We start from the raw sequence: 72089 nt of genomic DNA, 5'->3' as shown, positions 1-72089 counted from the left end.
ACATATAGCCAATTTTTTTTTCATTGAAGAACTTAATTTAATTCATTTCATTCCTGATCATCACATTCCACAGTATTAAATTTAAAAGTATGATAGATATTTGAAGAAGAGAGGGAAAGGGGACAGTGAGAATTAAAAAAGAGAAATTCTCTGGGGATCTAACTTCAGTTGGAAGGATAAATAAAGAGCTCTGGGGAGGCTGCAACTTGACTTGGTAGGGGAGATGAGGCAGGGAAACAGGTGGAGCTGGTATCTGGGAGAAGGGGGATGAGGGCCATGTTGTGTATCTCTAGTCCTAAAATGTCACTGGAATTCAGTTTTGGGGCCTCCATCCTTATGAATTTATCTGTTAATCGTCTCCTAAAGGATTTGCCTCTGAACAGCATTGCCAGATTTAATTTCCAGCCTCCCCTCACAATGGGGATTAAATTTAAGCATGAGAGGAAAAGCCATCTTCAAACCACTCCATATCCAGAAAAACCCTGAAGGAGTATGAAGCAGAAAATCACCACTGATTCAGCAGCAATTTACACCAATCCCTTTAATGGGTCTTGTTCAAACAACCTTGTAACGCTGAAGAATATAGCTTCTCCTCTCTTTTATACTAGAAGTGTCAGAAGCCTCTCTGGCCATTTATTTGATAAAGAGGTTGCTAACTGTTATGGCCAATGGCCCCATCCGTCTAGATAATAGCTGACCATCGGTGTCTTGCAGAAGTCCTGAGACCTCATCAACAGGACAGAGGAAGTTTCTCTGCCCGTTGGACTATGCTCTGCATGGATATCAAATGCCAAAAGGTCATGGGTTGCAGCTGACTCTGTCCCTAGAGGTAAGAGTGTTCTGTCTCAGTTGTGACACTGCTAACTTGTGTGGCATTTGAACATCCCCTTTGTGTCTCTGGGGATGCTCTGACAGGAAGGAAAAGACTCTTGTAAAGTAACATAGGAATGCTGCCCACCTTCTCTGAGACAGGTTCTCTCATTGGCCTAGAGCTCACCAACCAGGTAGGCCTGGTCATCAGGAACCTTCCTGCCCCCGTCTCTGTGTCTCCACGATTTTATATTTGTCCGGAGCACACAGACATTAGGCACAAGACTATCCTTTCTTAATTTGGTGAGCCAAGCAAGTTTCTTCTCTCACCTCTCAGCTCATTGGCTGCTTAGTGCTGTGCTGGGGACACAGGTACTTGCTCTTCATAGTGATGCCAGAGATCCAAGACAACAGACGGAAGCAACATGGGCAAACTGATAAAACTCAAACTCAGAACTTGAGCTGTCTTTATGTCTGTCATCCCATCTGACTGACCAAATCAGTCCACATAGTCAAACAACAGTCAAGAGAAAAAAAACTATGTGTGTGCATCATGTGTGCATGCGTGATTCACTGCAGTGAGAATCCAGGGCTTAACATGTGCTAAGCCTCTATACTGAGCCCTGAGGCTATATCACCTGCCTTATTTAATAGGAAATTTGAGAACTTGGGATAGTTTACTTGAGAAAGTGCATACTTTGCAGATATAAACATCTGAGTGGGGTCCCCAGAACCTATATGAAAATGCCTGGAATGATGGTATTTGGCTGTATTCCCAATGATGGAGAGGCAGAGACAGGAGGATCCCTGGGGTTCACTGGCCAGCCAGTCTAGCCAAATTAGTGAACTCCAGGTCTCAAAGGAGGTGGACAGCATTCCTAAGGGTGACACTCAAGTTTGTCCTCTGGTCTTCACATGCACATGTGCATACATATGTGTGCACACATATAAAATGGAAAACTTAGATATAGACTGAGTCACTTTTCCGACCATTCTCATTTCATGCTTTAGTCAATGCACTACCCCTTACCTCCCCAAGTGGAATACACACACATATGCATGCACACACACACACACACACACACACACACTTCATATGCACACACATTTATACATGCACACACGTGCAGCTGGAGCTCAGTCAACAGAGGCAGGGGTAGAAAAGGCTTTCTGTGCAGGGCTTGGATGCTGGTGCTTGGTGTCTTAAGAAGAAAAGCAGCTAACAGCATATCTTGTATGATGGCTACACTAAGCAAAATCCTTGGGGAGCTGATTGGTGTGAGTCCCATCTTTACCACTCCCCTTGGTTGAGGAGATGCTGGCTGGGCTTGGTCATGGCAACTCACAGCAGGCCCAACTATGCTTCCAAGCCTCACATACCTACTTGATCTTATATAAAGAGCATTTCATCCTCTGAGCCCACACCATCCTAGTGGAGCTGAAGACATCACAGGCTCCTTCCAGAGATCCTGCATCTCTTCAATCAGCCACAGTGCCCACCCAGCACTTCTTTGAAGAACTTCTTTCCTTGACAAAAATCCAGTCAGGCGCAAGACAACTATCACTATAGCATTACACATCCAGACCTCAACTGGGATTTTTCCAAAGGACCACCAACTACAATATAATTTTTTGAAGTGAAAAAGTTGATAGAATACAAATAAGAAAAGTCATAAATTGAAGACCATAAATAATGTAATTACATGGTTAATATTTTATAGTAAACACTAATGTGATGGTCAATTGTTTTTAAATATATAGAGCCAATAGGAGGGGTGGATGACACGTAGGTAGATAGATACATACATAGATGATGATAGATAGATAGATAGATAGATAGATAGATAGATCAGTAGGTAGATAAGTGGGTAGATAAAGAGACAGAGTCAAGAACAAAATATGAATGAGCCTGATTTCAGCCTAAACTCCCAGTGGATAAGCTTGCTTTCTTCCCTTACCTGAGTATTCTTTATCCTCCTAGGTTTTAATTCCTCATTCTCCTCCCTTTCAGATAATTCCAGGTGGATCTCAAGATAAACAGAGACCCAACTCCTGTACAGGCTCCTTCCCACCCTGTCCTACCATTTTCTTCATCATTAGAGCAGGACCAGGCCCTTGCACTCCAAGGAATGAATGCTCTCCTCCCGGTCCTTCTAAGTGCCTGGGGACCACTGTGCACACACTTCTCAGCAGCAGCTTAAGCAGACACCACAAACCTGTGAGAAGGATTCATTAGCTCTGCAACAGGTCCTGACAGTTACTCTCCTCACCACTCCTGTATCCAAGAGGCATCCACAGGCTCAGGCAGACAAAAGACAGAGAGCCAGCATCCTCCCCTGCTGCCCTGTGAGGCTGCAGTAGTCACACAGAATACATCAAAGTGGACTCCTGTCCTTGCAAGCACGAACTAGAGCCTGAAGGACGCACTTCGAGCCTGGCCGTGCTGCCTCTTCTCGCCATATAGTTTAGCAAATGTTTTCCGTAGTGTTCTGGGAAGTGAGGACATACAGAGATCTGGTAATTGGCTTCCAAACCACACCCTGTTGCCCTAATTGCTAAAAGATTCATTTCTTATCCAAAGACTAAGAGCTGAGGAATCTAATAAATGGAAGGCCACAAACAGATCTAAAACTTTCTCATGACCTCTGCTAGGAGATTATTGCTGGAGAAATGGGGCAGGTGACAAGACATGAGGACCCATTTCAAGGCTGTCACAGCCTATATTAGCCTATGAGGAAGAATAGTTAATTCTAGAAATTCCCTAGTCACAATGAGAATGAGACCCCTCCAACTCTGATAAAAAAAAAGCAGAAAGCAGTGATTTCAGCATGATCCTCACATACTCAAACCTTCCTCTCTGCTTGCCATGCTAAATATATATTTCGGGGGATGCCCCAGGGATTAAAAGCACTGTGTGCTCCCCTTACAGAGGATCCAAATTAGATTCCCAGCACCCACATAGTAGTTCACTCCCACCTGTAACTCCATTTCCCACAAGACTCATCAGCATGCCACACACATGGTACATTTCCATACATGTGAGCAAAAATATTCATACACATAAAATAAAACAATTTTTATTTTTGTTGATTCAGTAAAAGATATTTGGCTACTTCCAGTAGGAAATTAAGCTTTTTATATTTGATAAAGTTTAAAAGTGTGTGGGGGGGGGTGAGTGTGGGGTTGTGTGTATGTGTATCTACATATACATGATGCGGTGTGGGTGGGTGTGATCTCAGGAGGGGTATAATGTCTCTGGGGAATTCTTGTGTTTTGAGAGTGGACTGTAGGCTGTGTGTTCAAGACTGGATTTCTGAGGGAAGAACCTGGTTTATGTGTTGTGAGCTGTATAGGAACATGTGGGTAATACATAATATAGGTTGTACATACTGGAGAACTGTGTGCATGTGAGACTTGGATGCTTTTCTCAGGTTTTATAGGTTATGGGACATCGTATGTGGATTATGGGTTGTGTATGGTATTATGGGTTGTTTGTATGTTGCAAATTGTGGTAAGTGTTGCATATGTGCAGATATGTTTTCAGTTACATGGGATGGGTTGTGGGTGGGGAGAGCTATATGATGTAAATGTGTGTTTTAATTTTCTGTCATAGATTATGCAAATGTGTCTCTGATGGTTGTATGTGCTGTGAACAGCAAGTAATAACTAAAGAATCATTGAATGGCCAGAGAGATGACTCTGTAGCTAGATGCACTTGCCAAGCAAGACTGACAACCTGAGTTTCATCCCCTGATTATGCAAAAAGATGGATGTGGTAGACTACAGGCTGGCAATTACAGTGCTTCTACACTGGTGTGGGGGGGTGGATACAGGAGAACCATCTAGAAGTTTAGGGGAGAGCAAGCCTGGATTATGAGGCAAAGCAGCAGAAATAACAAGAAAGCTCTATCTCAAAAGGGTGGAAGACAAAAGCTTACTACTGAACATTTACCTCTGGCAACCACAGGAGTGCTATGACACTTGTGTGCCTGCATTCTCTCTCTCTCTCTCTCTCTCTCTCTCTCTCTCTCTCTCTCTCTCTCTCTCTCTCTCTCTCTCTCTCTCACACACACACACACACACACACACACACACACATGCACCTCCAATGTTTCTGCCATGCCTCAACAGCCCATCACATTATAAATCGACAAATGGACTCATCTGTCAGGGATGAGGTCAGAGTCTTTGAATTCCAACCATTTCCCAGAAGCCCTACATCTAAAACCTGCTGCACTGGGGACTAAGCCTTCAATAAAGGGACCTTTGGAGGACACTAAGGATGCAAACCGTAATAGTTACCTGTATGAAAAAGTCCCCTTTCAAGGAAGAGCCTGTGCATACCTGCCCAGCACAGGGATTTCCTCCCATTGGGAAATCCTTAGGGTTCTAGAGCTTTGGGGTGGCTTAAGACAGGGTTTCTCTGTGCAGCCCCAGCTATCTTGGAACTCACTGTAGACCAGGCTGGACTTAAACCCAGAGATCCACCTACTCTGTATCCCAGTTGCTGGGATTGAAAGCTGCACACTCGCTGCCAGCAGTTCTAGAGCTTTTATCACCAGAGGCCACACAGGTAGAGTCCAGGCAACCTGCTCCACAACCCTCCTCTGAGTGTTTCTGAGTTAACCTCACAGAAGTGAATTTGTCCAAATCATCCATGATCAGAACCTGCAGCTGACAGGAACATTTTGGTTAAAACTGCCATTTTGTGGAAGAGAGACATGCACTTGATGGGGGGCATACTGTGAAGACCAGAAGTCGACAACTGGAATCTTCCTCTGTCACTCTCCACCATATTATTGGAAGTAGGTTTTCTCACTGAACCGAAAACAACCAGTTCAGCTAGTCTGACCAGCCAGCAAGTCCAAAGGGTCTTCTTGCCCTCATATCCTCAGTGCTGGGGTTTTATTACTGGGATTGAGCATGAGTTCTTTCTCGTGCCCTGCAGCTAGCATTTTATAGACTGAGTTATTTCCCCAACCTAGAACTGCCATTTATGGATGGACATATTTACTTCTGCTCAGTCCCCTGTCTCAGAAAAAAAGACCAGACCCACATCCTACTGTGATATAGGAGCAATAGCCCTGTCTCATCTTCTGAGGAGAGCCAGCTTGCAAAAACATGTGTCTAGGCAATTAGATGTTTCTGGTCCCGCTGTAGCCTGACTCTCCTGGGAGGTGTTGTTGCTGTCAAGTGATTGAGGCCACTACATCTATCAGTCTCTAAGTGTGATAGACAGCATGGCCTGCCTCACTGAGGGGACTTTGAAATTTATCTGTCAGTCCTGCCCATCAGTGAGACAGAAAGGACAGCAGGGCAGTGAGGATGAGGGAGTAAAGTTTGTACATCTTGGAAGAAAAAGAAACTGAGCATATGAGAAGCTTGTAGATGAACAGGATGGAAAGGGTCCTACTCTGTGCTGCAGCCAGGGTGTTGGCCTCATTTCAACATGCCTGCTTAATGCCAAGAAATCCTGCATGGCCAAAATACAAAGTAAAGTGCCAGCCACCCAAGGGTGCTCCTGTATGCATGCATTCTCATGAAAATGCCTTAGTCAATCTGTCTCAGCTTCCTCCCTTATATATTAAGGCTAATGATGTCCACTTATAGCATTGCTGGGAGACACAGATAAGACTGTATCATGGTTTGGATCTGCAATGTCCTCCTAAAACTCATGTTGTGAAAAGAGATTGGATTATGACTGTTCTGATGGATCAATCCATTGATGAGTTATTAGGGAATAAGAAAATCTTAGGAGGAGGAACCTGGGGGTTCTTAAGATAATTAGCCCCTGGGGATTTATCTTGTCCCCAGCTTCTTCCTTGCCCCTTACTTGGCTCCCTAGCCACAACAAAGCAAGCAGCACTGCTCCACCACACACCACCCTCCTGCAATGCTCCCCTTCACCACAGTCCCAGAAACAGCAGTCAAACACCATGGACTGAAATCTCTGAAACGCTGAGCTGAAACAGACCTTTTCCAGTTTTCCTCTAATGTTTTGTCATGGCAATTGAAAGCTATCAGACAAAGAAAACGTGCAAAATCCCACTAATGGTGTTAAAATCACCTAACACTCTTGCTATAACAATAACACAACTTTTTTACTAGGGTACCACAAATGCTATCTTCTTTATTCCCCAGTAACCTAGTTTGCAGACCATAAATTCATCCCATTTACAGATTAGGAAACTGAGTCAGAGAAGTTATATGGCATTCGTGAGTTTTAGTACTTGCATGGGTGGTGCTGAGGATGGACCCTGAGCAGAACTGACTCCAGAGCCCAAGCGCTGAACCCTCCTGCCATCTTTTCTAAGTATAAGAAAAAGGGACTGTGTACCATGTTTACAAAGACGACTTACACACCATCATTCCAATCATTCATTTATGCCTTTTTTTCTCTCCCTTTGGGTTGTTTGAAACATTGTCTCTCTGGCTGACCTGGAATTCACTATATAGTTCACAGTGGCCTTAGGTTCCTGGCAATCCTCCTGCACCAGCCTTCCAAGAGCTGAGATTGTAGACAGGAGCCAGTTGTGCTGTCAATGAGGTTTTTACAGATCTTCCTTTAAAACCTAATACATGAGGATAATGATGCTATGTGGCCTTGGTTCTCCAAATGTAGGTCCCAGCCCAGAAGCAGCAGCAGCAGCAGCAGCAGCAGCAGCAGCAGATGCCCTGTCAGGTCTCTGTTACTGACACTAAAATACCTGAGGCAAGCTACCTGTGAATAAAATAATTCGGAGGCTGAAAGGCCAAAGGAGACCCAGGCCGAGAGAGACCACCTCTCAGCTGTATGCCCTCCCAAAAGACAGAAATAGTGGGTACATGCACAGGTACAACTGATATACCTCCCAAGGGAGGGAGAATGGGAGGGGCCCAGCTTGCTCCTCTTACAGGAGCTGTCTCACACGGGAACTCAAGGGGTCTCCCAAGAACTGCCTCACTCTCCAATAGCCTAATTATGTCCACCGGGCACAATTTAAGACTCCAACCACTTCTCAATGGAGCCCCCTGGGGCCTAGATCTTAAACATAAACCATTAGTTCATAGCCAAAATATACCCCATAGCCAAAATATACCTCATAGCCAAAATATGGCCCATGTGTTGTAATACACTTTGTGGGGTGCAAGTCCAGACCTAACAATGAATAGAAACTTGAGTAAAATCAAGTAATTTATGTTTTCAAATCTTCCAGATATTGTTGACAGATGCTACAGCTTGAGCACCATTGCTTCGGTGGAGTGTGCACTTCACTCTGTGTTAATCACAAAACATGGAGGAAACATTAATAAATATGCTGGCTAAGTTGGGAGGTAGCATCCCTCCCACCCTGAGATACAAACAGTAACAGGACCTCTCAGGTGAAAAGTCAGTCAGTTTTGGACAGTACATTCATGCCCTGGGGCTGCTCTCTGGAACACAAAAAGAGGGCCCATCAGGGACCAGTCTATCAACCAGGAAAATCATAGGGAGGGAGACTCTCCATGACTCTCAATCAATCTTGGCTGTGTGAGACATTTGGGAATAGGGAACCTTAGCAGATCTGGGGGTGTCACCTCCCCTCCTCCTCACAAACACTGAGCTGTGGAGTGTGTGCCATGATGTCAACTCTGGTTAAAAGCATAGTAAAGGCTGTGCACCATGTAAAGACAGAGGTCCCATGAGAAGGACTCCAAGAAGCCCTCACACCCATTTCTGCACAGCCCTGACTTTCATTAGTGAAGCTACTACTTATAAATAAAACAAAATCCATTTTCAAGACATGTAATGGTGTTCACCAAGTGCTTGTTATATGGCTATTTCATTCTATTTTACATAATTTGGGAAAGTGCATGTGATTAGACTCTTTTTATAGGCAAGGACATCAGGCTCTGACAGACTGAGCCGATATGCTAAGCTGTAGCCCATAAGTTCAAAGCCAAGGTTTAAAAATAATTCCTGACCTACTCCAAAGTAATACTTTCCAACCTCAGTCACAAGTGAGAGTCAGACAGGAAGCTGCAAGAAAATGCTGCTGTCTGGGCAATCCTGCCCAAGTCAATCCACTTGTTAAATGTGGGGGCTATGTATCAATGCCTCTAAAATGTTCCCAATGATACAGCAAACAGCAAAGGCTAGAAGTCATGCTTTCTCTCATATGTAGACTATATATCTGACATGTAATCAGCAGGTGAAATATTCTGGAAGGAGGAAGAGGTTGAAGAGGGGGATGAGGGAGGGGGATGGAGGTAAATTTGAGCAAAGTTTAATAATACACATGCATGAAACTGTCAAAAAGAATTCCATTATTTTGTGCTCTAAACATTAACAAAAAGGAAGTGTTTTATAAAAAGAAAAATCTCAGTACTAACAATCATTTAGAGTGACCACCAATTGCCTCATCTTTCCCCCAACTCCTCCCCCTCCCCTCCCTCGTCTCTCTATCTCCCTTCTCTATGTATGCGTCTCTTTCTCCCTTCCTCTTCTTTTCCTCTCTCTCATCTGCCCTTCTCTTTCCCATCCCTATTCCTTCTCTTCTGTCCTCCCTCATCTCTGTCCTCCCTCTTCTCTTTCTCTCCACTTCTGTTCTTTCCTCTCTTCTCTCTCCCTCTACTCCCCTCCACCCTCCCCTCCATGCCCCCTCTCTCTCCCTTCTCTCTCCTCTCACTCTCTTCCTCTCTTTCTCTTTCATCATCTCCTCCTCCTTCCCTGCCAACATTAAGAGTTGATCTGCCAACATGTACTCTTAATGTGACTTTCTGCCTCACCGTGGCCCAGAGACAACAGAACCCAAGTACCCTGCAGGCTGACACTTCTGAACCCTCCCTCATTGCACTCCTCCCTCATTGCACTTATCTTGAACATTTGCCATTAAAAAAAAGCAAGGCTGAGTGACCCAAGTAGCCATGCTATTCTGCCCACATCCCCTTTGCCCTGGCTGAACTTGCCTAGAATGAATGACTTTCCTCTTTACCTCCCATCTATCCAAATCTTCCAAAGCCTAGCTTATCTCCTTCCTTCAGGGAAGTGTGCTGCCATTTCCTTCCCCTGATCCTGGGAAGCACTCGGTGATCTCAGCTGCTAGGTTAGTCCCTACTTTTACCTATAGGCTATCTCTGAATTTCATAGAGTACCTACACCAATGGCCTCCACCACCAGACTGCAGACTCTTTGAGGCCAGATCCCTTCACTTATATGCATAGTACCCGACACAGTCTTGGAACTTGGGACACAAAATAAAAACATGTCTTTTTTTTTTTTTTAACAAATGCCAAATAAATGTTTGGGGGAGGGGATCTGCCTGGCAGCCAGCAGAGGGTCTCCCCTGGGCTCTGGGTTCTACACATCTACTCAGAAACGACAATGTGGTTCTTCGGGTGATCTGCATACAGATGACTATAGAGCACAATGCAGGTGCTGTCTTTTCACCAGTGAGACCAATTAAGACTTCCACATTCTCAAAGCAGACTGTTTAAGAAATGCCTGTGAGGACAATTAAAGGCACAAAACACTGGTCGATGGAACTGAAAGCTATCAAAGGTTTCTGAAGGAAGCTGAGTGGCCACATGAGAGGTAACAGAGCTCAGGGATCAGAGGCCAAGAGCCACCAGCCTATTTGTTCCCTGAAGAGGCTATGGCAGCCAGAACACCTCAGGCGTGAGGGCGGGGGATAGGAATTTTCTCCACAAAAGCTTCTTAGATTGTAAAATAGAAATAGTAATAGCACATGCTTTCATGGGGTAGTTGTTAAGATTGAACGTATTAATATACGTAAAGTAATTAAAACACTGCCTTGTGCTTAAGCACTTGATGGCTGTTGTTGTTATGATTGTAACGATTATTAATATAGTGTTGTGTGTACTCGGAAATAGCAGGAGAATTTTCTATCTTTTTTCCCCCTGCAGCATCCTGGTAACCCCAGCAGTGCACAGGAACTTCATGAGGCCTGTTGAATGATTGAATCTGGCAACAAATTTTGACCTGTATTAGCCTGCTGACCTGCTGACCTGCTGACCTGCTGCCCGAGTGCCCTGTACTGCACCTGCACCCCTTAAGCAAAGTCTCAGGAGCCCTTGTATTCCCAGCAAGACTGAACAAGATCTGGGTCCTCCTCCTGGCCCATCACTCGGTCTCTCCTGGCCACATGTACATTCTCCATATTGGATGCTCCTCTGCATCTTGCCCAGCACCTTTGAATGCAAAGCTTTAGGCCAGTGCCTCTATCCTGCTCTTGCCTTCCTGCTCTGTTTCTTTCTTCTGCACTTGGCATGTGATGGCTACTAGTCACCCTACACTCCTGATTTACCCTTCTTGGCTCCTAGAACATGGTGCCCTCTAATGCTCTCCAGTCTCCCAGAGCACAGGAGGACCCAAATTCCCCATTGCAAGCTATCCCAGGCTAAGCTAGGACTCTATAGTCTTGCAGAGCTGACTTTAAATCCTGACATTTAGCATCTTATTAATTGTGACTCTGGATTATTTTCTAGTCTTTGTTTCCTGCCCTGAAAAGTAGGTTCACTCTATCTACTCATTGATATAAAATGCAAATGCCTGGAACATGATTGGCAGGAGAAAAAACTGGCTTAATGTGACTTCCTGCTTGGCTTCCTATTTTACAGTATAGTGGAATCGCTAGAGTCCCATAAAAACACTAGATGAGCCATTTGGCCAAGCAGGACCCAGTGATTAAAAACCCTGGCATCGAATCTATTTCTCCAAAAGAGAGCAGAATTATGTAATAAAGCTGAGTTGTGGGGATGCTCAAGAAAGCTGTTTGCAGGAGCCTTAGTGAACAAGATAAAGGGCACAGCCTTAGAGACTGGGCACAGGATTATCAAGAGGCTTGAAGCAGGGTTGGCAGCCAGAGAGCGGTGGGGGGGGGGGGGGCTCATCAGTGTGAAATAGCACGTACTCACTGAGCAGCCAGCAATGAAAATAGGAAATGGAATTCTGGGAGAGGATGGGAAATCTAGTGGTCCCCAAGTACTGAGCCACGATGGTCTGAAAAGATGGTTACACCAGATGTTTGGGGTCTTTGACACACAGAGGGAACATTCCCTGAAGCTTCTAGTCTAGTAATGTAGGGATCTGATCTGTTACCAGTCATGTGCACGCATACATATGTGCTCCTGTATACATGCATGGACATGAGTACATGTGTGAGGATATGTGTACATGCATGTGGAAAGTAGAGGTAACCTCAAGCATCATTTCTCAGGAGGCCATCCATATTGTTTTTGGAGACAGCATCTCTCACTTGCCAGGAGTTTATCAGTTAGGCTAGGCTGGCTGATCAGTAACCCCTGTGGCCTTATGTTTCTGTCTTCCCACCACATCAGGCTTCTATTTTTCACATGGGTTCTTGGGATCAAACAAAGGTTCTCATGTTTTCACAGCAAGCATTTTACTGACTGAGTCATCTCCCCAGCCCCCATTACCATTTTGTTTTAAACAATCTCAGACTGTGATGCTGAAGACAACAAATTTCAAAGAAACTGAGCTACAACGAAAGGATGATTTTATAACAGGTTAGAAACAAACCAGATCTGGCCATGCACCACACAATGTCTCAGCAACAGGTTGCATATGTGTTGATGGACCTGTCAGATCATACTGGGCTGAGACACTCCTGTCTCTGGTGACACGGTAGCTACCATAATGTCATTGTATAAATTCCATGCCCATGTTTGTGGTGGTGCCATGTAAACAAATCCACTGCACTCCCAGTCACAGAAATGAGGAGCACAGGGGCTACGAAAATGGCTCAGTCAGTAAAGTGATTTCCTTGCAAGCAGGAAAACCCGAATTTGGTCCCCAGAATCCATGTAAAAACCTAGGTATGGTGGCATGCAATGCAATTGCAATTGCAGTGATGGGATGGGAGAGACAGGTGGGTCTCTGAGGCTTGCTGGCCAACCAACCTAACTTAATTACAAACTCCATGTTACAATGGAAAATTCTGTCTGAAAACGTAAAATAGACAGTTTCTAAAGAATGACACTTAAGGATGACCTCTGGCCTCTGCAAACAAAGACACACACACACACACACACACACACACACACACACACACACCCCACCACCACCACCACCACTTCCACACCACACCACACACATTTACAAGGAGGTAATGGGTCTGGAGAGATAGCTCAATAGTTAAAAGCACTGACTGCTCTTGCAGAGGAACCAAGTTAAAGCCTCAGCATCCACATGACAGTTCACAACCATCTGTAACTCCAGTCCCAGGGTATGTGACGCCCTCTTCTGGCCTCTAAGGACATTGTACACGCATAGTGCACAAACATATATACAGACAAACTACCCGTACACATAAAAAGTTTTAAATGAACAAAGTGGGCACACATAACTACATTTAATGTTCCATACCTGATAATGATAAAACAGCCTTTGCTATCTAGGTGGCTACTGTGTTTCATTTTTATCATTCACTGAAAAAGCTTACAAAAGCTCTCAGAAAAAAAAGTTCTGAATAAACCAACAGCTACCTGTATGTGTCTCAAGTTCACTGAATCTCTCAATATACATTTTATCTGGTGCTTTGTTTGAATTCATACTGTGTCCTGCTTCTTGGTACCAGGAGGATGATGCTGAACACATCATTTAAGTGTACAGTGGACTATCCCATCTAGGATTACAGAAGTATGTGTACATGGTGGCAGAATTTATGTAGTACATTTCTCAGAATATAACTCCATCATTAAGGGACACATGACAACATCTGAACAAGTCCATATAACAGAGTAGTAGTTGTTCACATACCCACTGTGTTGCTAGTAAGCAAGAAGTAAGTCTCATACTTTCTCAAGCTTATGGTTAACAATCAGAGATCCCAGCATTCAATCATTAATCCATTCCTTCAAAAGCTAGGTGTGATGGCACACACCTGTGATTCCAGTACTTGGGAAGCAGAGACAGGAGGACATCTTCAGCTATGTAGTGAGTTCAAGGCCAGTCTCAGAAAACAACAAAGCACCAATCCCAACTCTGTGACATATTCTGTCCTAAAAAAAATTAAATTCCCATAGGCTTTAAGTAATAGAAAGCATGGGCTGAGGGGATGGCTCTGTGGGAAAGTACTTGCTATGAAAGCATGAAAACTTGAACTCAATTCCCAGCATATATGTAAAAAAAGCCTGACATGGTGAGGTATACTGTAAACCTCAGCACTGAGAAGCAGAGATGAGCAGGTCCTGGAAGCTGGATATCTAGCCAGCCTACCCCAAATAGTGAACTTCCTAGATCCAGTGTGAGAAGCTGTATAAAAAAATAAAATAGTAATAGCAACAGAGGAAGATATCTCTGGCCTCCACATGTGTATGATGGTGTGTTCACAAACATACACATACAGAGGGAGGAGCATGCAACAGCACCCACATGAGAGAGACACAGAGAGAGAGAGAGAGAGAGAGAGAGAGAGAGAGAGAGAGAGAGAGACAGAACTAAGTCACAGAATCATCAAGGTGTGCTGTTGTGTGTCTGCAATCTCAGCATCAGAAGACAGGGCTGGAGTTTGGAAAGTTTGAGACCTGGGCTGTATATCAGGGTCCTGTCTCAAACACACACACACACACACACACACACACACACACACACACACACACACAAAGAAAGAAAGCATGGGAAACCATAAACCATAAGAAGCCAAGGAGATGAGGAGACAGCCACAGTTTTGTTTCAACCCATTCAAAGAAAGCCTTCCTTCTTTGCTTAGCTCTGTTTGGAATCACGCCTTTGAAGTGTTCTCTGGGAGGTGAGAATTATTTGCTAAAGTTCAGAGGTAAGGTAGCATCTCCTGGGTCACAGTCCACAGCTGGGAAGAGATATTTCCAGGATGCTGATGCTGACTATTGTCCTCTCTTTAATGCCAATGAGGTAGAAACAGCAGGGGAGTCCAAAACAGAAGTCATCATTAGAGTATAAGCAGTGATGTCTACATTATTTAGCATTTACTGTAAGTGAACAGTGATCTTAGTGCAGAATATATTTAAACCAATAGACCCTTTCATTTGCAGCAAATAGAACTGTGCCATGGAGAGATAACATCATGGCAATACTGCCATGGCAGTGTTATTTATGAGTCTGTTCTGTGGGACAATCACAAAGGATTTTTTGCAGGGACATGGAGCAGTGGTTATAACATCACAAGACACAGAAATAAACCAAGTGCCTGATAGTAGGAATTCCTTAAATTATCTCTGACCTTTCTGTATAATGGGAAAATGAGATATCTTTACTGACTCAGGGACAATTCCAAACTTCACCATTCAGAAATGCAAGGTGGCCTTAAATTCTCCATCACAGACAAGTATAAACTTTATAAAAAGAACTGAATATATATCACATGAACCAGAGCATGGTGGTACAGGACTTCAACCCTACAACTTTAGAAGTAGAGGCAGAAGAATAGCATACTTCAGGCTTGTTTCTGTAAAGTGTAAGACCATGTGGCAGGGCTCTGGGTAAGAGAAAGAAGAGGAGGGAAATAGGGGAACTGGAAAGAACGGGAAAAGCAAAAGGAGGAGGAACAGAAGAGGATAGGGGCTGGAAAAGGAGGGGAATGGAGGGAATACGAAAGGTGAGAAGAGAGGTTGGAGAGGAGTGGGGAAGGGAAGGAACGAGGAATGGGGAGGTCAAGCAAGCATGGGTACGGGCAAAAAGATTGCTTAGAACTTTTCAGCACATCTGAGAAGGGATACATGATTAAGAATTAGCAAAGAAGGTCAGAAAATGTCAAGAAAATGTGGTCAGTAAGGCATACATCCTAGAGCAGTTTGCCAGAATTTAGAAGGCCGTGGCTCTGTATTAGACGCGCCATGCTGTTGTAATAAAAGGACTTTTGTCTTAGTTACTCATCTGTAAGTGCAATAAAACCCCTGACATAAGCAACTTAAGGAAGGAATGGTTTCTTCTGCATCACAGTCTACAGTCTGTCATGGTGAGAAAGTCATGGCAACTGGAGCAGGAAGCAGCTGGTCACAAGGAAGCAGAAACAGATGGGTGCTGCTATGGTGGAAAAATAGGCACTTCGGATGGATGGATGGATGGATGGATGGATGGATAGGAGGATGGATAGATGGGAGGATGGATGGATGGATGGATATATGGATGGATGAGATATAAATAAAAAGAGATAGATAGATAGATAGATAGATAGATAGATAGATAGATAGATAGATAGATGATAGATTGAAAAATACCTAGCCTCAAAGATGAATAATAAGCAGTAAAAAAAGACAGTATTGTAAATGAATTTAAATATCCAAACCAAATAAATGAAATCTCAGAGTTCAAGTTAATATCCAAGGAGATGACCAATACTCTGACACTTGAGACAAAAACAAAAACTTAGTGAGAGGTCACCAAACTCAGGGGAAGCAACACATTGATATTTGAGAGTCATAGTTAGGCATTGATTTGTGAGGGAGTTTTTAGCTGATACTTCTAAATTGTATAATGAAAAAGGACATATACCCACCATGAGAAAAGTAATGTAAAATGGCCAGACCATGCCAACATGCCTGCAGAGAGACCGTGTAAAACCTTCTCTCAGAAATAGTGATGTGGCTCAGTAGGAGGCAGTGGCTTAGCATGTGTAAGTCTCTGAGTCCCATGTTAACACTATAAGGGAGAAGAATCTATTATCTTAGCAATCTTCAAGAGCACAATATGTCTTTGCTTACCATAGTCACCACACTCATCTCTTGAACTTGTCATCTGAGGAAATTATGGAACAAATTATAATTGATGCATAAAGTCAAAGATGATCAACCAATAGAATTACCAGAAACTCACCAAAAGTAGACACAATGCACTAGGTAAAGTGAGGAGACTGGGATCTCAAAGAAGAGATTGTTTCAAAGCAGAGCATCTGGAAATTTATAAGTCTTGTTTCCCAAGTGGGAAACATGGGCATGAAATAGCAGTCAATCCATTACCAACATCAAATAAATGGTATATGGCAGTCATTATGAGAAGTGTCTGTGGATCTGCACCCTGTGTCGGAAGCCAGGCTGACTAGCAACACGACTGAGTGTTTATTAGCCCCCTTTGGAGGCATTATACTTGTTTTAGTGACCAGATGCCTGACTTTAAGGAGGAAGTTTATTTTGGCTCATGGTTCAGAGCAATGCTGTTCACCATAGGGGTGGTGTAGTAACAGGCATAATCTGTGAGGTCAGCCAGAAAGCAGATAAAGGGGAATGTCAATGTTTAGCCTTTGTCCCTTTTTATTCAGTCTGGGACTCTCACCCATGAGAAGGTCCACTGACATTTCCTCATCAATTAAACCTCCTTGGAAATTCCTTTGTAGATACACCCAGAGGTGTGTGTCCTAGGCGACTGTAAATGCTGTCGTGTTAACAATGAAGGTTAACCATCATAAACATCCCATCTCAATTTGATAACACAGTACTTTAAATCACAAACTCCCATCTCTAGTCTCAAAAGCTCATGGTCATCCTGTTGGGGGGAAATGCATTTAGTTCATCTGTACGATTCTCTAAAATCCTAACAAGTATTAATGTTTTTCAGAAACAAAGTACTGTGAAAGTCTGTAAGATCAAAAAGAATTTACATATTTCCAATATACAATGGCACAGAAGAAACATTCCTAATCTAAGATGGAGTAATACCAGCACAGTAAGCAAATATCATACCAAAATAAGACAGAAACCCAACAGGGAACACCGAATTCTGCATCTCCACTTCTAACATTTGGGGCTGTGATGGGATCATCTGGGCTTCAACAGGCTTTCATAGCCCCACTCCCAACTCAGCTGCATATAGCACTTATCATCCCTCTCTTGGGCTGGTTCCACTCAGCACCTAAAGCTTTCTTTGACAAATGCCCTTCCATCCTAGCATCTCCAACATCCCAGGGCCCCTGCTACAACTTAGGCTCCACCTTCACAGCTTCACGCAATTTGCATCCTTGTGAAACTCAGACACAGGTGCACATTGCCCAGCTCAGTGGATTTATGAACTTCAGTGCAAGCCTCCACTCCCCATAACTCTTGCAGGTAGCATGCCTGAAAAGTCAGAACCAGAAGGATGATGTTATTATATTCTGATACCAATTCCAGATGTTGCCTGGTCTCTGCGTGTCTTTGAGGCAGAACCTGGGGAGATACTTTCCTTAATGGCCATTTTAAGGGAGGAACCACCTGAGGTGGCATTCACATTTAAGGGTCTTCCTTTCAGTGACTTTGCATTAAAAACTGGATCCTGTGGGTTTATAGTAAAAAAATATAAAGTCAATGTGAAGGGACTTGGTAGATAAGCATGAATTAAAAAGTGGGAACTATAGCCTCAAATAAATTATTAGTGACTATTTAGAGCTTATTGAGAACATATAAGAAAATCATTTCATGTATATACAATATCCATAGGAAAATAGTGAAATATACACCTGTGCCCAGAAGGCTTGCTTCATCTCTTGGCATGTGTGGTATAACTGTAGGTACCTCAGAAACCTTGCTAATCATTCACTGTTTTAGTCTCTTTTACATTGGTTACAAGAGAACACATGAGCCTGAGTAATTTATAAAGAACAGGGATGTATCCCCTATACTTCTTAAGTGTGGAAACTCCAAAGTGAAGGGGTCAACATCTGTCAATGACATTGCTACATCATCTCATAATAGAAGGCAGGAGGGAAAAAGAACACATGAAAGAGAAGGAAAGAAGACCAAACTCACTTCCTTACTCCTGTGACAATTCTATAGGAGGGGAGAGGCATGCTTATAATAACATGCTCCCATGGTGGAAACACAAATCCCTCATCATGATGCTGAAAACTGAGTTTCAATATGTGAACTTTGGGGGACATATTCAAGTCATCCAGCACTAACAAATGTTTAACCATCCACCATGTGCTGGGTGCTCAGAATCCAGCTGCGGGCTGCTGTGCCAATTCTAGGGATAAAACCTGGGTTACAAGGATGGTGTCTCTACCTCCACTCAATAAATAGACTCACTGAACACCTCCCTGTGCCAGCCCACCTAGGGGGGCAGGAAAAGGCACAGATGAGTGGGATCCATCCCTGATCTGAGGTGCTCACAGGAAAGTAAAAGACTAATGGGATAGGGGTGAGAGGAGAAAGACTAAACTGGGCTAAGCAGGAAAAGTAACTTCTTCACCTAACACATGAGAGATCTAATAATATTCCTGCCCCTCGATTAAATGTTTTCTGTTACAAGCTGCCAAACTACATAAAATTGAACCCCATCACTTCATTATTCCCAACATGCCTTGGGACCTGAACCTCTGTTGTTTCTCTTCTTAGCACCTAGCATCTAACCTACCACAGTCTGCCCTGAATTGACTTTCCCTCTCTCTGAAGTCAAGAGCTGCTGTCTTCTTTGTCCCTTGCTTTGTCCCCAGTATCCAGGAAATGACAGCTGCTTAATGACTAGATGGATAAACTTAGAAGTACCTATTGCTAACTTACCACCACTTTCTTTTAATTTTTTAAGAAAAAAAGAAAACAATAGCAGCTTCTGTCCAGAACTCTGGGCTCACATTTTATGCCACTATCCCTGTAACATTTTTGCTAGAGGCTTTATGTTCTTATTCTCTTTCTGAATCTGTGGTGCATATTTGAAGGGAGAAGGCTAGTCCAAGAACAGTCAAGGCCAGCCTAAGCCAATTTAATCAACCTTCTTTGGACCTTCCACACAGATACAAAAGTCACTGGAGTGAAGCAGAGTCTGTCCTCTACAAATAGAGTTTGCCTTTTAGAGCTCATAGAAAGATCAAAAGGAACCCCTCAACCAGAAGGTCAATTTATAGATTCAACTGTTAAATCAAGACATATCCTCAAGCACATGGGACATGAACCTGATATTAAATCAAAGACTTAATCTAAGTTAAACCACCTTGGCTAAGAAGCTAGAGCTAGAGACTTATAATTAACAGTCACCCCAGCCCCTGCTGAGCCAGGTGCCATGCCTGGGCAACCTTGTTACTGCCATGGGGGCTTTGGGGAGGCTCACCTTCAGTTATGGAGGTTGTAGTTAGCCTTTCTACCTCCCTCTCCCCGCCCCCTCTCTCTCCCCTCTCTCTCTGTGATCTCATATCCTATGACTCATCCTGGGCTCCATGCACTTTAATATCTTGGGCCTCTTGGCTTCTTCTCAAACAAGTCAAGGTCACTTCTTCCTCTGTCTTTCTTTTTCTATGATAAAATACCTAACAAGAGAGACTTAAGACAGAAAAAGTTTATTGTGGCTCAAAGTTCGAGGTGGAAGTGCAGTCCATCATAGTAGGGAAGTAAATGTGGCTAGACCCTGAATCAACTTATCACATAACACCCAAAATCAGGAACAGAGAGATGTTTCCAATGGCTCAGCATGTCAACCCAACACAAGCTAGAGTCATTGGAGAGGAGGGAGACTCAAATGAGAAAATGCCTCCACATAGTTGTGCATAAGGCTGTCGGGCATTTTTTAAACTAATGATTGATGTGGGAGATCCCAGACCATTGTGGGTGGGGCTACCCCTGGCTTGGTGGTCTTGAGTTCTATAAGAAAGTTGGCTGAACAAGCCATGTAAAGCAAGCCAGTAAACATCTCTCCCTGCATGGTCTCTGCACTCAAATTTCTGCCCTGTTACAATTTCTGCCCTGACATCCTTTGATGATGAACAGTGATGTGGAAGTGTAAGTTAACTAAACCCTTTCCTCTCCAAGTTGCTTTTGATTTTGGTGTTTCATCACAGTAATAGTAACTAACCCTAACTAGGACAGCTCCCTTTTTCCATTTTCTATAGTCCTGGATCCCTGTCTCAGGCATCAATCCCACCCACAATTAAGATGGGTTTATAAAATTAATTGAAGTAATCAAGATAATCTCTCCCAGGAATGTCGAGGGGCCCATCTCTAAAATTATTCTAGATTATTTTATGATGATAGCACCAACCTCACCTATATACACATGCATGTGTGTGCATATCTACACACACACACACTCACACACACACACACACACACACACACAAAACTTGCCTTTCAGATTGTCTCAAATGTTAACTCTTTCACACTCTATTTAATTCTGTGAGTTCCTTCAACAGTCCTAATGTGTTCCCCAGATTTCATGTATTAGAAACCTGATCCTCATCACAGTGGTGTTGAAAGGTAGGGCTTTAGAGAGGTAACCAAGTCAAGAAAATGCTCTCAATGGGTCTTTCAGCTCATGGATTAATGATCAATGAGCTAGGCTGGGACAGCTAACCCCTACAGCAGGCTTGCTTGGTACTGCCTTTAGTACCCTCTGCCATGGTGTGATACAGTAAGAAGACCATCAGCAGCGAAATAGCCACACTCTTGAACTCTAAGCCTCCAGAACCATAACATAAATATATCTATTCTCTGTAAGTTACTCATGGCATGGAGTGACAACAGGAAAAGGGAATATGACAACCCCTCTCATTGTTGCGACTTACACCATTTCTGCTCATCCTACTCACTGTACCTCTGCTGCCTGTTTCTTTTATTCACTCACTCTCTTTGTCTCATCACTATGTGTGCCTTATGGGGACAGTAATTTCACCTCTTCATTCGGTGCCCTGCTCCAGTTACCTAGAAATGTGTGGCATATACTAGCCATTAGATGCCTAAATCACTTAACTAATTAATCAGTTAGCCATATTCAATGCTCAACTAAGTGGCTAGCTAACTAATTCAGCACCTGTCAGTGGCCCTGTATGCCCATCTGGCTAATAATCCCCATCAAAACTAAGGCTGAAAGACTTGAGCCATAGCTCAGTGGTAAAATACGTGTCTAGCATAGGCAAGGCCCTAGGTTGATTACTTAGGCTACCAAGACCAATAATGTCCTCCTAGACCCCTAGCTATGACCCCTGATACCTTGTGAATATAGCCAAAGTACATGATATTCTTGAATGAAGTAGTCATTATAAAACCCAGCATTACAAACATTGATTTTATACCAATAAATTTAAAACCCCCACCAGAATCTCAAATGGCAGGCTGGTACCCTTGGGATAGAGTTAAAATACTTTGCTCCTCCCAATCTTATCTTAGGAATATCCCTACATATTACTGTTTCTCTTTTGCCCTCCAGTGGACTAAATTTGCTCTCAGCCCCTCAAGGTCACCTCAAGTTCTTGTAATGTATAGTTGCTAGGTCCTAATGTCTCCCTTGGGGGAGGAAATGAGAAGGTATAAAGTCAATGAAAAAGACCACAGGAGTCAGATGAAAGGAAAAACTGCAGACTCTTTTATTTAGCAATGGGTAGAAGCTTACAAACACTCCCAACACCCAAGCATTATGATCCATTGACTTTGAGTAGTCACCCCTCTTTGGCTAGGCAAGATCAAGACCTCTGACAGTACCTGTTGTTAGAAGAAGCATGTGTGCATTTGGCATTCTCAAAAGCAGGGCTCATACTCTGGAGACACTCAGGGTCACCCTTTTTACTCTGATTCTGGCTTCTTACCCAGTTTTCTACTAGCATAATCAGCTCTTTGATCTAGCTTCCATCTCTAGCTGACAGGAGCCCCCATTCTCAGTATGACTTTCTTCTCAATTCATCCATACCTAACAGCACCCTTCACTTGGCCCCCAAGATGGACCCTACCTGCCTGATCTCAATGCCCTACTTTGCTACTCTACAATCTCAGATGGCACCAATAATTAGATTTCCTTGGGCTCTCAAGCTGAAAATATTTAAGATAGACCTCACTACTGTAGTAGGGAGACAAAAAAGGCCAAGGCTCAGCTTTCAAGTTCTGATATCACTGATAAATAGCTCGGTGATGGTAGATATCAACCCCACATCCCAGTGGCCCACAGTCCCAGCTCTGCTGGCTCCATTCTCTCCAAATACTCGCCTCCACAGCCTGTATTAACAGATATTTTGTTCTTTGTGTCTGCTTCATCCAGCCCCTTCCAACAAAGATCCTCAAGCAGGGATCATGTCACCTACTACATATAATTTGACAGTATCTGGAGACCTTTTAGATTGTCACAGTAGAGTCTGGATGCTTCTGGACTCTAGTGAGGTAGATGCCAGGGATGCTCTTGACCCTCCTATAATGAGTAGCATACACACTGAAATGACAGGTTATCTTATCTCAGTGTCAACAGTGCCATGGTGGGAAAACACTACTGTTAACCCTTAAACTCTGAATACATAGAAAAGAGATTCTATGGGTTGGGAATATGGCTCATTTGCTTAAGTGCTTGCTGTGCAAGCATGGTGACCTGAGTTCAAATCCACAGAACCCATGTAAAAAGCCAGCCATGGAGGTACACACCTGTAATTCTAGCTGAGGAGAATGAAGTACAATTCATTGGGCTTATTGGCCAGCTATCCTGGATAAATTGCTCCCACAAAATAGTAAAGTGGCATCTCCTAGGGAAAAGCCAATGTTGACCTCTGCCTTTCATATGCATGCATGTGCACAGAGAGAGAAAGAGAGAGAGAGAGAGAGAGAGAGAGAGAGAGAGTTACACACAAAAGTAATGTCAAAGCATACCTAGCATGTAGATTAGTTTCACAAAAGACAAGGAATGTGTGGATGCAGGAGCTTCCTGCACAGCTGCTGCTGTTTCCATGCAAGAATCATAGCCCTGGTGACTAGCAGACATAAGAAATTCTTACACATCTCCTTAAAGTACATGTACATGAATAATCACTGCATATTTCCTCATCACTGTGCTGAAAATAATGAACAGGAACAACCCAGAGAAGGAAAGATCTACTTTAGCTTGTGGTTTCATAGGTGCTAGCCCAGCCTGGTAGAGATGCCATGATGAGTAGACCAGTTCACAGCATGGAGAACAGAGGAGGGCCTGGGTATGGCATATGCCTCAGTGGTAGAAGCCCAACCCTTAAAGACCTACTTCTCTCTGAGGGCACTTCAAGTTTCAGTCATCACATTAGATGAGCTCCATCACTGCTTCCACCATGTGGGAGAATGTGGGACCACCTGCCCACTGCAGGTCAGTGCTCTGCTCTCACCTGCTGTGAGATATACTTTATTAGAAGACTGAGGTCATGAGGTGTTTATTTGGTGGTTTAAAAACTTGCCTAACATCGGGTTTCCTGGAACTGGAGCTGTGGATAATTGTGAACTACCATATGGGCACTTGGAATTAAACCTGGATCCTCTGCAAGAGGAACAAATGCTCTTAACCACTGAGCAATCTCTACTGCCTGACCTTGAACTTGGAGACAATTTAAACTATTAAAGTTGAAATATATTTACATTATGAGGCAAACATGAAATTTTGTGGACAGGGATGGAAGGTTATGCTTATGTGTCAAGTTGAGAAGGGAAGGAATGTGATGGTTATGTTTGTCAACTTGACACAACCTAGAGACACCTGAAAAATGAGTCACAATGAGAAATTGTCTACATTGATTTGGCTTGTAGGCATGTCTATGAAGAAATTATCTTAGTTAATATAATTTATGTGGGAAGCCTACTGTGGATGGTGCCATTCCCTAGGCCAGGGAGTCCTGAACTATATAAAAATAGAGAAATCAAGATGAGCACAAATGAGCAAGCAAGTGAACATGTAAGTATTTATTGTCCCTCTGTTCCTCCATATGATGTGAACTACCTGTCTGGAGTTTCTGTGTCGACTTCCTAGCAATAATAGACTGTAGCCTGTAATTATAAGCCAAAAGAACTTTCTCCCCTAAGTTGAGTTATTTGATACATTTGTTTGTTTTAAAAAGAAGTTTAAAAACTGTTCACTCCAAAAACAACAAACAAATAAATAAATGCTTTAACTTAAAGCTTGATGGAGTGCTTTCTGCAGATACGGATTCTAGTGGCAACTGTGGATACTTGAAATACAACACACAGGGCAATTAAAACAGTCATATGTTGTTGATGAGGGGAAAATGACATAGATGCTTTGGGAAACAGTCTAGCAAGTCCTTGCAAAGTTAAACTCACATTTACAATATGAGTGGTAACCCATCCCCTGGGCACCTTCAATAAATTAAAAACTGTTCACAAACCGACACAGATACACGAATGTCCAGTGACTATACTCACCATCACCCAAAACCAGAGGAAATGGGTTGACTCAGAGCTAGCTACCTGCCAGAGAGTTACTAAGTAACAAGAGCCAGCTGCTACACATGGAACAACCTTTGCAAACCTCAGAAGAATCATGGGGGTAAACATTGTCTTAAGAAATACTATCAGGTACAAGTGGACTACTGTTAGAAAATACTGTACCTCAGATGCTTTCCATCTGCAGAAATGCATAACTAACAGTTTGGGGGAAGTCAGAGCACAAAATCAAGGTGCAGCATGGCTGAATCTGAAGACCCTTCTTCCAGGTGTCATGCTGTCAATTACTGTTTTCTAATATGAGAGGGGACAGGAGAGCTCTCTAGGGTTCCTCTCATAAAAAACATTAAGTCAGATGTCCACCTAAAATCTCAACTTAAATACTACCACATTAGAGATGACATTGCAACATATGGATTTGATGGGAGAAGGGACCATCAGTGTTCAGTCTTCATTGGGAAGACAAAATTACTTTCATTTTTATTAAATTTATTTATTATTTGTTAGCGATAACATGCCATGCATATAGAGATCATAGGACAACTTGCACAGGTTGGGTCTCTTTTCTACCATGTGAGACCTACAGATCAAACCCAAGTTTGCAGGGCTGACAGCAACCTCCCAGAAGGGGAGCAGACAGTGTCCCATGTGGACCAAATAGGCTTGCACAATACAGAGCCAAGTTTCCAGTTAAGGTCAAGTCCAAAGCAGGCCTTCTCAAGATGTCAACTTCATGTCTGCTTTGGTCACTATTACTTGTACTAGGCCTTTGTATAGACTGATACTAATGCACTCTGAGTCTGCAATCCAAACAAAAAAAAAGTAAATTAGTGAAAAGATAGCCCAGTAGGTAAGGTCACTTACTGCACAAGCAGAAGGATCTGAGTTCAAATCCTCAGGTTGTGTGAGCACCTATAACCTTGGTGCTATGGAAGCTGGAGACCAGAGGACTGTGGAGCTTGGTGGCTGCCAGCTAGCTCCAGATTCAGTGAGATATTTAGCTCAAAAAATATGATAGAAAATTATAGGGCTGGACACTCAGCACCCTCTTCTGGTCTCCTTGCAATCACATAGCCCATGCACCTGCACATGCCTGTGCAGTATGAACACATATACCACACTACCTATACATATGTTCACATAATAAATAAATAAATAAATAATACTATAATAAGAAAAGGTAAAATAAAATCACTTCAGTATAAATCAAATTAAATGATGCCTGGCCAGATGGACAGGGAAAGTCTACTTCTTCCCCTGCCCCACCAGATAGATTCTGGTCACTGGTGACAAGGGCTCAGAGCAGATGGACCTCCTTTTATCATATTAAGGCAAAACCATGCTAGCAAACTGACCTGAATGTACTTTTCCCTCACCTTTGGTCTGATTGTGTGACAAGCAGAAGTCACCAAAATCCCTCAAAATACACTTAAAAATATAGAAGTACCCAATGCACAGGGAAAAAATGAACTCACTGCTTCCTTAAGGATAAAAGGAAACAGAGAGCAAGACCCTCTCCATCCTGCAGTGACCTCCCACTCCACCAGGTACACCAAACACACACACACACACACACACACACACACACACACACACCTACAATGGCCTCCCACTCCTCCAGGTACACACACACACCCTCCTGCAGTTGCCTCTCACTACACCAGGACAAAGCATCTCAGACTAAAAGAAGAAACTTTCCTAATACATGCAGCTTCCCTCTTTTAAAGTTTCAGGCATGAACACCCTGTCATGATAAAAGTCCTGGATATCTTAGAGATACAAGGGACATACCTAAACATAATGAAGGCAGTTTACAGAAAGCCCACAACCAATATCAACTTAAATAGAGAGAAACTCAAAACAATCCCACTAAATTCAGGAACAAGGCAAGGTGGCCCACTCTCTCCATACCTATTCAATATAGCACTTGAAGTCTTAGCTATATCAATAAGACAACTGAAGGAGATTAGGGGGACACAAATTAGAAAGGAAGAAGTTAAAGTGTCTTTATTTGCAGGAGATATGATAGTATATATAAATGGAGCCTAAAAATTCCACTGAGAAACTCCTACAGCTAGCTGATAAATACTTTCATCAAAGTAGCAGGATACAAAATTAACTCACAAAAATAGGTAGCCTTACTATATACAAATGACAAACAGACTGAAAGAGAAATCAGGAAAACAACACCTTTTACAATAGCCTCAAAAAATAAAAAATATCTTAGAGTATCTCTAACCAAGCAAGCAAAAGACTTGCATAATAAAACTCTAATATACTTAAGAAAGAAACTGAAGAAAATATCAAATGATGGAAAGATCTCAGTGCTCATGGATCAGTAGAATTAACTTAGTAAAAATGTATGTCCTACCAAAAGCAATCTACAGATTCAACACAATGCCCATCAAAATTCCAACACAATATTTCACAGACCTTGAATGGATTATTTTCAGCCTCATGTAGCAACACAAAAAACCCAGGACAGCTAAAACAATCCTTAATACTAAAAGAACTGCAGGAGGTACCACCATTCCAGATTTTAAGTTGTACTACAGAGCTATGGTAATTTTTAAAAACACCCTGGAAAAAAGACAGAATCTTTAACAAATGGTGCTGGTCAAACTAGACAGCTGCATGTAGAAGAATCCAAGTAGAACCATACTTATAGTCCTACACAAAACTCAACTCCAAATGGGTCAAAGACCTCAACTTAAAACCAGCTTCACTGTACCTGACAGAAGAGAACTCAGGGGATACCCTTGAATTCATTGGCACAGGAAAAGACTTTTTGAACAGAATACCATTAGTCCAGACACTAAATCAACAATTTAAAAGCAGGGCTCATGAAACTGAAAAGTTTCTATAAGGCTAAGGACACTGTCCTTCAGACAAAGTGGCAGTCTACAGAATGGGAAAAGAATTTTACCAATTGCACATCTGATAGAGGTCTGATATCCAAAATATATAAATAACTAAAAAAAAAGCTAGATGTCAAGGAAACAAATAACCCAATTAAAAATTGGGCACAGATCTAAATAGAGAATTCTCAAAAGAGGAAAGTCAAGTGGTTGAGAAGCACTTTAAAGAAATGTTCAACATCCTTAGTCATCAGGAAAATTCAAATCAAAACTACTTTGAGATTTCATCTTACACTAAGTCAGAATAGCTAAGATCAATAAAACAAGTGACAGATCATGCTGGCAATGACATGAAATAAGAATAGTCATCCATTGCTTTGGGGAGTGCAAACTTGTACAGCCACTATGAAAATCAGTGTGACAGATCCTCAGGAAGATAGGAATCAGTCTACCTCAAGATCCAGATATGCCACTCTTGGGCACATACCCAAAGGATGCTTCATCCCTCCACAGAGACACTTGCTCTACCATATTCATTGCTGCTCTATTCATAATAGTCAGAAATTGGAAATAACCTTGATGTCATTCAACAAATGAATGGATAAAGAAACTGTGGTATGTTTACACAATGGAGCAATACTCAATCATCTAAAAAGTGAAATCTGTGGGTAAATGATGGTACTAGAAAAATTATCCTGAGTGAGATAACCCAGACACAAAAAGGCAAATATGATATGTATTAGTTTGTATGTGGATATTAGCTGTTAAATATGTGATAACCAAGCTACAGTCTGTAGAACTACAGAGGCTAGGTATAGGACTAAGGAGGACAGATCTCTCTAAGAAATGAAAATGTTCATGTACACGTACATATGCTTATATATATGAAGCTTCTACTATAGTAGGTTTCCATACTTTCATACTACCCCTCAAATGGCCCTTAAATTTAACTCTCTCCTTGTTTGTGTGTGTGTGTGTGTGTGTGTGTGTGTGTGTGTGTGTGTGTGTGTGTTCAGGATTGTGAAGATGTGTAGTAAGTAATCTAAATGAAATTAAAAGCAAACAAACCAGGCTATTGCTCTTATATTTTGGTTGTGAACCTAGCCTTTAATGGCTGAGCCATCTCTCCAGCGCCTCCCTGTATTTTTAAAACCATTTTATTTCTTTTCTCTCCCAAGCCTACGTATATTTTAAAAGATACTGTCTTCTTATATTGGCAGTTTGTCAGTCACTTTTCTCTGTGTCTTGCAGACTGTCTGGCAGACTCTTCCATGAAGCAGGAACTCTGTGTATCAATGTCCCACTTCTGACACGAGATATTGCGGTTTAATAAGGATCAGGATAAACAATTAGGCCGAACAGATGTTTATTCAGGGAGAAATAACTCACAACACAGACAGGTGAATACCAACAGGTTCCTGCTTCCAAGAATTCCTCTTGATTTCCTCTTGTCCCCGTGCAGCTGGCAAGAGAGCCCTCTCCCATGCCTCCTCCGACCTAGTTCCCCAGGTGACTTCCGCCCCTGGCTTCACCCCCCAATGGGTGTGGTCAGTGCCACAGAAGGAGACAAAGTGAATATCCCACTACACCAACCAATATCTGATTTGGCTTACCCGACACAATTTGGGTGACCAAGAACCTGAGACTAGATAGCCCAGGAACCTAAGGTAAAACCAAATACTACTACTCTACTAAGAGAGCATATCAATGAACTGACTCTTACAATTTGCTATACTCACAAATCAGTGCCTTCAGCCATCATCAGAGAAACTTCCTCTTGCAGCAGATAGATGCAAATACAGAGAACCATAGCCAGACAATATGCAGATAGCAAGACCTTGGAACACTCAGCCCTAAAAGGGAGATCTTCCCTCAGGGCTGGGGAAACTCCATGGAAGAGGAGGCAGGAAGAGTGTAAGAGCCAGGGGGAATGGAGAACACCAAGGAAACAAGGTCGTTTAAACCAACAGGATTGATACACAAATGAACTTAAAGAGACTGAGGAGGCATGCACAGGACCTGCACAGATCTGCACCAGATGGGACCCTAGAGCTGAGAGTGGGCACATGCCCCATCCCTGACCCAGAAACTATCTCCAATTGATAGCCACTTGCAAAAGAAAACTTAGTTTTCTTCAAGGGAGTCTTACTAGGGGGAAAAAACTACTCTTAAGGATAGACTGAATGCCCAGAAGTAAATGGCCAACAGAAAACAAATTCAACGACATCTTTGGAGATTTCTTGTCTTATGTCATGTCAAAGCAATTTTTTCATTTTATTCACATTTTTTTTTTCTTTTCACCCTACATGTGCTTTATTTTATAGCTTCCAGTTTAGTGTTTTCATGGGATTCCTGGGTGTGGGAACAAGTGGGTCTCTGTGTATCTGTTTCTTGTACCTTTTCTTAGGTTCCTTTCCTTCTGTTTGTTTGGTTTTTTGTTTCTTTGTTTGTTTTGTTTTGTTTTGTTTGTCCTATTCTGATGTGTTAGTTTTGTTTTATCTTATTTTATTTTATTATTATCCCTTCAAACCCTGTTTCTTTTCTAATGATAGACAAAAAAGAGACAGATGTGGATGGAAAGGAAGGTGGGGGAGGGGGTATAGGGAGAGGAAACCATAATCACAGGATATATTTAGGTGAGGGAAAGTTCTGTTTTTAATAAAAGGGGGAAAGTTACAATGAGACATGCTGAATCAAATAACAAAGTTGAGCAGAGCCTGAAGAGCACCTGTGATTGTCTCATGGCCTTCATCTGCAGGCACATACATGTATATTCACACACATACATGTGCATGCACCTGTGTATATACACTCACAAGGAAAGAACGAATGAAAGGAAGAACAGTAGATGATGGTCCCCCAAGTCACTCCAGCCTGGAGCATTACAGAATGAGCTGTTCTATTACACAGTACCTGAACCTGCTGCCTGGATGTCCCCAAATTTCCTTTGGTTACTCTTTTCCTTAAAAGCCAAATGAAATACCTCAAGACTTCATCCCTCCCTGGACAGGAAGTGTTTATCTTGATCTGGTTGCCAAGGGTTTCTTACTCAAATGTCTCACTCAAGCCATGTCTCATTTGGAATTTCCACTCCTGAGGAATCCTTCATCTCCCTAAAATGAATTCTGGTTTACGGCCTCTGTCCATCTTGTTGCAACACAAATGTTGCAGACCCCACTTCTTTCTTCACTTCTCCAGAGCATCAAGTTAAGACTGCTTCAGACCCCTAGCTTCACTGAAGCTCTGGGAAAGTGGAGGGGATCACATGGCACAGCAGGCAGTGACTGCCACATTGCTCAACCATTCTTTTTAAAAGTACCCACCCACCCTACAAAATTTCCTGTTCTGTTTTTCCCAAAACCCAACTGTTCTCAGTCCTGACCATTACCACTTGCGATGCCCAAGGACCTCAAGACTCCATCCTTCTTGAAAGTCAGAACTCAAATATCTGTCCTTGATCATGCATAGCAACACAACTCCTCCACTGTACTCAAAGTAAGCCTTGTAGCAAATAAGCTAACCTAACCAATTAATCTATCTTTTTCTCGGGAAAATAAGCAAAGGACTTCTTCCTAAACCTGCCATGTGGATTAACTCAAACAGTGGCCAGTTTTCTGAATAAAAGTTCCCTGGTAGCTAACAGTGACATCACGCAGTGCACCTGCACACTGGCATGAAGCAGTGTGCTTTCTGCCATGAGCCACACAGCTTTGGGGGTTGGCCTGATTAGGACTATTAGATAATGAAATAAAGACAGACTCACAGACATATCTACAGAAAAGCTGGTATCTGCAACTTGGTGGATACACAGCAACAGCCAGAAACTCATGACTTTCATTTTATACGTCTGGATTAAGGAGGTAGGTTTGTTATATAGCCAGACAGGGAAGCATGTATAGCTAATCCAGGAAGGAGGTCCCTATAGGGGATCAGATTCAGGCTACAGACATCAGAAGGAGAAAGCTGTGGTTGATAGCTTCTACACACACTAGCCAATTGTTCCAAACAGGGGGTGGGGGTAGCTTGCCATTTCTATGGGTCTGAGGCATTGGGTCCTTGACATGGACATATTCATATCAACAATATACACTAATCCAAGACTGCATCTGCTCCCCCACAGCTTTCCATTCAACCCCCCCATCTTAGCTTCTATTGCTATGAAAAGACAACTCTTACAAAGAAAATATTTAATTGAAGGGGTTCACTTACAGACTCCGAAAATCAGTCGATTACCATCACTACAAGAAGCATGGCAGCATGCAGGCAGACATGGTGCTGAAGTAGCTGAGAGTCTTACATCTTGCAGGCAACAGGAAGTCAACTGACACTGGGAGGTATCAAATCCCACCCCCCACAGTGACACACTTCTTCCAACAAAGCCACACCTCCTAATACTGTCACTCCCTATGAGATTATGGAGGCTAATTACATTCAAACTACCACACCCCCTAAAGAAACTGAAGGCCAAATAGAAAACTGGTTCTTGAATCAAGTCACTGAGCTAGAAAGCAGAATCAAGTGCACAACTCTGAACATGTGGAACACAGAAAATTGATACCACTATAAAATGGGGAAACTACAGGACACTTGGTCATGCATACATCAGGTGAGACCTTATTTCGCATCCTGAATGCCGGTATGCCTCACAGCAGTCTTGAAATGGTGTGTAGTGACAAACCCAAGGGGATACTGGGCTTGTGTACTGGGCCTGAAAGGGAATGCTGGCTCTTTCTTGGTGCAGGTGGGCTGATTAATAACTCTCTTCAGAAAAGACCCAGCTGCTGTTTTCCTGCAGCGCCTTAATCACTGGGCTTCACCTGTGGAGTTGCTCTAAATGACTTGCATGTGTGTTTTTCTGTGGGGAAACAACTCCTCATGTTGTGAAAACATTCCAGAGGTAGCAGAGCCCCTAGCTAATTTCAAACCATGCAACTTCAGCCAGGTTGGAGAGCAGGCCAAGGAAACACCGCTTCTACCTGAACAGCATAAACCAGAGGCCCACCTTCAGCACAGGTTGGGGAAACACAGCTGGGCCTATTTCTCAGGCTGTAAGATCAAAACTCTCCATTATTAGCTGATCCGTCCTTTAGCAAGTGACCCTCTCCTCCCCTAGGTCTGTTCAACTAATTGGGAGTAGCAGATCCTACAAGACACAGGTTGGCCCCACTTCCTCATGGTCATGGTTGCTTTGCACTGTGTGTGTGTGTGTGTGTGTGTGTGTGTGTGTGTGTGTGTGTGTGTGTTGACTAGAATCCAAGATTTCATGCATGGAGACAAGTGCTTTACAATTGAGCACCCCAGTTTTGTATTTCATTAAGTAAATGTAATATTCACAAAAGCCTAACCTAGTTTTCAAATACAGACTCTGTTCAAAGACAAAATATTTATGATGTTATAACTGGAGTTCTAAACTAATGGTTTGAGCAGTTTGAGCCCATACATTTGAAAAGGTTTGAAAATGACTGTGATGTATGAAGCCTCTGGTTTCTGCTTTAACTGGTTCAGCATGGAGCCCTAAGGTATCAGGATTTTTTTAAAGAAATTATTTTTTTTATTTAAAAGTTCTTTATAATTAAGTTTTAAAAATAATAACCTGAATGGGGGTTTCTACTAAAACACTGAAATTTTTTTTTTTTACCTAATTGGGTGTATTTTGAACTCTAGACTCTTTTTAGCAAATAGTCAGCTTTGAAAACATACATATAATGCCATTAATTGGACTCAATAGGTTATATTTAGGAATATGTATGTATACATGTGGTGGTTTGACAGGAATGGCCCCCAATGTCCCCTGTTTTTGAACACTTAGCCATAGGTAGTGACACTATTAGAAGGTATGGCCTTCTGGGAGGAAGTGTGGCCTTGTTGGAGGACATGTGTCACTGTGGGGGTGGGCTTTGAGGCTATGTTCATGCTATGCTCAGTGTAGTAGACAGTTCACTTTCTGCTACCCACAGATCATGATGTAGGACCCTCAGCTCCTTCTCCAGCACCATGTCTGCCTGCATGTCACCTGCCATATTGCAATGGACTAAACCTCTGAACTAAGAGTTGCTATGATCATGGTGTCTCTTCACAGCAATAGAGACCCTAACAAAGCAATATGAAAATGTGCACATGCATGTGTATATAATAACATGTAATAACTAATGGAGGCCAGGAATTTGAAGGACAGCAGGAAGGGCTATATGGGATGTTTTACAGGGAGGAAAAGGAAAGGAGAAATATTGTAATGAAATCACAATCTCAAAACTAAACAAAAAGCTAATTAAAAAATATATGTAATTATAATCTCAGGATGTTTTAAAACTCCATCCTCTCTTGATGACTGTAGGTAATGTATAGCCAGGACTGAGAGGATTCTGTCCCATGTTGTTCTTTGATATACTATAAAATGCATTCTAAAGGGATGGTCTTGGGACTTACCCTCTGTCACCACAACGGAGTATTCCAAGAATGCTCAGCATGGGGATAAAAAAAAAATAGTGTCATTTGGTGCCTGTGTTTGTTGCCTGTTCAATTATTTAACCTCATACATATATCCATGTACGTAAATGCATTAAGATGACTAAATGTAAGTTTTGTAGGGGGGAGAGAGAGAGTGAATGTAATTTTTTTCCTTTTCAATACTTCTACCTTAAAAACATAGTTTCCACTCTTATTACCATCCCTTCCTCTCCTATGACTGACCCATCACTCCATTCTGTGACATTTCTTTCCAATCCCAATTATTTCTAGACAGAGGTAAAGATTCATGTAAGTGTATGTCAGTATGCTCTTTTTTGGAATGATACCCTACCTACTGTCCTCCATGTAGCTTTTCTTATTCCACAATGTCTTGTGGAAAGCTCTCCAAGCCATGTAAAAGAATCCACTTCACTCCATTTAATGGGCCACACTGGACCTCAGATGGATATACCATCACTTAGTTGTTCCTTTAGAGAAGAGAATTCACTTTACTTCTAATTTCTACAAACAACTCTACAACAATCATAAGGGCAGCTGATGATTGTGCCCACTCTGTAGGGCACTTGCATTCTTTCCCTACACTCACAGCCCAACACACCAAGCAGGTATGCCTTGACGCCTCTAATGGCTGGGGAAGATTGTAATGAATGACCTGTTTCTCAGTTAAGAGTTCTACTGCTGTGAAGTGACACCATGAACATGGCAACTCTTATAAAGAAAACATCTAATTGGGTGGCTCATTTACAGTTTCAGAGCTTTTGGTCCATTAACATCATGATAGGGAGCATTGGGCATGCAGGCAGACATGGTGCTGGAGGAATGGCTGTGAGTCCTACATCTTGCAGGCAACAGGAAGTCTACTGACAGTCACACTGAAATTAGCTTGAGCAAAAGAGGACTCAAAGCCCAACCCCATGGTGACACACTTCCTCCAACAAAACCACACCTCCTAATAGTGTCACTCCCTTTGGACCATTTTCTTTTAAATCACCACAACATGAAAGATGTTAGAAACAGCCTACAGCTGCATTCTCCAGGACACCACTGAGCCTTGGATCAGACTCAGCTTCCCCCTTTCCTGTAAACCCACTCAGCCCTCCCTTCTAGCTCATTCCCTCCCCCTTTGTATTGGCCAGGGATACATTCTCTACCTGGGACCCTCAGCGGCTACACTAGGCTGTAATTCAGGTTTTCAGTTTTCTTTTCTTTCCTATCCCTTTTTTTTTTTTTTTTTTTTTTTTTTTTTTTTTTAACAAGGGATTTATTCTGCCTCGTATTTAAGGAGATAAATCCATGAATACAGGCAGTGTATTGAAGCAGGCCTCCAGAGTCAGGAAGAAGAGGGTGAAGAAGAAATACAGCTGAGCTATGAAACTCTAAAGCCCACCCCCCATGAACCACTTCCTCCAGCAAAATTCTGCCTCCTGAAGGTTCCATACAGGTTGTCAATTTTCACTCTCCTTCATTTCCCTCCATTGCCATCTCTCCAGTCTTACTCCAGTCATGTACCAATATGCTTGGAGGTGCTGCTTTTCCTTCCTCAACTCAGTTCACTGGAGAGTCCAATTCTTGGTACAAATCTGAGGTCCCTGTATCCCTTTCATCCTTGCCTCCCCAGATTATTTTTCATTTTATTGCAACCTCCTTGCAAAAGCTCTCCTCTGACCACACCTTTGACCCCAAGGGTCTCTTGGTGTGGACAGAATCCCCTTAGCTCTTTTCTACAGTCCCTCTCAGTCTTTTCTCCTAGCCCATCTCTATTGCTCTCTGCTGCCCACCAACCTGCAGAAGCCCTCTCAACCAGGCAACCCATAGCCTAACAAAGGCATGATATCAGCATCTAGAATCACCTTAGTCATCCTAACTCGAGATTCCTAGAAAATACCACAAAAAAATGCAATCACTAACTGCTAAGACAATGTCTCCACCAGAACCCAGTAACCCCACTATAAAAGAGCCCAGGAAATGTAATATAACTGAAGAACAAGACAAGGACTGAAAGATGGCAGCAGGGCATAAATAAATGCCTTAATGAAGCCTGTGAAACACAGTGAAATGAAATAATGAAAACCATTCAAAACATAAAAGTAGAAGTAAAATCTTACACGCCAAAAAGAAAAAAAGAAAAAACATCTGAGATAAAACAGAAAGTGAAAAATTTAGGAAGTCAAACAAAAACCTCAGAGGTGAGCCTCACCAACATAGTACAAAAACATGAAAAAGAGAACCTCAGTCATTGAAAACAAGGTACAATAAATAGATTCCTCGGTCAAAGAAACTATTAAGTCTAAAAGAAAAATAACAGTCACAAAATATTCAGGAAATCTGGAACACTACAAAAAAGGCCAAATCTAAGAATAATGAGAATAGAGGAAGAAGGAAATCCAAATCAAAATGACAGAAATTTTTTTTCAACAAAATTGTAAAATAAAATTTAAAAAAAGATGTGGTTCTCAAGATACAAGAAGCATGCAGAACACCAAATAGACAGAACCAGAAAAGAAATTCCCCATGACAACACAAAAAGACATAAAGAGGATAGAATATTTAAAATCTGCAAGGGAAAAAATGAGTAATATATAAAGGCAGCACTATTAGAATAACATGTGATTTCTCTATAGAGACATGGAGGGATGATCTATAAACTCTTGGAGACCACAGTGGAGAATGGTCTTGAACTCTTTGGCACAGGAAAAGACTTTATGATCAGGACACAAATAGTGCATCCACTCAAACCAACAATTAATAAAGAGAACTGATGAATCTAAAAGGCTCTTGTATGGCAAAGGACACTGTCAGCCTACATAACAGGATTTTTTTTTACTAACTGTGCCTCCAATAGAGTGATAATACCTAAAATACATAAAGAACTTTTTTAAATGGACAAGAAGAAACAAAATAACTCAATTAGCTCTTTCTACTCTTCCTTTCCCACTTTCTTTCCCACTGTTCCCCTGGGGCACACAGAACTTTTCTTGTCTCTCTCTTATCTTCTTTCCTCTCTGTGTCTCTGTGTCTTTGTGTCTCTTTCCCTCTTTCCTCTTTCCTTTCCCCCTTCCCTTTCTAAAAAAAAACTTATTTAAAAAAAAAAAGAAATAATCCAATGAAAACTGGGATACAAAACCAAACAGAGAATTCTCAAAAGAGGAAACATAAATGGGTGAGAAACACTTAAAGAAATGTTCAACATCCTTAGTCATCACATAAATGCAAAACAAAACTACTTTAAAATTCCATCTTACACCAGCCAGAATGTTAAGATCAATAAACCAGATGATAGCTGATGTTAGGGAGAATTTGGGGAAAAAAGAACCCTTGTCCATGAATGGTGGAAGTGCAAACTTGTACAGCCACTATAGAAATCAGTGCAGCGGTTCCTCAGAAAACTAGAGATAGGTCTACTACTGGTACCAGCTGTACCAGTCTCAGCATTTACTTCAAGGACTCTACATCCTACTACAAGAGACACTTGTTCATCAATATTCATTGCTGCTCTATACATGGTAGCTAGAAATTAGAAACAGCTCAGTTGTCCATTGAAGAATGAATGGATGAGGAAAATGTGGTACATTTAAAAATGAAATTTTCAGGTAGATGGATGGAACTAGAAAAAGTCATCCTGAATGAGGTAACCAGATCCAAAAGAAAAATATGGTATGTATTTTCTTCTATGAAAATGTTAGCTTTTAAACCTTTGATAGTAATGTTACAATTCATATAACCACAGAGGTTAGGTATAAAATAAAGGACTGAGAGTAGATAGGTTCTCCCAAGTAAGAGAAAATAGAATGTATAGTTATGTATAGCCATGGGGCAGAGTCTAACAGAAGGATTAAATGAGGAGGACAGGGGATAGGTAGGAAATACAGGGAGGGAAAAACTAATGCAAGCGTCATTTAAGGAATTATCTAGAGACACACTAATGTAGAAGCTTATTAAAATGTACATATATATATATGAAATCTAAATTGAGTCATTGAATAAGAGTCAAAGCCCCAACTAACCATATTTTGCCACCAAGTGAAACCTCCAATGCCAAGACTATGTGTTTTATCTAATCAAGCTATTGACCAAATTAGCCCCATGGAAATACCCCAAAATTTGAGCTGTTTCCAAGGCTATTGGTTGTTTTCTACAAACTGATGATGAGGCCTTATTGCTGAAGATAATACCTATATATCTCATTGAACCTGGAGAAGTCAAGCTGATGCTTAGCTAGATCCTTCACCTCTACTATCTAGTGTACATGGTGCTGGAAGTCACTCTATAAGTGCTACCAGAGGAGAAAAGTCAATACCAACCAAGCTACAAACAATGACCTACCTACATGATACACTGTTGCAATCGTGGCACAAAAGTTGTGAGAATAAACCACCACTATCTGATTGGATTTATAGCCAAATCTACAAGATGAAATGCATGCCTGACATTTCTTGAGTGTCCAAGAACCTGTAACTAAATAGCCAGTAGGTCTAGGGGAAAACCAAATACTACTATTCTGCTGAAGAAACTTAGCAATGAAATTACTCCTTATGACACTCCACTATGCCTATAGATCAGAGTCTTGCTCAGCCAAAATCAGAGAAACTTCCTCTTGCTGTAGATAGATGGAAAATAAAACAGACACACCCATGACTGGATGACATACAGAGAGTGAGAGATTTTAAAACAGTCCTAAAAGGGATGTCTTCATCAAACCCCTCCCATGAGGGCTCAGGAACTATGTGGAAGAGGAGGCAGAAAGATTGTAAGACCAAGAAAAGATGGATGGCACCAAGGAAATAATGGCTTACAGACACAACAGAACATGACACAGAGATGGTGGTGACATGCATAGGTCCTGCACAGGTTCAAAACAGATGGAGCTCCAATACTGAGAAGGACAAGTGGACACTATCTCCCATTTCCAAATGACAACTCTGCTTACAAAAGAAAATTCAGGTTTTTCTTTTTTTCTAATGGAGTTTCCTGGGTATATAAGCCACACTTAATGGTAGACCTCGTATCCAGCAGTAGATGACCAACACAAAATGAACTCAATAGTACTTTTGTAGATTTTTTTGGTCTCTGTTTTTGCTTTGTTGGGGCATTTTTTATGTTACTGGTCTCTTGCTTGTATATTATGATTTATGAGTTTGTGTTTCTATGCTGTGTGTGTGTGTGTGTGTGTGTGTGTGTGTGTGTGTGTGTGTGTTTCCTGTGACTTTTCACTGTATGTTAAAAATTCTGGTTTGTTTGATTTTTTTGTTGTTTTCCTGTTTGTGTTCTAAAAAGAAAGAGAAGAAAGCATGAAGTTGGATGGGTGGGGAGATAGGGAGGATCTTAGAAGAGGAAGCTATTATCAGAATATAATTATGAATTTTCAATTAAAAAGGAAGGGAAAAAGAAGAAAGAAAAAGAGAGAGGGGGGGAGAGAGAGAGAATCTGTAGAGTCTATGTCAGAGTCAAACACAAGCATGGCTATATCCAGGCTGCCAGTGGCCAGCTCCATTCCTAGCACAGCTCTGGCAGAAAGTTCCTCAATATCATCATTAACAACTCATTGATCCAATTACACTTCTTTCTGTTCCACTTCAGAATTACAATCTCTTGTTCCCCCTGGAGGAGGTTGGATAGATTCCCAATGATTGTCAGATCAGGCGTGCTTGACAGACCCAAAGGCTCATCTAACCTAGACATTGGGATGAATTCATCCAGCTGTTGTGTCAGACCTTGCTCCCTCATTGGAATCACCACTTTCTTCAACTTCTTTGTTTTCCTGGTGAGATTCAGTGACACAGCCCAGCTTAGTTCAACCCAAGGTCACCATGGCTACCACCCTCTTTATGTGGTCCTGGCATTTAGTAGGCACTCAATAAATAACAGCTGAATAGAAAACTGCCCAAGAAGCTGTGTAATGAGACTTAAAGCACAGCAAGTTAGCTAGATAAAAGGAAGTTTCCTCAAGGGTCTCATTGTGGGATGGGCTAGGATAGAAGCCAAAATCTAACTCCACAACCATGTGCAAAATGAAAATATACACTACAATAAGAAAAAGTCAAGACCTGGAATGACAGTAGAAGGTACAATAAAGGGAACTAAGCACACATTTGAAGTCAGTGAGCAGGATAAGGAAGATAAGATAAAGACCAAAATGACGGTTGCTCACTAAGCAACTACATATCAAATTCCTACCATGGGCCAGGCACTGTGCTAAGTGCTGAGGATATGATGCTGTGCAAATCATGATTCCAGTCCTCTGGTGCCCATGCTTCTATGGAGGAAACACAGGCATAAACACACAGTTATACAGAGCCAATGATAAAGTAGAATAATGCAAAAGCTTCCTAGAGTCATTGGGTAAAACAGAATTAGTGACGTAAAGGATATATATTCTGTCAGGCAAATACCTTGTGCCCCTGTGGCCAATTCAACCTGTTACTTCTACCTTGAGGATCCTTGGGAATGAGACTATACCCATAACCATGTCCCTGAGAGCCATCAAGCCTGGAGTCTTATACCACTCATGCTATTTCTTCTTTCTGGTTAGCACTGTCCTGTCCCCCATCTGGAAAAACATCACTGCCACCTCTTACCAAGACAGCCCAAATACCACCGCTAAGACACATTTCTACCTGCTCTCTGTCTCTCTCTGTCTCTCTCTCTCTCTGTGTATGTGTGTGTGTGTGTGTGTGTGTGTGTAGTACACATGTATGTTTCTATGTTGTGTACTTATATATCTTGATTGCTCCCTCCCTCTCTACCACCCTTCCTTTCAATAACATTTTTGTTCTCTCACAGTACATAGCACTCTTGACACACTCTATTATGATTACTTATGTATTTGTTTTATCTTCTCTCCTCTATAAACAATTAACTCTACTGGGGCAGAAAATGCTTATCTTCAGCACCTTTGTGTTCCTGGTGATATGTGTGAGGCAGATGCACCACACCAGTTAAGTGGGATTTTGCTCCCCAGATTCTGTGTAAGTGAAAGGAAGATACCAAACAGCAGAGCTAGAATCAGCAGGCAGGTGTTTCAATAAAGCCCAATGCCCTGACAGTTGGAGTGGGCTGCTTGATGGAGTTGTGAATTTCCCATCACTGCAAACAGTATGACCCAACATACATTCTTCAAAGGCCTATCTCTAAGGGCCTGCTTCCATCAGCTAGGCTTTAACTCCTAAACCTTGTAAAGTGGCATCACTGGGAATGGAGAGGACTCAAAACATGATGAGGCTTGGGTATTGCTCATTGGGTAAAGCACTTGCCCTACAGTGAGAAAACCTGAGTTCATATCCCCAGCAGGTATGTTCCAAAGATGAGATGGAAGGTAGAGACAGAAGAGTCGCTGGAGCTCTCAGGCCAGTTAGCCTGAGAGTACATAGCCATAAACAACACAGATCTGTCTCAAACCAGGTAGAAGGTGAGAACCAATACCTGGGGTTGTTCTCTAATCTGGACACATGGACTGTTATGCATGCAAACTTGTGCTCATTTTTTTTTCAAGCGTGAGCCTGTAGGGAGAACAATTTAGATTCAAATTATAATATCCTATTGCCTCTACGCTCATCTAAGCTCTACCAAGTTACTGTAATAGAGAATGGCTGCCAAACAAGCAAAGATGATCCAGCCTCACTACATTGAGAGATAAGAATAAAGGAAAATTGCCTTCAGTGTGTCCATTCATGGTTAAATGACACCACAGGCATCAAATAGATTAGTAAATATTTAATGAACTGAAGTCAATGAACAGAGATCCATTCGTAGAGAGAAGATGACAGCATATCATGAATGAAGATTATAATTGACCTGATTCTGAATACCTGAGGTGTTTAAAAAGTCTGATCTCGGGTTGGGGAAGTGGATAAATGGGTGAAGTGCTTGCTCTTTGGGCACAATGATCTGAATTTGGATCCCTAACCCCTCATAAAAATCTGGATGCATTAGAGCACAGCGAGCATTCCAACACTGGGGAGGGCAGAGACAAGGAAAGTCCTTGAAACTCACTGCCCACAGCCAGCCCAGCTGAAAAATTGAGCTGCAGGTTCAAAACAGCCCCTGTCTCTAAACATAGAGTGAAGAGGAAGACACTGGTAGCCAGTGGTTCTCGGTGCTTTAGTCTGTGACTCTGTTCCTTAACTCCTTAGACATACCCCAGTGTATTGTCTTCCCTCCCACTGAGTCTCTCTCTGACAGTCCCTCTGCCACCATTGCTTCTCTCTGGCTTGTTTCTGGGGCTCTTTTCCACCTGACTTTTCAGATGCCATCTTTTTCCACTTACTCATGCAGAATTATCCACTTGTTCATGCTTCTCCATATTCTTTCTGCTTTTGCAATAATGCAAATGAGTAGTAAATGCTGTCACACACACACACACACACACACACACACACACACACACTTTGATATTTCCCTACACAAAAGCTCCCCCTGCTTCTATGTTCATCTTCAGAGTATGAGAATCCACTTGAGCTACATGGGTACGCAGACAGTACACGCCTCCCAGAATCAACCTTCACCCTATATTACAACTGAGTTATAAAATACACCCCCTAAATGCTCATATGCTGGAAGTTTGTCTCCAATTCGATGTTCAGAGGTCAGGCTTTGGGAAGGTCACTTGATATGAGGGTTGTTCCTTAATTGATGGTATAATGCATTGACGAATTCATCTTTGGGTGGCTTTACTGGGATGTGATAGAAAGTGAGTAAAGCCTAGCTGAAAGAGTTAAGTCACTGAGGTACAGGGGTGGTTTTGGAGGCAATGTCTTGTTCCTGATGGTTCTTCTGCCTTCCCATATACACCCTAGCCTCCATGTGAGCAGCTTTCCTCTACCTCAAATCAGACCCACAGCAATGGAACCAGTTGGACATGATCTGAATCCTATGAAACTGTCAACCAAAATATACCTTCCCTCCTTGCTGTAGCATGAATATGAAATGTCACCACAGGCTCATGAGTTAGATGCTGAGTCCTCAGCAAGTGTTGCTAGTGGTTCTGGTTTGTTTTTGTTTTAAGATTCTGGAAGTTTCAGAAAGAGGCCTAGTCAAAGGAAGTCACTCAGAAGATGGCTTTGAAGGTTGCACCTGTATTGGTGTCTTCAGGCTCTGCTTCTGGAACCTATGTCTAACAGCTTCTGTGTGACACACCCTCCAGTGCCACCTATGTCCTGTTCTGATGCCCCTGTGAAAGCCCTTCACTCTGCTGTAACTAGCTTCTACGTCTAAAGATTGATTCAGTATGCCAAATTCATAAACATAGCCATTTCCCCTGACATCTCCAGAAAGCACCCCCTATGTCCTCTCTGTCCTGGTCTTCATCACCCAGAATTTAATCTTCAGTCACTTTTATTCCCTTATTTGTATCCCCTACTTGCCATAAGGAGGGAAGACCTTTGGGAAAGAAAATTCTGTGGGTATATTTCTTAAGACAGGTTCTTTCACAGGGATCCAGGGCTTAACAATTCAGCTAGAGTAATGGTGTGCCCAACAGACCCTCCTGTCTCTACCACTCCAGCAATTCCTCCATGCCTGTCTTGTTATTGTTGTTTCTTTGTTTGTTTTTTACATTAAGTGCCGGGGGTTCAAATCCTGAACCTCATTTTTGCACAGCCTGTACATCATTGATACATCCCATGGCATTTTTATTCATAATCTAAGCAAAGCATCTGGTAGTATATAATAGATATTAGACATGTGTTTATCAAGGCAATTAACTTATTTGTTTGTTGTTTTGTCCATGAAATTTTAACCAAATATCTCCCTATATCCCATCATTCTCAAAGTACCTAAATTGAGGTAAGAGAAAGCCTTGGTATCATCAAGGTCTTTACTCTCTGCACCCCCTACGTCATCATCTAAGCATCTCCTTCTTTGCTAGCAGCAGGGTGTGTATCAATTTCACATTTACACTTCCTCCCATCTGTTCAATTCATCTGCTGGACAGTCACTCACTGCCTCTCCAGAGCAACAGGGAATTCACTCTTCCTTTCATACCCTTCTGGGAAGCCCAGGAAAATTATCTTTGATTGATGTGATTTCTTCTTTGGGTCCTAATGACAAAATTACAGTAAAATCCAGCCTGGCTTTGCACCATACTTAGAGGAAATCTGCTCAGCTTTTGTCTGCCAACCATAGCGAGAATGATTAAGCAGAGTTCTATGCGCATTGGTAGGTGACTGGGGTAGCTTTTTATTACCCTGGTTAGCAAAGGAATAAAACTAAAATTCCCATCCATTCCTCCCTTTATTACTTGGGAAAATCCATACTTGAGACTATCCATAAATTACCCCAAAAGATATGACGGCTGTCTATGAGAGATAAACACCTTGCAGGCTTAAGAATCATGTATTCTGAGATTAAAGATATAACAAGATGTTTGGTTGGGCAGAGAGCTTTGACAGGTAGGATCTTTATTTTCAAATTCCTTCTGTTCCAGATCTGATGGCATAAGCCTGTAATACCAGCCACTTGGGAGGCTGAGGTGAAAAGATGGCAAGTTCAAGAGCAGCCTGGGCTACAGAGGAAGTTTAAGGTTAATCTGTGTTGTAGTCCCAATCTGTATTTGTGAGACCCTAAATAAAAACTAAGGGCTAGTAGATAACCCGCTTGCCGTGCAAGGGTAAAGACTACAGTTCCTAGCCCCAGAATGCACATAAAAACCCAGGCAGACATGGCAACTGCCTATAGCCTAGCACTAGAGAAGCAGAGAAAGATTGATTGTGAAACTTTGGTTCAGCAAAAGACTCTGCCTTAATAAACGAATCGAAAGGAACATCTCATATCAACTTTGGGTCTAGATACAAACACACACACACATACACACACAATCTGTATATGTATACATGTATGTATGTGTATATATACATACACATGCATGTACACATGCATGTACACATGCACACCCCCACACACAAACATTAATACAAACATATACATAAATGCAATAAAGTATTACTTGCTAATATTCATATTATCTTTCTTCACCCTTCCTCTATAAGCAATGAACTGGCAGTCTAAGGCCTGGTTATCTGAGGGCTCTACATTCAAGGTCTAGCTCAGATCAGCTGGAATGAACTCTTATTAGTAAGCTATAGACTTTTACATGCATCTACATCGCCACTTAATAAGCTCAGGTCCTGTGTTAGTCGTTTTTCTTGATGCTTTAACAAAACTCCCTGACAAAAGCTACCAAAGGGCAGGAGGGTTTGTTCTGGCTCACTGTCTGAGGGTGCTGTCCATTGACGTGAGGAAGGCACTGTGGGAGGAGGGGGAGGAGCTGGTCACTGTACCTGCAGTCAGGAAGCAGAGATGAGCTCTGCAGCTCAGTTTCCTCTCCCCTCTTTATGCATTCTTGGACCCCAGCCCACCGTGCCACTCGGGTGGTCTTATCTGCTCAGGTAGACCTCCCTGGAAACACCCATCACCCATTGTCACAACCAGAGGTGTGTTTCCATGGTGTCTCTAAATCCCTTTCAGTGCACAGTTACATTAACTGTCACATGCATAGCATCATCTCTTAGTCTATCAGCTCAGCCCTCTGAGCATCTGGAATCCCTTTGAGATGCAGGAAGCCCCCTACTTGGTACCTGCCCAAGGTCTATGCTGTTGTGTAGAAACAAAGACATTTCTTGTTGTAGAGTAAGAGACCCTTACATTGTTATGGAAAGAAGCATCCAGGATGGTCATTTGATACCTTAATAGAGTGCATCCCTGCTTTAAGAAAAAGAAATGCCTTTGACCTGTGCAGGTCCTGTGCCTGCTTTCACTGTCTCTGTGACTTCATATGTGCATTAATCTTACCGTGTCAGGAAGACACTGTTTCCTTGGAGTCATCCACCACCTCTGGCCCTTACAATATTTCCCCAGTCCAGGGCCTGACTGAGAGAAAGAAATGGACACTAAGTCCCTTTCCTAATCAAGAAGCTATTTGCAATTGTTCCTGCTGGGAAAGAGAAAATGTTTTCTTCAATAGTGTCACTGGATATTCCAATCACAATACAGGTCAGGTCTTCTATCCAAGACCAACACAAAAGGACTCCATTTCTTTTTGTGGGGTTTTTATTTTTTAATTTTGCTTGGTTTATTTTTGTTTGGTTGGTTGGGTGGTTGGGCGGTTTGGCTTATTTGTTTGTTTTGTTTTGTTTTGTTTTGTTTTGTTTGTTTTCATTTTGTTTGGGTTTTTTTTTTTTTTTGTCTTTTTTTAAGAGTAGGAACATGAAGTTAGGTGGGTAAAGAGGTGGGACAGATTTGGGAGAAGTTTGAAGAAAGGAAAGGATATGATCAAAATATATTACATAAAAAACTTAAAAAGAAATCACATAAAATAAGTAAAAAATATTTTGACAGAAAAAGTAACTTTCTATCAGTCATTGATCGAATAGCAGACTATAATTTTTCAAATTTCCTTTCCTGATGTATTTTTCTTTTTTTTTTTTCAAAGCAAGTCCTTTATTCTTCTATCTTCTATTATCAAATTAGTGCCATATGCAGAAATGCATATCTGGCATACACATGCACATATGCAGTTGCATGTTGTTGCTAATATAAATAGCTTTTTTATATATAACCAAGTCCATTTAAATGAAAACAAACATTTATAGACAATATTTGGGAATTTGGGCATCGTTCTTTCCAAACTACTTCCTGCTGGTAAGGGGCGCTGTCATGGGGGATTCTAAAAAGATGCAGAAATCCTGGCTGTAGTCTGCAAGGCTGCTTTGTCCAGCTGTTTTGAATGTAGGATCACCTGGTATTCTATTTCAGAAGGTCTGGCTTGATCAAACCACATTAGTCTGGAAGGAATCCACAGCTTTTCATTTTCTGTGGAAACAAAACTAGAAATCCATTTCCCCATAACTTGTCCTTAAACTTAAATTTTTGAGTCAAAGCATTTTTTTATTTATTATTTTACAGGCTGATCCTTTGTTCTCCTCTTTTTGTGACTGGGTTACCTAATTCAGGATGGTTTCTTCAAGTGCCATCCACTTGCCTGCGAATTTCAAGATACCATTATTTTTTTCTGCAGAGTAGTATTCCATTGTGTAGATACACCACATCTTCATTATCCATTCTTCAATTGAGGGACATCTAGGTTGCTTCCAGGTTCTTGCTATTACAAATAGTGCTGCTATGAACATAGTTGAACAGATGTCTTTGTTGCATGGATGTGGATCATTTGGGTATATGCCTAAGAGAGGGATTGCCGGGTCCTGTGGTAAACTAAATCCCATTTTCCTGAGGAACCACCATACTGATCTCCAAAATGGCTGTACCAGTTTGCACTCCCACCAGCAGTGGAGGAGTGTTCCCCTTTCTCCACATCCTCTCCAGCATGAGTCATCATTGGTGTTTCTAATTTTAGCCATTCTGGCAGGAGTAAGATGGTATATTTTTCTTATCAAAATGTAAATAATTTAAAGAGAAAATAAAAAGAAAGAGAATTTAGTAAGAGAGCAAACAGTAGATGACTGAGCGCAGACTGTGCTGAGCCCTGGATTAAGAAGGTGTTTTCTGCAGAGGAAAAAAATAATGGAATCTTGAAATTCACAAGCAAGTGGATGGCACTTGAAGAAACCATCCTGAATTAGGTAACCCAGTCACAAAAAGAGGAGAACAAAGGATCACCAGCCTATAATTCACACTGCCTGAGGAACTAGGATACAAAGTGTATTCTAAGAAATTCATAAGAAGGGGGAAGGGACAAGTTCTCCAGAGCACATCTAACTTATCCACCATCATGGAGCCCTCATCTAGTACCTGCTGGAAACAGAAGCAAACACCCACAACTAAACACTGAGCCAAACTAGAACCCAGATGCAGAGAGGAAGGACAAGACCATGCTGCAGAAACACAAAGAGACAGCTGACCTGAACAAGGAGGAGCTAACGGGCCCCCAGACTGATAGCTGGGAAGCCAGCATGGGACTGACTCAGACCCCCTGAATATGGGTCTCAGCCAGAAGGACTGGGCAGTCTAAGGGACCTCAGACAGTGGAGCCAGGATGTATCCCTGGTGCACAAAAGAACCTTGCAGGCACATTCCCCATGGAGGGAGACTCCCTTAACCTAGAGACAGGAGAGAAGTCCTAGTCCCTACTTCAAATGACTTGCCAGATTTAGATGACCCCTCCTGGATGGCATTGCCCTACATGTGGAGTGGGGGAAGATGGGATGGGAGGGTGGTTGGGGTGCATGTGAGAGGGGGATAGAGGGAAAGAGGAAGGGAGGGAGGAAGAGGAAACTAGGATCGATATGTAAAAAAAATAAATAAATGAATTTTAAAAGTTAAAAAAATGTAAAAAAAAAAAAAAAAAGAAGAAGAAGAAGGTGTTTTCTACTTCTTGTTGTGACCTGTGAGGCCCTGAACAGTCCAGCCCCTCCAGACCTTTTAGCCCATCTCTGTTCACGCTCCAACATCCTTCCTAGGCTACCTACACGCCAGCTTTGACTGTTTGCTACAGTCTGTCAAGCCCTTCCGGCTTCAGGACTTTTGCCCTTGCACTTGATGTTCTCTCTGTGGAGTACCCTTCAGCATCACCTCAGAAATGCCCTCCCTAGTTAAGCTGCCCGTGCACCGTGGTCTTTCTCTATCACGCTCCTCCACTGTATTCCCTTCATGGCACATCACTATTTTGTGTGCATTCACGTAAGGGGACAGCAGTGCAGCTCTATGTACATGCACAGAGAGGTCACAAGTCAACCTTAGGTGCCACGGCCCCTGTGCTGACTGCCTTGTGTTGAGATCCTCCTAGCTCAGGCTCCCCACACCAGAGACAGTCTCACAGCACTACATGGGTTCTAGGGATCATACATACTCAGATCCTCAAGCTTGCACAGCAAGCACTATACCCACTGAACCATCTCTCCAGTCAGCACAACACCATTTTTAATTACTTGACCAATTCTTGCTTCCAATGAATGTGAAAGCTTTGTAAAAAACAAGGAGATACTCTGACAAAGTGCTGTAAGACCAGACAGCTAGTCCATGCCTGCTGCTGCTGTGGCTTGGCTGGGAAGAATCTCCTCCAGGCTCCTATGTTGAATGCTTAATCCTCAGTTCTGGCACTGGGGGAGGGGGATGTCTGAAGATCTTGGGAGGTGGAACCTAGCAGGAAGAAGTGGGTTAACAGATGTGGGTTCTTGGGTATTTGTTGTTCCTGCCACTTCCTATTGTACTTTCTGCTTCGTGGTCAGCCATGAAGTGAGCAGCTCCTCCACTACACGGTTCTGCCATGATGTTCAAACAGCCATGGAGACTGGATCCTCTCAAAGCATAACTCAAAATAAATCTTTCTTCCCCACTTTGTTCTCTCGGTTATTTTGGTCATAGAGAATATAAAATAACCTCCCTCCCATGCTTGGGCAGAAATTAAATGACCTCACAACCATCCATTGCTCCAATTCCAGAGGTTCTGATATCCTGTTCTGGCTTCTAGGGGCAGTAAGAACACACATGTGCACATACATGCATTCGGGCAAACACTCATACACATAAAATAATAAATCTAAAGCAAAAATGTTTAAACCCCACTCAAGCACAGACAAGGGAGGGAGACGAGTTGAGAACACTTGTGTTAGCAGGAAAAAGAGGAGGATGAGGGAAGAGAACAGGGTGGACATGACTAAAATTCATTATAAAAGTCTATGAAACTGTCAAACGATAAACACTTAAGGGAGCATTACACCTGCCGCATGCAGCTCAATACATACTTCTGCAACGGATGCATAGGCAAGCTGCCCTCTGGCTCTTCCTTCCTACGTTGTCATTCCCCCATTTGTAGAGAAGGAAACTGATGCAATGCCAACATCTCGAACCACCACAATCATGCCCAGCTAGCAGGCAGCAGAGGCAAGCTTCTGACCACCTAACACTCCGACTCCACTGTCTATGTACTCACTACTGCTCGGTGCTGTGTGGGAAGATGGGAGATTATGTCTTAATCAATTGTTTCCCAACTCCTGCTAATGAGAAGCGCCTGAGGAGCTGTGACAAGGAAAAGTCTTTTATTAGCACACAGTTGTGAGCATGTCATACCAGGGATGTGTCTTCCACATCAGACACTGCCACTTTGTCAATGATCAGAATAGAACAGAACGTTAGGGAGCCATCATTCCCAGATCCTCTGATGCACCTGTCTCTCCGGGATCCCTGTGGTAGACAGGTGAGGTACAAACAATACAATGGGTGGTACAGGCAGCCCTCGGTGGAAGATGGTTGGGATGGGGGGATTTAATGGAACCTACATTTGATCAGTGTTGTCTGTTCTCACCCCAAGTCTTCTTACCAAAGCAACTAGACACCCAGCAAAAAAGCCACCCACTACCACTCTCATCTCTAATTCAAGCTCAAAATGCTCACTGTGAAAGACCAGCTGAGGCTATGCAAAAGATGGGATGATATGCCACACCACACCTCCCAGATGCCCCTGAGCAAAACAAATTGAAGTAATTATTCCTACCTAGTCACAAAAAAAGCTCGAACATTCTTGGCTGCTATGGTCCGAATGAGATTATGTCCCTCAGGAATCAGGAGGAAAGAAGGGAGGGGGAACTTGGATTGGAATGTAAAAAATAAATTAATAAAAAATGTTTTAAGTTAAAAAAAAAAAAAAAGATTGTGTTCCTCAAAAACACAAAGGTTGAAATCTTCAAGGTGTCAATGTTAGAACGTAGGCCTCTTTGTGGGGGATGATTAGGTCTAAGCAGGGGAACCCTTGAGATAGGATGATAAAGGATACCCAGCATTATTATTTGGACATGAAATGTTTCCCACAGAAGTGGACCATTAGGAGTCCTGAGTCCTAAAGGTGATACCTGTTCCTGGATCCAACCTGAACTTCTTGCTTCTGGATCCAGAAAGGCACAAACAACCCAGGGTGCAAGTTCCCATCACTATGGATCCATCTGCCATGATTTTCCCACCATGATGGACTTTGCCTACCAGAGTCATAACCCCAAATAAATCTCCCCTCTATTAAGTTACTTCAGCCAGGTGTTTTGTCATATCAATGAAAAATGTAACTGATCCACCTGGAAAGACCCTCATCCCTCCTGCCATGTGACATCACAGACAAAAGCTATCAGTCTATGCATCAGGAAAGGAACCCTGGTCAGACACTGAATTTACCAGGTCTTTGATCTTGGGCTTCCAGCCTCTACAAGTGTGAGGCACAATCATTTTGCTTATAAGCCACACTCTTCATCACATTGGGTTACAGCAATCCTGTTGGACCAAACACCACCCTGGTTCCACTTAAGAGAAAATAACCTGTTCATTGCCTCACATATACATAGTACATAGTACAGAAACTTACAAACGGAAGAAAAAGCTTTATAGACGTGACCTGACTACACAAAATACTTTCAGCTCTGTGACAGCCTGCAAAACCGGGACAGAAAAGAAAATTAGAGTTCAAAGGCAAAACACACACCATCTCCTCATCCATGGTTTTCCTCAGCTTAAACTTTTTCTTTTATTAAGACAGTCTTAATGTTCTCTGTCTACATGACACTTTCCATCTTTGAACATTAGCTAATTAATTGACTGAAATGGTATCACGGGAATATTTATCATCTATTCCATTAGCCAGAGAGTCAGGGAACTGCCTACAAAAGCTGTCAAACTGTGTGTGTGTGTGTGTGTGTGTGTGTGTGTGTGTGTGTAAATGAGCAATAGGCAAAGAAAAAATAGAGCAGATTTGACTTGCACTGACTGCTATAAAAATTTCCCTCTGGGAGACGTGGAATTTCAATTGCAAAATAATCAGTCTTGGAAATTGTCCTGTCCTCCAGGAGAAGAAAAAATAAGTAGTTTAACAGCAATTGCCCTTCAAAACAATTACTAATTATAATGTCTATAAAGAAAAATACCCTCGATACCATTACCGCTAATAAAGCCAGGCAGATCTATAAGAAGGAATTAGCTGGCATGTCTGTGATCTGACTAGAGAGCTCTTGGGAACTGAACAGAGGGGCAAGAGCTCCAGCCGGCTTAGATGACTTCATCCAGAGCTTCTGAGGCTTAACACCTGGGGCCAACTGCTCTCAGCAAACTGGGAAGACTCCCAGGAAATAAGGCAGGAAAATGATCAGGAGATGAGGACCTGACGTTTTTTGTTCTACCCTTCCTTCCTGTCCATCCCATGGCCCCTTTCTCTCTGGCTCCTTCACTGCCTCCTCAAGCAGGTGCCACAGAGCCTGGGGTTTATGCCTCATGCCATGCACACCATAGTCCTCTAAAGAGCAGGAAGGTGCCTGTGAATGGTCTTCTCAGGTCCTGGGGTCTGGGACTGTTAGATCCTATCTGTTTCAAACAAACTGTGCTGTGGGAGAAGAATCTGAAATAAGAATTGGGTCCAGAAAAAAAGGAAGTAAAAGACTCCCCTGATTACTTAATGAAAACCTGAAGCAAATTATTTCAATGTATTTACAAGATGTCCCCAAGAGAAAGAGGCTAATCTAAAGCACGGGGCTCAGGGTTCAGTTATAGACAGCAGAGGCCTTGACAGAATCGGGGAGCTGAAAGGGATTCCTTACTGGATGTAGAGTGTCTGCCTCTCCCACCACAGGGAGAATGGTTGCCACCACTACAAGAAGCTGCCAAGTCAGGAAGCTAATGGCTGCAGATCTAATTAGCTCCTGGAGACCCATAGAAGTTTGTCTTAGGCCTCTCTCCCTTCCTAACACAGTTCTGAACTCAAGACTCATGGGAAAGCATCTGTGGTGGCTAGCTGTAACTGTCACCTTGACAGGATCTAGAATCATCCTGGGGACAGCCTCAAGGCATTCCTGTGGGGAATTATCTTGGTTGTGTTCATTGGGGTATGGAGACCTACCCACTGAGGATGGGATCATTCTCTAAACAGGACTCCTGGACTATGAAGAGTTAGAAAAAGCACTAAGCACCTGAACACATGGATCCAACATAACTGGCAAGCTCTTACCACCTTCGCTTTCCCGTGATGAACTGCACCTGGAACCTTAGGCAAGAATGAGCTCTCTCTCTCTCTCTCTCTCTCTCTCTCTCTCTCTCTCTCTCTCTCTCTCTCTCTCTCTCTCTCATCATAGCCACGGTCGTGGTTACCAAGGAGTCTAGAAAACAGATTTTAGCAGAAGGGCAGCTGCCAGGGGCAGGAAGGGGAGAGAAAGGAGATTTTTCCTAGTAGTACTATCCACCTGTGCAAAATCATTGGATGAGGTCACCTTCTTCAAGTGCCTCATGGTACCTGGCCACTGGCTGGTTCTCAATAAACACTGATTTCCTTCCTATTCCCCCAAATTTTTAGCAGTCATGTCCCATGAATCATCCTAAAGCATGTTTGTCCAGCCCACAGCCTGCAGACAGCTTACAACAGAGAATACCTCTGAATATGGTCTATACAAAATCAGAAACTTGAAACATTATTGAAATTTTCACACACATATGTGTGTGTGTGTGTATTCTGTTTTGTGTGTCATGTCTGCACATGTGTCTGTGCTAGACATTTATACATGTTTATACAGTGCCCATGGAGGCCAGTAGAGGGCATCAGATCCCTTGGAAGTGTAGTTACAGATGGTCATGACCTGCCATGTGATTGCTAGGAACAACTCAGGTTCCCTAATAAAAAGCAGGAACTGGTTTAACTGGTTTTAACTGCTGAGCCATCTTTCCAGCTCCTTTGGGTTTTTTCATTTTCTTTCCTTTTTCTTTTTTTACTAAGATTGTTTTTTTGTAACTTTATTTCACAGTTCTCAAGCATGAACTAACTGGTAGATGGTAGTGCCTTATCCAAATGTCACAAGGCTGGACCAGAAACAATGAAAGGAGGGAGCAAAGACTAGATCTTCCTAACCTACTTATTGAGATTTAGGTGAGCATCTTCCATTTGGAAATTGCACCCAACACCAGAGCTATCCTTATGTAAAGCCTTTGCTACACTCACAGAAAGAGTGATCATCATAAACAGGTTACACTTCATAAACAATGTTTTCACAAAGGCCTCCCTCCCACAATGTTGTTTCCTTATCGATTTAACCACCATTACTGGCTTATAGATACCAGTTTTGTGTGATTCTTCAAAACCTTAACAGTCTGGGCAGGAAAATCATACAAAGTTCTAAGACTTCAAAGTCTAATGAAATTCAAAGTGAAGAAAACAAGGATGCCATGGGGCTTGAGGCTGTGCTTAGAGCCAGGAAAGACCTCCATGAGGAAAATATCACAAGAATGGTCCCTAGCCCAGTGGCTAACATTGTTCCCCTCTGAAACCTCTTGAGGTGGGTCTCCATAGTCCACAATGCTCTCAGCACTACTGTCTTCCAAGCTCCTACTTGGATGGTCTGTTAGGCCTCACATACTATTTTCAACAACTTTCTTAATCCAAAGAGCAAAGTCCACATTCCTTGAACAAGCATCATGGCCGGCCTGCAACAGAAATATGCCATTCCCTGGTACCAACTTCTGTCTTATTACTTTCTTTTGCTATGAAGAGACACTATGACAAAGTAAATTTATAAAAGAAAGCATTTAATTGGGGACATGCTTGCAGTGTCAGAAGTGAGTCGACGACCACCATGGTAGGGAGCATGGCAGCAGGCAGGCAGGCATGGTGCTGAAGAGCATACATCTAATACACAAACCCTAAGCAGATAGGGAGGTAATTGGGAATGGTGTGGATTTTTTAAAAATCTCAACACCACCATTCCAGTTACACACCTCCTCCAACAAAGCCACACCTCCTCCAACAAGGCCACACCTCCTAATCCTTCCTGAATAGTCCAACTAGGAAACAAACACTCAAATATATTAGCCTATGGAGCCACTCTCACTCAAACTACCACAGATAAATAAATAGATTAATAATAGGTAGGCAGAATGTGTGTGTGTATGTGTGTGTGTGTGTGTGTGTGTGTGTGTGTGTATACATGAATAGGTAGATTGATGATAGATACAAAGATGAATGATAGAGGATAGATAGATGATAAATAGATTATAGGGATAGATAATAGTCAGATAATAAATAACAGATGATAGATAGATAGATAGACAGACAGACAGACAGACAGATAGATATGCAGAGATAAATACAGTAGCCATCATTTTTTGGCAGCTCAGCATGTACTCACCCATACTACAGGTACTTTTGGAAAGGCACCTCCCACCAGTCAGCCTATCACTCCCTGAGGGTAGATGAAGCCAGCTCAAGCCCCAGAGTCAACACCACAGATGTAGGTGTCCAGACCTAGCCAATCAGCATCTGCAGTCCCTGCCATAGGTTGCTCAGAGAAGATCACAGGATAAAGGTTTGGCAGGCCAATGAGAAAAATAGAAACTCACTATATAGCACACCATCTGATCTCAAATTCATCACCCCCCCTGCCTCTGTCTCCCATGCCCAGCCATGCTCTCTGCCCCTTCACCTTCCTTACTCTGTGAAACCGCTCCCTCGTTTTGCTTTCCAGGGGTAGTCAGTTGGTCTTACATTTTTTAAAGTGTTATAATAAATAAGACCACATCAATCAGATCAAAAACAACCTAGGTCTTAATATTGGCAACACCTTCATAAGTAGCACTTCTGGGGACATTGATTACATCTTTTTTCTACCCTTTACAAATTTAAACATCTTCCCTCATTTACTTTCTTTATTTTAGAATTTTCAGAAGTCAATTTTCTTTTATCCACAAACCTCACAACTAATCAATAAGAAATTATATTTGCCAGGCTATTTTAAAGTAATGTAACCAACATACTTCTCTCTCATGCGTGGCTTTATTGATTGGGAGATGAAAATGGAGAATGTGCAGAGGTTCCATTGGCATTCCTGATGCCTGTTACATTAAGCTCTGCCCTGATCCCTCCACACACCCACCATGGTCATTTCATCTAGAGTGAAGCTTGTGTATGGCCATCAACTCTGTGTGTGTGTGTGTGTGTGTGTGCGCACGCGCAAGTGAGTGTGATTTTTTTAATCCATCTATCTGTATATGTATGTATATGTGTGTTTGTGTGCATGTATACAGTAGCTCACACTGAATTTGTATGGTTACAGGTGTGCACACATTCAACACACAGAAGACTTTGGTTGTGAGTTCTCAACTGCTTCAACCCTCTGCCTAATATAGGGTCTCTCCTTGGCCTGGAACTTGACACCAACCAGCTGGTTGTTGAGTTTCCAGAGACCCATCCGTTGGTCCCCACCTCCCACAATACTGCTTCACAGACACATAGTACCAAACCAGCCTTATCCAAAGGTTCTGGGGGATCTGAATTCAGGTCTTGCTGTCTTCCAGGCAGGTGAATTAGTGACTAAGACATCTCCCCAGCTGCAACCTAGTGTTTCCTAGTTAGCACTCATCTAGGCAGGAGGGAAGGCGAGACTCTTAGTGGCCAGGCTCAGGCGGGAGGCTGCACACACCAATTCAATTTGAAATTCTCTTCTCCCAGTAATCACAACTATTATGATGTTAGTTACTTTTCTTGTTGCTGTGACAAAAATACATGAGAGAAAAAAAGCAACTTCGGGGAAATGGGGCTTATTTTAACTCACATTTTCATGGAGGAAAAGGTATGAGGTGACTGATCACATTGTGCCCAGTCAGGAAGTAGAGAGCAATGGATGCTGGTGTGTAAGGCTCACTCTGTCCTTTCATTCAGTCCAGGTGGCATGGTGCCACCCTATTTGGATGGGTCTTCCCACTCCAGCTAAATCTTTCTGGAAACTCCCTCATAGACCCACCCAGAGATGGATTTCCATAGTGACTCTAAATCTAACCAACCTGGCAATGAATGAGCCCTCAAATGTGACAATGCTGGCATAGCTTTGAGGCCCTAAATTGGAAACTCTCTTCCAATAAAATTGTGTTGTGTAAAGAAGTAAAGTATCAAGAGAAAAATAACTTCTGTTCCTGTGTTTTATTTTTGACAGGGTCAGGGTCTCAGGTATCCCAGGACGACCTCAAACTAGAATGACATATCACTCCTTTCCAAGTGCTAGAATTACAAGCATGAGTCATAACACTGGACTGGCAATTGTCTTTTCAACTGTCTTTTAAAGTATATTTTATTTCATTGTTAATAATGTGGGGGGGGGACAGATATGTCAGTCCAGATATCCTTGGGGCCAGAGGTGTTGGATCCAATTGTACTAGAAGTACAGGTGGTTGGGAACTTCCCGAATTGCATGCTGAGAACTGTACTTGCTGCCTACTATGCCGCCTCTGGAGCCCCACTAATTGTATTTTAAAACACAATCCGGGTGAGTTTTGAAGACACGGGGACAGATATCAATCTGCTTCATGGACACACTCATTGTGTCTAAAGATGGCCTCAATACTTACAAAGGGGAAATAAAGGAAGAAGTATGCAAGAAGAATGCCCTCATTGTGTGTATCACAGGTACTTGGTCAGAGAGGGGGATCTGACCCTGTTTGCAGCAGAAAGAGGAGGAATGGATCTGCTGCTGGAAGCATCAATAATATTGACTGTAAGTTTATATTGATTCTTTATTAGAAGAGGAGAAAAATGCCCACTGAGGGAAGGAGCTTCAAAAGAGGGCTGGTCAGGAATCTAAGGCACAGTGGGAGACTTTGGGGGAAGGGAGGATGGTGAGAAAGAAGTTACAATGAGGTGAATGTTTGAAAACACCATATTAAAACCTATTATTTTTGTATACTACCTAGTTTTTTAATTTAAAAAAAAAAACACTTGGAAAATGCCTGTCATTCATCCCAGAGCATACACCATAAGCTCCTTTCAAGTTTGACTAAACAAAGCAGACAGCAAAGGAACCTTCTTACAGGAACACTGCCTTGACCCCATTGGCCACCCACAAGCCTCCTGTCAATGGCACTGAGACAGATGTGGAGTGTGTCTATGAAGAAAGCTGTGGGAGGGGATAGCATGTGATCTAGTAACATCAACTCCATCTTGATGGCCAAGGAGGGAGAGTGGCTGGGACATAGGGGACAGTATGCTTTCTTCACAACAAATTACTGAGCCTATATGACATGCTTGGAACTAGCCCAGGCTCATCAAAAATAAATAAATGCTTTTTATTATTATTTAAAAAAAAACCATATTGGTGAGGCAGAGCTGTAAGGGCAAAGGGAAAGTGCTCAAGAGGAAGGCCAGAAACTTAGGGTAAGAGACTCCTTGAGCCTCCCCGGGTCTACAAGCCTATGTAACTTTCCTGCTTTCAGCATAGATGAGCACAAATAGGAAAACTGGCTCCTACATGCTGGGACCATCTTGCATTGCACCTGCTTGTTATAAAGCAATCTCCCATCTCCAAGATGGGAACAAAGTAGAGTTACCTTATACCTGGTGCTATAACTATGGTCTGTGGCCAAGTTGACAGTGTTCTAGCGTTGCTCCTGTTCCTTTGTAAAATATACTGACCAAAAAAAAAAAAAAAAAAAAAAACAACGTGGGAGGGAAAGAGCACTGGACAAACACTTGCTAGGTGCTCATCTCTATTTCTCCACTCTTAAACAGTTCAGGACCTAGGGAATTGTGCTGTTCACAATCGGCTGGATCTTCCCACATCAATTAATTGAATTATGTCCATCTCTCAAAGATGTGCCCATAGGCTAACACATTACGGTGTAGACAATCCCTCCACGATGCTCTCTTTCCAGGTTAATTATGGGCTGTTTCAGCAGCTGTCAAGGGCCATGTTCTATCCATATAAGTCACCCTCCCCTGGTTGCCATCTGAAGAGTCAGAGACTTTATTAAGCAGTGAGAATTAGCACAGTAGATGGTCAACAAAGACAAGAACATGTGTGGAATGTCCAAAGATCATCCCTTCACGTATATCAAGTCCCACTTTTCTTTCTCAATCCAATGAAGAATGTGTGTCTGACATGGTTTGATTATGATTTTGTAGATTGTTTAAAGCAGATGAGACCGGAGTGGGATTATCATTCCCAGAGATTTAGCTATAGACTGGGCATTCCGGGAAATAGGTAAAGGACCATTATATCTTTGAAGGGGTCTTGAGAAGACAAATTGAAAAATAATTTACTGGTCAGCATTGGAGTGTTACAGAGTGAGCAAGAAGTTTAAAAGCCCACAGAGGAAGACTCTACTCATCCAGAATTGAAATCTCATTCCAAGTTCAGGCTAGAGAAAATACTGTTCCCAGTTAGAAGTATGAAAGCCTTCAATCTGGTTACAGCTGGGCTGGCTATGACTGTCCTATGTAGCATATCAATAATTCATGTTCAGAGATAATGGGGAGGCCTGTAAGGATGAAGGTTTGTTGGATGATTTTAAAATCTTGCTCCTTTTGTTTTGTATTATTACCAATTACTCCATTCTTTTGTTTTATTTTCATTTGGGGTACCTAAAACTCTATAGGTAGCCCATAATTATCCTTTTCCTTTGTTAGGTCAATTGAAGCTCCTTGGAGTGACTGTATTAACTAGGGCTCTCTCAAGGAACCAGTAAAATGAATATATATTTAAAAGGGGTCTATTAAATTGTCCTTCATGATAGGACACTGGCTGTCACACTAGAGAGGCCAAGTACCCACTACTAGTCATGGATGCTCAAATCCAGCTGGATGTCTCAGTAGTCCCAATGTGGTATGAAGGCCTGAAGATTTCCTGAAGAACCACTGGTCCTCAATCCACATGAGAAGACAGAAGCTGAATCTGAGCATCAATGACTAGCAGTAGTGGCCACCACAGGGTGGATGAACTCATGAACATGGTAAAGAAACTTGCCAATGAGACACAAAGGCAAGCAGGCAAAAAGCAAAAGCTTTTCCCTCAAGCCTCTGTATATGTGGCCATACATGCAGAGAATATGCCAACATATTCAGGGTGGATCTTCCCACTTCTGTTAATGGTCTCAAGAAAATCCCTCATAGCTGTGCACAGGCTAGCCTATCTACATAATCCCTCACAGCTGTGCCCAGGCTAGCCTATCTACATAATCCCTCACAGCTGTGCTCAAAGAGCCCTCTCAAGGGTGATTCTAGATCCTGCTAAGGAGACAGTCAATATTAACCATCACACGGTCTTGGGAAAACAACCCTTAGTTCCTTATAGAGGTTTTTCTCTGCCAACCATGTCCCCTGCTGGGATGGCCAGGTCTCCATGACCTATGACCCATGATCAAGGGGATGGTGATTTACCAGGGCTTCAAGGCCCTTTAAAGTGCCCATTGTCCCATGGGGTCTTTCTGACCTGGACCACAATACTGTCTTTTGTCTTAGCCCCTTTGTCCTCATTGGCTTCGAGTTCAGATATGGCTGCTGCACACCTGAAAATTAATTACACCAGCCTAGAAGAGCAAATGACAGGTTTCAGTTTAGCTGTTGTATAATCCTTAAAGTTTGACAAAATAAACAGATGCTCAAGTAGATTTTGACTTATTCACACTATTTCCTAAGTAGTTAAAAGCCTGACAAACTCATCAGACAATGAAAGTAATACAAAATCCTTATTTCTCAAAAATTTTTTTACAAATTCTACTAAAAACAGATCAACAGCTTAAGGAAAACCTTATGGTTTCAAATAGCAAATCAGGCTTTAGTTTTAAATAGCCCTGAATTTTGGTCTTAGAAATTTTGGTAGTCAGTTTAGTTATATCCATACCATCATTCTACTAGTGTTCATAGACCTTCTTGTGATATATCCTAACCTCCCACTTTTGTCGTATTTTCTCTCTTTTTCCATCTTGGAATAATCTGCTACAAAACTACTTTGCCATGTAAAATCCTTTCTTATCAAAAGCATTTCCTTCTTTGGGAACTGTATTTTTGTAGCTATAGCCATCTATACCTCTTCCTCACATTAGGTGGCTCTTTTGTGTCTTGCTCTTCTTGACAGCATTGCTGACTTGACTTAGGTTTTTCCACGTTTGTATGAATATGTGTGTGGTGTGGGGACTACAACCAGTGTGCATGCATGTATGTATGTATGTGTGTGTGAATAAGAAGAGGTCATCATTCAGGGCTGGCTGCCTACAAGCTTGTCTCTACCTTCCATAGCACTGGGATCCAAAAGACCAATGTAGCCATAACCAGACATTCACATGGATGCTGGGAATTTGAACTCAGGTCATGTTTGCACAGTAGGCAATCTTATCCACTAAGTCATCTCCACAGCCTGGGTTTTTTTTTTTTTCTTTTTAAGCCATAAAAACATAGATATAGGAAATACTTGACCACTTTGGGGGTTTGTTTTGTTTTGTTTTGCAAGCTGCACCTAGCTGGGAATGGTGTTGGTGTTGAGATTTAAATTAGCAGTTATTGGCCATATGTCCCAATTTTATTAACACCCAACTTAAGTTGTCTGTTATATTGTATAAAAGCCAAGTTAGTCTCTCTCTAAGATTTGGGGATAAAATCTGGCCCATAATGAAGAATGCATTGGAGAGAAAACTTACTAGAAACCAAAGGGTAGTTGTCCACATAGAAGAGTGTCCTACTTTGCCTCATACTAACTACTATGATAAAACACTAGCCAAAATAACTTCATTTGAATCTTTCAGGCCACAGTCGTTCACTTTATTCAGGGAAGACACTCAAGCAGGAGACCCTGTGAGCAAAAGAACCAGGGAAGAGGCTAAACTCAATGTGTGGAGCTGGGAAAAAAAAATGAAGTGTGAGGGATGTCCCTCGTGCAGCTGGGAGAGCTACACCATCTACAGTGGATACCTGAAGTCCACATCAGAACCATGTGAAGCTGGGAGTATTGAATTAAGACATCTCACCAAGCCCAACTCATTTACCATTTCACTTTTACAAAACTGGAGAAACAATAGGTATTTCATAACCATTGAACGAGGGGAGAAACACACTCAGAGAGGTTGGCTGAGCTGCCTAAGGTTGCACAGCCAGACAGACATGATACCTTATATTTGGAATCCTAGGAACAGTACCAAGAGGCAAGAGGAAAGCCATGAGTTCAAGGCCAACATAGGCTACAATAGAAAACCACATCTCAAAAAACAAAATGAGAACATGTCAAGGCCAAATAGTTAATCTCACAGTCCAGTGTCGGGCAAACCACTTTTGACCTCATGCCTCTGTGACCTTGAACAGAGATTCATCCCTTTCCAAAGCATCCTTTCTCCATCTATAAAATAAGCCTGAAACCCTCAGCTTTGTTACCTTGATAAGCAGCCAAGCACTCATGGGAGTCTGTAGCCACCCATCTTCAGCATGGTGACAACGGAACTTTATCCCACCCAGAACCATTTGTGCACCACTCTGATGCTGCTCTCTGGGGATGCCTGGTTTCTTTTGGCCTGCAGCTGTGGCTTCAGACTCCAAGGTTCTGAATTCCTGTCCCACCATGCAGCTGGCTCCAAGCTTCCTTCCCAGTCTGCCAGGGAGGCAGGAAAAACCTGAGTGGAGAAGCTCAGGAAATAATTAGTTTGCTTTTCCCAAAGGCCAGAGTTCACTATTGAGCTATTTAAAACCCAACTGATGTCTTAAAATAAATATCACAATGGAGATATCAAAATAGCTGTGTGTTCTAACACAGGACTTTGGGGGGGAGTGGAAAATGTAAATGGGTTACCACAGTGATCTCAGAGAGGCACCTCTGAGGTTTGAGACCACAGACCTGCCATCCTGTTTCATGTTGCTTGGATTTTTTTTCTTTTTTTTAATTTTTTGTAAGTTTGTTTTTGTCCTTTGAGGACACAGAAAAGATTGTCATGAAAAAAGATGAGTAGTGACTTTTCTCAAAAAAAAAAAAAAGAAGAAGAAGAAGAATTGCTTGTTTGGCATTGGTATTAATAATTTTCCAACATGGCCAGACCTGCTGTATCTCAAACTACTCAGGAGGCTGAGGCAGAAGGATGTCAAGTTCAAGGCCTACATGAGCTACAAAGTATGTTCAAGATGAGCCTAGGAAATTTATCAAGACCCTGTCTCTTGTTGAAAATGTGTTTTTTATTTACTGTGTTTGTTTTTATTTTGTTTGATACAGAGTCTCGTGCAGCTCAGTCTACTCAGACTCACTTGGTAACCAAAATGACATTGAACTCCTGATCCTCCTGCTTCTACGTCCTGAGTGCTGGGATTACAGACCACACCACCATGCCCAGTGTATTACATGTTACTGGAGATGGAGCACTCTCCCATGTAAGAACAACTCAGTTCCCAAAGATTGTTTAAAGACCTCAATAGTGGGGCATTTGCTAGCACATGCAAAGCCAGGCTCAGCCTTCATCCTTAGCACCACTGTAATAGTAGCAATATTTGCTGGAAGGAGTACCAAGCAAAATCAGACTGATGTCAAGGTCCTAGCTGAGTGTTGTGTATCTATCTGTGTCCATCCCCACAGGTGGAGTCTCACTGTAACAGGGACAACTCATGTTCTGCAGAAGCCACTGATGCCATGAGAGACTTGCTGAACTCATGGGACAGATGGGGGACAAGGAGGCTGGAGTCCATGTCTGTCCTTGCCCGGACTCTGTCTTTTTGTGTGTTCCCAGAGCTCTTCACACCATCTAGGCATAAAAGAGTGAAAGTCAACATAGCTGGGCAGAGGACACATGCAAAAGCATAAATCACATGAACTGGATTCCATGGCTGACACAAAGAACAGAGAGTCAATAGTAGAGATGCAGTTTCAATAAAATGTACAAACTCAAGAGCACATAGCCTCCCTCCAGACCAGCTGACAAACACTTCTTTCCCCTCCCTTTCATGCCTGCCATCCACTCTGCACACTCTGAAGAACTGAGTTGCTTACATCACCCAGAACCATCTTATGATACTTCATCTTCATGGATACCAGATGCCCTTCCTGCTCTTACCAGACTCCTACTCACCCATCACAACCTTGCTAAACATGGTCCTTCAGAAAGCATCTTCATCCTTCTCCCACTCCTGTACCCTCATCCCTTCTTCTTGGGTTTTCATTTTACATATTTATTTACTTAATATTTTGCTATTATGCGTGTGGGGGCATGTATGTGTTTATGTATGTATGTGAAGATCAGACTCAACCTCAGGTGTCATTCCTAGGGAGACATTTGCTTTGTTTTTCAAGACAGTCTCTCCCCAGAGCCTGGAGCTTTCTGATTAGGCTAGGCTAGGCTAGGTGGCCATCAAGCTCCAGGAGTCTACGTCCACCTCCCTAGGAAGGGAATTATAAGCACAAGTCAGCATGCTGTTTCTTATGTGTGTTCTGGAGATCAGCCTCAGGCTCACACTTGCACAGCAAGAACTTCACCTATTAAGCTATCACCCTAGTCCCAGGCCCCAGGATTATAGTTTACAATGGCCACAATGTTTGGGGTTTGGTCTCTGGGTTGATTGATTAGTATGGAATGATACCTCCATCTCTCTCCCCCACTCCTCACCCCGTGATCTTCCTTTATGCAGGGGTGATGCTTTTATTCCTACTCTTCTATCCTCCATGCCCACCCTCATGCCTGAGTCAAAACAAACAACTAATTGAATTGAACCAGAATTGAAAATGAAAACAAATATCACAGAGAGCTAGAAGAAAGGGAGACAAGTGTCAATGTTGTGGAAGTCTATTACGGAGCAATCAACCAGACCGTGTTTTCCTAATACAGATTAGAAAGCTGGCATAGAGGCAAGATGGAGCAGCAGTGGGGATTGGCGTCCTCTGGACATCTGCCAGGTGTCTCATCTGATAAATCCTTGCCTTGCCTGGCCGACAATTTCATCTTTCAGAGGGCAGAGGAAGTGGCAGCAGGGACATCTCAGCACAAAATCCTGGCGGCAAGAAAACACTGGTGGATGAGACCATGGTAAAATCTTTAGGAGAGCCTGGGGAAGGGGGGGAAGGGAAGGACCTGGGGGAGCATTCACTGTGCAAGCATGTGGGTCTGAGTTTGAGTCCTAGAGTTCATGAGAAAAAGCCAGTCATGGTACCATGCCATTGTAATTCCAGGGAAGCAATACCTGGAACTCCCTGGACAATTTCTTTGTATCTGTGTATATGTGCTTGTAATTGCCTGGTCTTGTTTTGTTTTGATAAACTGTACTTACTATATGAGTCAATAGGGTACTTCCTTATACTCTTCTCATTACTCTTCAATACAGCAACAAAACATGGGTATCATTTTGACACCAGATCTTATTTGGCTAGAGATATCAAAGTCCATGAGGAAACTAAATAAGTGGCTAGCTACAGCTTGTTAAGGGGTACCCCTCCACCCCCTACAGGTAAAGACTCACATACATATACCCCTTACATGGAAATACATCCAGCAGAGCACCTTCAGAATGCCATTCCATTTCCTTCCAGAGCACAATAAATTCCAGTGGCCTGTCTTTTCAAATATGGAAACTGAAGTTCAGAGAGAGTAAGACCCTGGCACAAACCTGGGTATCTAAAGAAGCAAGGGCCAGAAGCCAACCCTCTATCTGCCTGTTTCTCGGGGTGGTTCCTTTCTCACTAAGAAGGTTGAAGATTGAGGTGAGCAATCTTGTTCCAGATCCTCTGGGAGTCCCTCTGACAATGCCAAAGCCAAGGCAAGGTAATACATTCAGTCCAGACAAGTCCTTCATAGCATTTGAGAATAGACCACTGTTCTCAGCACAGCCACGTGGAAGATACATCACTGAATCCATTCATCCACAAGACAACAACATGCCTCCATAAGACAACAACAACAAAAAGGATTTGTTCATCATATTGACCTTGGAACTTACTCTCCCTTGATCCCCCCAAGCCATGACTAGGGAAGACAAAGCCATTGGCTTAAAACTGCAAGAGATAAAGAGAGGACACTGCTAAGTGTTCCCAGTGGCTTTCCTCATTGCTGGAACAGAATGCCTGTCCAAAACAACAACATCAGGCAGGGATATATTGTGGGTCACACCTCAAGGGATGCAGTCCACCATGGCAAGGAAGCAGGCAAAGAGTAACTCCATGGTGTTGGGAGTACACACAACTTGTTCATAACTGGGGAGACCATTCAGGCAAGAATTGAAGCTGGGTTGTGACTTTTACAGCTTACTCCTGAGCATCCATCTCCTAAAGGACCCATCATCTCCCCAAACAGCTCCACTTGCCGGGCACCAAGCACCCAAACACTTGAGTCTATGAAGGATGTTTCACATCCAAACTGAGTAAAGACCTTCAGAAATTCAAGGATGCTAGGGGCCAGTCCTGCATCTTCTTCTGTCGCTCCCTGACTTCCAGTCATCCCCAATAAAACCCCACAAAAGGCACAGAAGTCATCAGAAAGAACAAGTTTGTAACACTCCTATTCAAGTCTTCAAAGTGATCTAGGAGATGCCTCAGTTAGTAAAGTGCTTATCTTGTATGCATGAGGACTTGAATTCCATCCCTAGAACCCATTTAAAAACTAAAAAGCCAGGAGGCTAAAGAAGTTGCTCAGTGGTTAAGATGTACTGGGTGCTCTTCCTGAGGACCCAGGTCCAATTCCACACATGATGGCTCACAATTTTCTGTAACTCCAATTCCAGGTGATCTGAAGCTCTCTCCGGGCTTCTGTGGGCACAAGTCACTTATGTGGTGCACAGACACTCATGAAGGCATGCACATACACATAACATAACACATAAATACCAGTACATGTAAGATACAAGTTTTTTATAATTTGAAGGGGGAAAAGTGTGGTGGTGTGTAATCCACACATTCACACATTGGGGAGATAGACAAGAGGATCTTTGTAACTCATTAACCAGCTGTCTAGCCTTGTTGGTGAGCTCTAGGCCAGAGAAAGATCCAGTCTCAAAAAGGAAAAGGTGGACAGAACTTGAAAAACAACACCTGAGGTTTTCCTCTGGCCAACAGACATGAATAAAGCGTGTGCGCACACATACACACACACACACACACTCACAAAATTGCACACCCACATACATGCACACATACACACACACAGTCACACACTCACGCATATACACACAGAGAGAGTCTTCAAGCAGCAAAAGCCCAAGCATGAAATCTCTGCTCTCAGGCAGGATCAATTTCTGAACCTAATACAGACACCATCCAGTCTGGCCCTGGCCGTTTCTCAGCAGACCCTTTTCATCTCAGAGGCCGCACCCACCTGCAGCTTTCCCCAGTGGCCTAGGTCTTTCCTCTCCCCACTGCCTTTGTCCCTTCTGCTCACAGCCTGATACCTCCCATGGGTGACACCTCATCACCTTTCATCCATTCAGATCCCCACAGACTACTTGAGAAGTTGACTTCTTTGGGCTTCACAAGGTTCCTCTCTGATCCTCCTAAGTGATGGAAATGACACAACTCTGTCTTGTTTCTTCCCCTCTTCCCACCCCCGCCCCATCACTCATAACCAGATGGCCATCTCTTTGAAGACAGATATTCTATCTGAATTTACTTTACATGTTTTCAGAGTAAAAAAAAGAAAAGAAAAGAGAGAAAAGAAAAATATTTTTACAAATGTGCTGAAGCCAGAAATGTCTGAAAGCAAATGCTTTACACAAAGCAGCATAATTATGAAGATAATAATAGCATGAACTATTTTGAAATATAAAGTAAACTAAGCACATTATAGCATGGTTCTTGTCATGCTTTTAACACTCCGAGGAAGTAAAGTTTCTGATCCTCTCCAGTCTTTGCTTTGCTCTTGTGTTAGGCAAACATGCCTGAGAAAGCTCACAGAGAAGGCTGTAGGAGGCAGAGAGATGGAGAGTGTGTATGAGTTTGATCTTGTTGAAGCTGGCCACTTATTATCCACCTGAACTTAAGGTGATCATGTGTTGCTAAGCCACTAGGATGGGAGATGTATTATGGTAAGTATTAATGGAATTATTGGCACATAGTAGATACTCAATATTGACACCTCCTTCCCCAACCAGTAACCTTTGACTACTGGCTCAGCACCTTGTTTTTCAGAAAGAGAACTGAAGTCTTAGTTGGACACCTGGCCATCTGATGACATCCCAACAAGTTACCACGTTGGTTTCAAAACCGGTTTACCAATAGCTCCACATGTCTCTCAATAGCCAAAACACTAGTCCTCCTGTGCCTCACACACTCCAGCATCATCAATGAGGTGGCAGGCTGACACAAAGAGAGAGATTGAAGGTGGTATTGGAATGTGTGTGTCGGGTGAGTTTTATGTCGAGTTGACACAAGCCAATGTCACTTGGGAAGAGGGAACTTGAATTGAGAAAACCCCTGTGGCCAACTTATGGGACATTTTCTTGATTGATAATTGATGAGGGGGAACCCAGCTTACTGTGGGCAGCCACCACTGAGCAAGTAGTCTCGAATGTTATATAAAAATTAAAGAAGCAAGCTAAACAAGTTATGAGGAGCAAGCTAGTAAGCCCAGCTCCCCCTTGGCCTCTGAGTCAGTTCCTGCCTCCAAGTTGCTACCTAGAAGTCCTGCTCTGACTTCCTCCAGTGCTGGACTGATGCGGAAGTGTGAGCCAAGTAAGCCTTTCCAACCCAAGTTAACTTTGGTCCTAATGTGTATCACAGCAATAAAATCCCAACTAAGACAGTGAGTGTGACCACCAGGGTTTCCTTGGCCACTATTAAGAAGCTGCCAGCTGTCTGTGGTTGACTTGGAGGTTGGAGGTGACTATGACAGACAGCGACAGAGATGAACTTCTGTTATCTGAAAGGCCATGTCTGTGTGCCCAGGTGCTGAAGCCCAGAAACTGGGTGGACACAGGGCTCTGCCTGGTCTGGTTTGCACAGAGCAGCCTATTTACCTGGGGATGCCAGTCAGCTGCCAGCCCGCTCTTTGTCCCTGTGATCACCCCACCCCTCTCAACCCCAGGCAGCTCACTCAGGAATACATTGACATTTCCAAACCTATTGATTTCAGGTGCCAGCCAGAGGGTGGGGGGTATGGATTGATTTTGTTATTGGAGGGAAGGAATGGGGGGGATAAACAAGGGTGCCTTGGTTTGGAGGACAAAACCAAAATTATCCACATAGGGGGCTGAATGCAGCAGTTGAAGTTCTCTGGGTGCTGACAGTTCAGGTGGAGATGAATGGCAAAGAATTCACACCTGGACACCCACCCCGCCCCTGCTCCGGTTATTAATGACTGAATTTTCTGCAGATGCCAGGGGGTCCTTTTGCAGGCTATTACAGGATGGGTGGGTCACATCAGACCTGCATCAGGGATCCAGGGCTCAGCTTCTCTCAAAGACATCTGCTCTAGGAGTCCAACTCACAGCTCAGGCACATAAGTGTCCAGGGAGTCAAACAGAGAGACCTTAATGGATTCCCAGAACCCATGTGAAAAAAGAAGCTGGTATAGAGGCACACACTTACAATCCCAGCACTAAGGAGCAGAGAGAGACAAGTGGTTCCCTGTAGATCCAATCAGTGAGTTCCAGGCCAACTGAAGACCCTCTCTCAAAAAGTAAGACTGACAGCACCTGAGAAATGACAGTCAAGGGTGACCTTTCACCTCCACATGCGAATATACACACATGCACAAGCACCTGAAAACTCATGAACCCATGCACATGTACACACACACACACACACACACACACACACACACAAATATGCTATATGACCCAAGACAGCAAAGCTAGTGCTTCACAGATCCTGAGTGTGCCAGTAACAGCTATTATAATAAAGGTCTTCCATGGTCCTCCCTTCCAGGATCTAAGAACTGCGGGGGGAGGGGGGTAAACAGCTGGCACAATGGCATCTCCAGCACCTGCTGAACATCTGCTCCTTGACCAGAGTTCCTTCCCTAAGGGAGGTCACAGATCTTGGTTATTACCCAGACTACAAACAATAGGTTCCTATAATCAGTTACTGACCAGGCAACCTATAACTTAGGGGCCTTCTTATAGGGTAAGAAAGTATTTACTGTACATAAGTAAGGCCATAATACTATCTATCTATATAAATATGGATATATACATATTGAGTTATCTTGCTATATAGTGCTATCATTATATAATGTAAAACTGAAATAGTATGGAAAAATATTTGTATTATATTCCATTTATATATACTGTTAATAGTTATATACTATAAATATATTTATAGAAATAAATGTGTAAATAATTATAATTGATAATACTTATAGATATGTATAACTACAATATATATTATATACATAAACTATTCAGTTATATGCAATATATAAACTATTTCTATATATGAATACATTCATGCAATATATATTATATGTGCCATATAAATTATTTCTATATATGTGTACATTCATGTAGGTATTAACTCTAGATATATACAACTAGGCATAAGTGTACATACTTAATATAGATAACAAAGTTAAACACAGACAATAAACCACATACATTTCCATATGTCTGTATATAGTGCATACATGTAGTTCATTGTTCTGGTTTTGTTTCTGTTGCTGTGATAAAAATAGACAGACAAAACCCAGGAGTGGAGAGAGGGTTATCTTTATCTTACAGTTGCAAGGGAGTCACGGTGGCAGGAGCTTGAGACAGCTGTCACATGGCATCCAGTAAAGAGCAGAGAGACAGGAAGCCACACCTGCTAAGTATTCAGCTAGCTCTCTCTACTCTTGTAATCTACTACTGCTAGAACTATTCTAGACCAGCATAATTCTCACTGCATTCTTAATATCCCTCTACACAGATAACTGTAGCTACCACCCCTCATCAAAGAAGCCTCTCTTTACAACAAATAGACACCATCACAGACAATTACAACTAGACATAATGCAGAGATCAATGGGTCATGGTGAATCCAGACCAGGGAATAAATATATCTATAGCACAGACACAGCATCTATTCCTCAGGGAGAGTGGGGGAAAGATTGTTAGAGCCAGAATACCAGGAAGTCTACTGTAAAACTGCCCCCCCTAGAAATGGTGTCATAAGAAGACCTGAACAAAAGCAGCATCAATGGACACGCTACCATGGAAGGGGGGAATTTTCTACTGTTTTTAAATAGATGTTTTAAAGAATTTCACACATGAATACACTGTATTTACATAATTTCCACCATTCCTTCTGCCTCTCCATGTGCCACCTCCCTATCCCTCTGAGATTCATGAACTACCTATAATTAGTACATACACACACAAAACCTTCTGAATTGATTTAGTGTTCGTTCTCTCTCTCTCTTTCTCTCTCTCTCTCTCTCTCTCTCTCTCTCTCTCTCTGTGTGTGTGTGTGTGTGTGTGTGTTTAGGGCTGACTGCTTGGAACTAGATAACCTACCATGTTTCTCATCCCTAGAGAAAACTGACCCTCCTTCCCTTGGTAGCTGTTGATTGCCTGTGGCTCTGTAGTGAGATATTCACACACACACACACACACACACACACACACTGCACCTGTAGCGCTGACCACACCCACTGATCCTACCCTCAGATGTGACTGGGGTTGGGACCAGAGCTTGCACTCTTGGTTCTGGTCAAGTTGTAGAGAGCAGCCTGTGTGGACCCTTGGAGCAGGAACTTGTGGTGGTCATCTGTTTCTTGTGTAAATGACTTCTCCCCAAATAAAATTATATTGATCTATATTGAGCCTAGTCCAGCAAATCTTGATCTGTGTGTCCGTATCTGGCGTCCAACATGGGGCAGGAACCCATGACCCTAAGATTAAGAGTCAGGGTATGATTAGGTCTGTGGTTGGGACCCAAGCTCACTCTCTTGGTTCCGGTTGGATATCAGAGAGCAGCCTGTGGAATGGGAACTTGTGGTGATCATCTGTTTCTTGCGTAAGTGCCTTCTCCTTGAATAAAATTATATTAACCTATTGAGTCTAATCCAATAAATATTGACTTGAACATCCATATGGCTCCTCATTTAGGGTGGGGCCTTGTGAAATTTCCCCTATTTCTGCTGGCATGTCAACCAGTGTGGTCATTGTGCATGCCTTGTTTAGGCAGCCATATTGTTGAGATGTTATAGGTGCAGTTTCCCTGTTTTGTCTTGAAAAGAGTCTCACAGAGGCATCCTGATCCTCTGGCCCTTACAATCTTTCCACCTCCTCTTCTTAGATGTTTCCTGAGTCTT

The sequence above is a fragment of the Phodopus roborovskii genome, unplaced genomic scaffold (assembly GCF_943737965.1).
Source record: "Phodopus roborovskii unplaced genomic scaffold, PHOROB, whole genome shotgun sequence".
NCBI lineage: Eukaryota > Metazoa > Chordata > Mammalia > Rodentia > Cricetidae > Phodopus > Phodopus roborovskii.
Note: the sequence above shows the minus strand (reverse complement) of the source record.